Consider the following 60,948-nt stretch of genomic DNA (forward strand, 5'->3'; position numbering starts at 1 on the left):
ACTGTTTTTCACTGTGCAGGATCAGACCCTAGAATGGGTAACACTCAGTCCTGGATCTGTCCGGTTTTAGATCCTGCACAGAAGATAGAAGTCTGATTTTTAAAAAGCCACATGAAAAAAAAAAGAGTGAGCTTTTGTATGTCTGATTATTTAGTGAAAAATCCTTCACCAATTTCATCCAGTCCCAGCACAAGGGCCCTCAAGAGACTATTTTTGCTCTTGCAGAATTAGCTAGCCAAGCAGCAGAGGGAATGCAAATTAACAAAACTGCAAAGTGACGGCATTAGCAATATTGACAACATGGAAGAAAACAAGGCAGAGGCAAACACAAACTTCCTTGGTTTTGAACACCAAATAAAAGGGGGCACTGAGAGCCCAGTCCTGAGAACTCCTGATCACCTTCTGGGTAGTGCTGTTAAGTGCCTTCACCTTCCATTGATATTAACAGTGGGAGCCAACAGAGCTCAGCTCCGCCTAGCACCTTGCAGGATCATGCCCTAAGAGCTTGTGCTACCATAAATGGAAAAGAAATATTCTTTTCAGGTTCAAGCATCTACATGGAACACTATTAAAAAGTATTTTGAACAATGTCACCTTAAACATTGGAAACATTATGGAACATTAGGGGTACTTGGCATAAAAAGGTAGTCATTGTAAAGAGGAGTATATTGCTCATTTATTTACATCAGCATGAAATACAGTAGTTTTAAAGGATTATTTGACTCTTCTCTCCCTTCTGAAAATAAAAAGGGCAGACAAATTATGATTAAAAATGTAATCAACTGAGAGATTTAAACAAATCAATAATGTATTTTTAAACACTTTGCATGCAGGTATTCAACCTCCTATGGGTTAGTGATCAATATCCTAGTGTATTGTTTAAGGCAGCATAACTGAAATGTTTCTTTGTTTCTATACCTACTTCTTGAAAAGATGTACATTTAATATCATAAATCATTATTTCTTTGCTATTAAAAAAACCTTCAGTATAGTTACAGAAAAAGGCAAATGCTACACTATACAATATTAATCAGTATAATTATGCACAGCTCACTTTGAATTACCTATATAAGTCATTATTGTCCTCTTCCTTTTGGGAATAAATGAATTATAACATTAGGAGCCATCATGCAAAGGTTAAAAACAGACACCCATACAGTCAATCTACAGGAAACCAGAAAAGTTTAGGTTAATGAAATGTCTGAGGAAAAGAGTCATATTAATTAGCAGGTTCACAGGATTCTTCACAGCTATATTTTAGAAATGCCAAGTGTAATGCATTAATGCTGTAGGCAAAAACTGTCTTCATGTAAAGAATCACTCCAAGCTTATCTTTTTCAATCTTGTATCCTTTTTCTAATAATATATATGCTGTGAAGCACAGCTGCTTTCTGAAAATCTTTTATGAACCAGAAATTACATGTAATGTTTATGGCCTTGTAGATAATACTAAAGAAGCTTTATTTTCATTTATTTTTGTAATGGATTGAGTTTTCAAAATGTCATTAACTTTGCTCTCTGGCTTTGTAAATGTTTATAGATTTTTTCTCCCTCATTGGTTTTGGATTTGAATTTGATATTGGCAGAATCTTTCTTTCTTTCTGTGAATGTAGTAATGATCCAAAGCCACACGTAGTCGGTGGGAATCTTTCAATTGACTTCAGTGGGCTTTGGATCAAGCCCTTAGTGCAGGGATCGGCAACCTTTGGTACTAGGCCGACCAGACAGCAAATGTGAAAAATTGGGACAGGGGGTGGGAGGTAATAGGAGCCTATATAAGAAAAAGACCCAAAAATCGGGATTGTCCCTATAAAATCAGGACATCTGGTCACCCTATTTGACACGTGGCTCACCTGGCGGGCCGGGCCGGGCTGGGCCGATTTGTTTACCTGCCGCATCCGCAGGTTCAGCTGATCGTGGCTCCCACTGGCCGCAGTTCGCCGCTCCAGGCCAATGGGGGCTGCGGGAAGCGGCGCGGGCCGAGGGATGTGCTGGCCGCTGCCCCCCACCCCTAAAGATTGCCGATCCCTGCCTTAGTGTATGTGAATGGTACTGCATATAAGAACTTTAAAGAATGAGATCCTCTGTTTCTCCACAGAACTAGTATAGCATGGGGATTGTCAGCATTAGCTTCCTCAGACCCCACACTACCAAAGTCCTTCAGTTCTGACCTGGAAGGAGTATTTCAGTACATGGCATAGCAGTCTAGTTTCCATTCCCATCCAATCCTTGGCCTCTTGAAAGCTGCCAACAAGATTAGTACCCGCTGGAATTTTTTTAAATGGATACCTTTTTATTGGGAATTTAAGTAATGAAGACCACCAAAGTCTTTTCACATAGGCTACTGAACGGCTTTGTGACGCCCAGCAACTCTTAATCACTAGTAACATAGTACAAATTTGATCCAGTGATATACTTGTTATCTCTCAATTTATTATATTTATTAAAATTAAAATTCAGGTTTTTAAATGAACAAAAAAGCAAAACAGTGCCAGCAAGGAGCAATGGAGTCGGATTCAGAAAAGCACAGGAAGGACATTTTTAGTTACAGTATTCAGGCCAGATCCTTAGCTGACGTAAATTGGCATAGCTCTATTGTCTTTAATAGGATTATACAAAATTACACTGGCTGAAAATCTGGCCCTATGTGTTCATTATTATTTCTGTTCAAAATATGGTTCTAGTTTCACAAATGACTGTAAAAATGTTATCTTCTTTCTCATTCCTTGAGTGATTTCAAAGAAAGACCTAGGAATTTAGTGACTGAACAGTTTTCTGGCACTTTTTAGTCATTCAAAAAGAAAGTTAAAAATGGAGCGAATAACACAGTTTTTATTTACTTGTACGCATAAAGAATCAAGGCTAGCCTCAGTACCCCTTACAATAGGTAAGAGTCTATATGGACTCCAGCAGGAGATTGAAGCTTTTATTGGGTCAATATGTCAATCTGAGTTTACTGCCTCTGGTACAACCTAGTTCATATGTCTGGTAATGGAAGGAAAAGGAGACAGATCTCAGTCAAGAGGAGTCAAATTGTTTATGGAAAATATCCAGATTAGTTTGTATTTGTCTCTTCAGTGATGCAGACCTGCCGGTATCTCACATGTTTCTGCCAGTGAGAGCATTGGGAATGGATTCCCAGAGAAACATCCAAAACACAACACCCCTTAAATACAATATCTATGTAAAATGCCACAGCCCCCCTAGAACCACAAGTGCAAATCTTGGCACAGTTCACTCAGCTCTCTACACTTCTGAGGAAAATCATCTGGAGAGTAAAGAATTTACTATCAAGAGATTCTTTTAGATAAGAACTTAAAAACTGAAGTCTCATCTGCTCTGCTTATATAATAAAGACCCCATGCCACATTTCATAAGGGTAAGTGTTTGCCCTTGTAGCCTAGCTAAAGACACAGAATGCTCCCCACTGCTGAGCAATATGCCATGGTAAGGTTAGCTGACAGCCTTTACCCAAAAGTTGCCTAAAGGAAGGACTCTACAGACTAGATACAGACCTCTGACATAACTGAACTTGGTGCAGGAACCAGTGTGAGGGAGGATTGGCAAAGCCTATATGCCAGCTTTGCTTCTTCTGTATGCTGGGTTATTTGTTTTTCATCTGGAAACAACAACATGGGTTTGTGTAGCATGCTGAAGTCTGAGACACTAACTTTTATGATGGTTTTGAGCATTAAGGTTCAAATTCAGCAAAAAAAAAACATACATGCTGTACTGATTTGGGATGGATTATGCACATACTTAAATACATGCTTAACCTTAAAAATGTGCCTAAATTCTATGGACTATAAGTAGACAAGTGTTTTCCTGCACCTGGACCTATAAACCCAGTTAAATGGAGATGGGCTTCATCAAACCACAGTTCTGAATCCAACTTTTAAAATCTTTTCGGTGATCAAAACCAAAATCCCAAATCTGAGAGCTATACTTCAGATCAACAGCCAAACTTTAGAAGAATTTGGGGTGCTCAGATCGGGCATTCCAATGTTAGCCATTCTGAGATAAGTTTTCAGCCTCAAACCTAGATTTGAATGAACCTATGGCCTACTCTACCCTAGGAATTTCCTTCGATATAGCTACATCTCTCAGGGGTGTGAAAAATCCAAGCGACATAGCTGTACCAATCTAAGCCCTGGTGTAGACCAGCACTAAGTTAACAGAAGAATTCTTCCGTCGACCTATCTACCATCTCCTGGGGAGGTGGATTACATATACCAACAGGAGGAGCCCTCCTGTCGGCATAGGTAATGTCTACACTGAAAACCCACAGCGTTTTAAGTGTAGACAAGCCGTAATCTGATATCTCCTAGTTTTCTTGCTTACACTGGTTTTACATTAGTACAACTCCATTGTCTTCGGTGGAGTTATTCCTGATTTAACTGAAAGAAGAATAAGGCTCCTGTGTTTTGGTTCACATACATCTCTGTTAACTTTTTTTTTGACTGCCTGAATAGCTGACTTTTTCCTTGGGATGCACAGGCAGCCAAACCCAGACATTCCCTCGTGTCTCAGACACACCTTCCCTAACTACACAGCCCCATTAAAAAAAATAATAATAATTCAACTGTCCCTATTAGAAGGTCCTCCTAAGGCCACATGAAGCAGAAATTATGAACAGATGTATGAAATGTTTTTTGCCTTCCAAAAAATTCAGTAATTCTGCAAGGTGAATTAGGGAACAGTATTAACAGACACTCCATCCAGTTATATTACTGCTCTGTGCAAAGTGAAAATATGTAAAATGGATTAATTCAAACTAAATTCAATAAATTCCAAAACCTAAATGTGACAATGAGCTGGTAACCAGTGCTATTCAACTCTAAAATCAGTTTATCCTCACAGTCCCAATTTCATAATGCTCCCTGAAGCACTTTGACCAGGAATTACATAATATTTGGACTACATTGTGTCAAAATCCTAGAGAATCTAATTTACTAAAGATTTTTGGCTCTAAACAGAGTATATAGACTTAGTATTTAGTCTTTATTTACACCCTTCCTGGGATTTGGCTTATTGGTAACCTAACTAATGACACCGCAACATAAATTTCCGCTTAAGTTTTCTTCAACAAGCTTTTTCCATCTATTTCCAGATCTTTTCCTGCAGGATCTTTTTGTCGAAGACTCTACTTCTCTCAGCTTCTGAGAGAGGTTCCAACCCCTCCCTTTACATACTGGTTGAAGCTAAATGAATCTTCATCCATAACTCAGCAATTACATCACACTACAGATGTCCAAGCAGCTATACAAATTTATATCAGCTGAGGATCTGTCCCTTTGAGTTCAGTTAAACTCAAGTTTTTGGAAAAGATTTGGGTGAGGAGCAGTTCTTACATCATAAGAATGAGCTTGCACTTCCCCAATGCTGATAGCTGTTGATACATCGGTGGATAAATATTGTGCCAGCATTTACTTTTGATGGAAGATGCTTAGACATCACAGTGATGGGTGACCTTATAAAAACCTAGATAGATAGGCAGAGAGATGGGATCCACAAAAAAGACTTAGGTGTTACAAGGCTAAGCATCACAATGCCTAGCTTTTAGGTGCCTGGAAAAATCATATGAACAATATTGCGATCCTCAAAGCCTGAGTTAGGCACCTATGCTCTCTACATAATGCATGGGGAGAGATAGGCCTTATAACACAATCCACCAAAACCAGCAGACTAGGCAGACAGCCTAGCCAATGGGAGATGGTCTCTCTATGGCTCAGTGTCTGTTCCATTGTGGATAAATACTTAATAGTCCTGGGAGGGAAGGGGTAGGAGGGAGAGAGAGAGAATGACTGTAGTCCAGTGTTAGGTCACCCAGCTGGGAGGTGGGAGATCATGGATCCAATTCTCCTGCTCCCATCATTCTTTTATTATTTATCCACAGTGGAACAACTTCTACAGGAGAGATTGAGGAAGCTCTACATCAGAATACCCCCATAGCCTCCTGTGCAAATCCTCTGACCCTCTCACAAAGGAGGGAGAATTGAACCTGCATCTCCCACATCTCAGGACTGTGCTCTAACACTTGGCTAAAAGTTATAATGTGGGCATCACCAACACCTTTTCTTCCAGCCAGATTTTGAATGGGATCCAATCCAGTAGGTATGCTCAAAGGCCACCTACCAGATCAGGCCCCACACACAAGTGAGGTGGATGAGCACCTATCCTCCCCTAGTTTGTGAATGCCCAGAGGCATAGGCAGAAAATGGGTGCCTGGGCATCTAGAGGGAGGCAGCAGCATGCATGCCCCAGGGTCTAAAACTTGGACATCTAGGGAACTTTTACAACAGAAACTTAGACACTGAGTGAGTTTAGGTGCATACAGCATGAGGCAGCAGCCAAGTGGGAGTATCTTGTATTACAGTGGTGCCACACACAGGGACTTAAGTGGCTAGATTGCTTCATGGATTGCACCCAGAGTATTTAATGTATCACCATGACTTGTTGAGGATCTCATTACTCACAAGTTGTAGAGCCATAAATACATTATATGTGGGGCTTTCCAAAAAAAGGCAACAGCAACAAAAAACTTTACAGCTGTCTGCACCAGATCTCATATGGTTTGTTTTTCATCCTAATTTTAGTTTTCTTGTGCTTTCTCTCCTTTGCAGTACATTGGTTACTATAGGAAATATTATGGGATGGCTATGGGTGAAACTTACTTGTAGCCATGCAGTCAATTTATACAATTGATAGTTCACAAATCATGGTACACATTTGAGTTTAATATGACAGTTTTCATGGCTACATATTTTATATGGAATACATATGGAAACAGATTAATCTGATGAAAGTATAAGAGGAATACAGCACTGTGCGCTTACTCCTCTGGTAATGCTTTTTTAGCTCTTAACTCAGCTGAAACTAACCTATAGCCTCTCTGTAACATTAAGCTTTTATTGTGAGAACATTTCCCATAAAGGTGATCACCATTTAAACAGAACAAGTACACTTTACACTTAAGACTAAGACATACTGTCAGATTCTGAGAAACATCTTTGTCTTTCATTTTGGGGGGGGGGGGGGGGGGGAACGAACAGGTGAACTACGGTATTTCCCTGACTCACCTTGTAGACAATTTTAATCTTTTCTGTGTACAACAGAAAAAAGTAAAAATGTTACAAAGCAAACAATCCCATCCACTGAATATCAAGTAATGCAAGAGATAATTACTCTTGTTTAGTCTGAGTTTTGTGTTTGGTGTAATCTCCTTTCCATGGTGATTTGTTAGTGGCATATGAAACCCCAATGAGAGAAATAATTTGAAGGCATGTTTTTCCTTGTTGTTTTGTTTACAATTTATGTGAAAAGGCTGCCCTCTTCTGACAACAATTTTAATTCTTCTAAAATTTATTAATTTTGTTAGTTCCACCACAACCACTAATCTTTTCTCTTTCAACCTTTCTATACAGTTTATTGGCAATATGTGTACAGACAACCAGCAACCAAAATCCCATTTTGCCTATGCACATATTCAAGACTATAAAAGAAACAGAGAAAAGATAAAGATAATTAAGCAAGAGTGTGGCTAAGGTACTCTGAGCTGGAAATTGAGAACAGTGAGTAATTTATACGTGACTATGCAGATCACAGAAACATAATTGGTCCAATCAAATCATTAAACATATAATATAATCACCAAGCCACTTCTCTGAGACATCACCTAAGTAGGCTCTGGAGAGTTGCCATTTTGAGGTCTGGCAGGATATTAGTCTATCCCAGGGATCGGCAACCTTCGGCACGTACTGTGTCTAGCTCGTACTGTGTATCTGAAAACTAGAAAATAATGTACATTTGAGGAGTATATACCAGTACTATGATGGAAATATGTAGATAGACCAGGAATTGCCAACCTTTGGCACGCGGCCTGCCAGGGTAAACCCCCTGGCGGGCCGGTTTGTTTACTGGCCACGTCCACAGGTTCGGCCGATCGCGGTTCCCACTGGCTGCAGTTCGATGCTCCAGGCCAATGGGGGCTGGGGGAAGCGGCGTGGGCCGAGGGATTGGCCTGGAGCGGCGAACTGCGGCCAGTGGGAGCCGCGATCGTCCGAACCTGCGGACACGGCAGGTAAACAAACGGGCCCGGCCCGCCGGGGGCTTACCCTGGTGAGCCACATGCGAAAGGTTGCCGATCCCTGGTCTATCTACATATTTCCATCATGATACTGGTATATACTCCTCAAATGTACATTATTTTCTAGTTTTCAGATACACAGTACGAGCTAGTTCCTGCAATGAACTCCTCATATTGAGTCCACCTGCATTGAAGTCATGTCACAATAGGGTTCTAGAAGCTGAATTTGACCCTGAGATAGTCAATGTTACTGGTTCTCTCTTACATCATATGTAAGTGTGTACATTGGATCAAATCACACATCCCTTACTCACATGAGCAATCCCATTGCAGTCACTGGGACTACTTAAATTAGTGAAGAGAGCAGCAATTGGCACTATAATTTCTTTTCTTTTAAAGAAGTGTATATCCCTATTTCAACACCTCCATAATTGTAAGGGCAATTAATGTTGCTCTAAAAGAGCTGCCATTTTACATATACTTATCAGAAGGCAGTCCAATCTGATAATATAGTTTAAAATACAGGAAGTGTGTCTCATGTTTTAAATGCATGAGATAGGTAGGAGACTTTCAAAGTTGTAAGTTATACTGTAATTTAAAAAAATGGGTTAATTTATCAGTAGTTTAACTCATGCATTTAAATGCTCAAGTGCTTTTCTAATGTCTGAACCTACGCCTATCAAAACAATGTCTTATGTGATTGTTAATTATTCTGTTATAATTAAAACTGTTGCCAACCCAGAGGGCCCCAAGGGGGCAACAGGGTTCGTTGCCCGGTGTGCGCTGCACCAATAGACACACCAGGGTGGAGAAGCAAACCAAATTTATTCAAGATCTCGAAAAGGCACTCAGGAGACCAGCATGTCTCAAATCAGAAGCGCAGCAAATACAAGCAAGTTTCCCATTTTATATTCCAAGCTGTTTTGAGTAAGCCTTTGTTCTGTTTCTCCCTCCTACCCCACCCTTCCCGAGCAGTTACAGCAGGCAGTACATTGTGGCATGTTCGAAAAGTTCCTGTTCGCATGCTTATCTTTGACCTTGCAAGCTAAGACGTAGTAGGCTTCTCCCTCCCCCTCTCCCCCCCCTTATCACTACTGTTTTTGCTAGTGTGAGCGAAACTGCAGCTGTCTGCTAAAAAGCTGTCTGTTACATATTCTGCTTCAGCATTTAGGCTGTTAGCATGAAGGCTGGTTAAAGTTCACAAGATGGAGTTACTGTGGCTCACTTAGACCCAGAGCAGGGGAGTTTCATCGGCACTTATGGCCTTCCACCCCCCTGAGTTACCTGGTAGCTATGCCTAGTGACACCAACAACACCCCTCCTAAAAATAACCTATGACCCTATACTTAGAATAACTGGGCTGGAAGAGAAGAGATGTTTCTAAATGGGCTTACTTTTCCTTGAAAATCAAATCCCTTTCAGCCCTTTTTTACCCACCTAATTGCATCTGAATTTAGGCCCAATCCTACAAACATTTGCACATATGCTTAAATTTTACTCAGGTGAGTAGTTCCATTGGTAAGAACATAAGAATGGCCATACTGGGTCAGACCAATGGTCCATCCAGCCCAGTATCCTGTCTTCCAACAGTGGCCAATGTCAGCTGCTTCAGAGGGAATGAACAGAACAGACAATTCTCAAGTAATCCATCCCCTGTCATCCACTCCCAGATTCTGTCAGTCAGAGGCTAGGGACACCCAGAGCATGGGGTTGCACCCCTGACCATCTGGGCTACTAGCCATTGATGGACCTGTCCTCCAATCTAATCTAATCTAATTATCTAATTCTTTTTTTAACTCCGTTATAATTTTGGCCTTCACCACATCCCCTGACAATGAGTGAGATAGTTCATGTGTGCAAAGTTACTCACATGTCTGTGTGTAAATTGTTCTTAACCTAGCACACTTCAAGACACTCTTAAATAATAGTGATATAACTATTATAATATCTTCAGTATATTTAATCTTTACTTTACTGCAAATTGATTACTGACTCCATTCCCTAGTCAATTTTGTATGAGTTTCTCCCTATATTGTCATCATGATATTTTTTTGAAATGTTATAGTTAGGAGAAAACATGGATTCAGCAAAATCAGATTATATTTCAATTAATTTCATTGAAATTAACTGACATCAGAAATTGAGTTGCAATAAACTGTCATATTTATCAATTTTCTCCTCCTGTGAATTAGTAAGTGCTAAACATAAACACTGCATTAAACCTCCCAAACCACTTAGCGTATGGCTAAAACACAATGTTAAGTGCATTACTACAAGTAAGTGCTAATTAGGTCCCTTTGGCATTACTGCAATATATTGGCTAATTACAAATTCTAAGTTTACTCTTGGGACATATCTGTTTTCTGATGGTTAGAGACTCTTCCATTACTGTTAAAACACAACTATAAGCAAACTAATAGAAGTTATGTTTTATTTTTCATTACATTATATTTCATTACAATATTTCTAAATTTAATCTAATGTCTTTCAAGCACTCTGCAAAACTGGAGCTACACAAATAATAATAGAAAAGGCAGCAGATACACAAAGGCATTCAGTGAGCATTCCTGGGATGGGTACAACAGACTTGTAGGCAGATATCTTTGTATGTCCAGAGTTCTATACCTATTTCATACCACCTAGCAGTAAAATCTGGTCATTGTAGACACCATTCCGAATGCCACACAATTTCTCTGTAAGTATATTCAAAGCTTCATAGATTCTAAGACTGTGTGATCATCCAGTCTGATTTTCTGTATAACACAGGCCATAAGCAGACATTCCAATTTCTTCATACCTGCATGCCAATCTCTTGTCCATTCTCATTAATAGACAAACACTTAAAGGTTTGTAATAATATTCATCTACAGAAGACAATGGAGATCAGACAGAATTGCTTTAAACAGCAAATTTACATATATTTGCACAAATATCAACTATTTTTCTGGTTTCCAAAACCAGAAGCATCAGATAATGAAAGAAATTCAAATGATTTATTCAGTGAATATTATACTCCAAAATTGCTGTATCTTTAGTCTGTATATCATCTGTATGGCATATTAAATTCACAGAGAGATAATGTCTTGATATGAAAAATAGCTTAAAAAATAATTACATTTATATTACATGACGTCTAATTTGCCATGATCAGCGCAAATAGTTACATTTAATTCAGAAGACTCCTGGAATATTCTTGCTACTTACAAACAATGGCTAATAGATCATTGTACGTGTTCTGCCATCATACATTTGTTTTAAAAATTTGACTGAACTGGTTGTTGAATTTCACTCTACGATACCCACAGAAAGCAATGAAGTTTATCGTTCCAACTTCAGAAATTGAGCTTGTTTTGTCTCATTTCCCTCCTCAGAACAGGCCTTAGTCCCGAGAAAGAATTAAAAGTGATATTTTCTACAAAAGAAAGCAAGTTAGCGGAGACTCTCTCTTTACTTGTCCCTCTCTTGGCATGGAATAGGCTTGAAGGTTGTTTCGATGTTTTCCAGAAGTACAAAATCATATCTGCACATCTGCAGCCTGCATAAATAGACAAGGGGAGAGAACACACTCTCAGTATAAAAGAATTTTCTATTTTTAATTCACGTTCAAAATACTATAGTATAAGAATGCTTAAATTGGTGGCATTTACCACCTTTAAGAAAATATGCTCAGGACAAGGGGATAAGTCTTTTTGTCTCAGTTTACTCCTTGTTCCTTGGGTAATAAGCTGGGTGGTGCTGTGGGGAAGGAGTAAGAATGGCCTGCCAGGATGACCAATAAAGATAGGTGTTGTCATTCAGTCTGGGGTCGATTTAGTCTTCATTCAAACTGTCCTCTTAGACTGACTGGCTCTGGCACAGAATAGCCAATTCCTAGGAAACCATTAGGGTTGACTATTTTGTTGATCCCCTGCCCACTGAGGTACAAAGATCTCTTTCTAGCTGGGGCTGGTTAGCAGACATGTGTGATGTAATCCTTCCTTACCATTCTCCTAAGGAAGGGATGTGGCTGTTGTAAGTGAATGGAGCAATGCAAAACCAAGTCATCCCATTACCTCCTTTTTCTTGATGCAATGGCTGCCTATAGGAGAAGGTTTTATGTAGATGGCGGAGGGTCAATTCGGCATGTCAACATTAAGAAAAGTCAAAATTCTCACAATACTGTAGTACCAGATTCTGCCTCGCCCTAGCATGGGTGCGCACTAGGGTAAGGAGGGCATAAAGAACCCTCTCTCTTTGTGAGACCCACATAAGCGCCATGCAGGAGTGCCTCACAGTGCCCCACAGAGGCAGGGAGAGGCCATGACCCTGCCCCTCACGCATGAGTAAGCAGAGCTGGATAGAAGGGGCTAGATGGGTGTGGGGGTAAGAAACTATCCCACAAAGGAGAATTACAGCAGCCTCTATATACTGGTGCTCCCTTTGGGGCAGTGTGGCTATGCACTGCCCTCCAATTTACAGCTGTGTCTAAATGGCATAATCGATCCAGTCCCATAGTAGGATGGGTTTTAGCGGATGACATGGACAAGAGAAAAAAATTGGGAAAAGATGTACGGCCTCTTTGGTTATTTCGTTATTTATCAGTGGGGTTTCCAAATCAGCTATAGCTCCACCCATCTGTGAGTAAAGGAACAGTGATTTACCATATGTTGTACAGAACAGCAAGCTTGGGCCCCACTCACTAATCCCTAGGGAAGACAAATTAATAGATTGTATAGATATAGTGGTTCCCTCTGATGTTTATTAATGAGTCTAACCTCCTATGAGCTGTGTTCTGCAGAATTTCACCCAGTAGTTTCTGCATCAAAGCTATAACTTCTAGTTGAGCTAAAGCATATATTTTTAATAATGCTTTAAATTTCTGTGGAACAGGAGAGAAGCAATTCCTGCATAATTACTGCTGGAGCCTTGAGCATTTATTCATCTAGAGCTCCTCACAAGAGAGCTTCAAAGAACTCATGGAACAGCTTCCAGGCCAAGCTGCAACAACAGATCATTATGTATATACTTTGTATATACCTTGTAATTATATAGTGGTGTAATTTTAATGTACCTGAAGACAGTAGGTACCAGTACACAGTAGTACAATACTGGAACAAATGCTGGATTAAGAGAGAGAAATGTGTGAATATAGGCATTTCTTCCAATATGACCTGCCATTCCATCAATGGAATTTTTACCTGGTAAAGATACATTTCTTATCCATGGGAGAGAAAACAGTACACAGACTACTCTGCAAACTTCATATTGGAGTTTGATCTCTTCACCAGAGAGATCAGGTGAAGAGTTCTGAAAATTGGGTGTGGCCCCAGGGGACACCTGGGTCCATACACCATCTGAGTTGATCATGTGGCAGTCCAGGTGAGAACTGTCCCATCTATGATATACCCTGGACTACAACTGTCCCCTATTAGCATAGCGCCATGGGTCTCTCCCCCCTGCACCTGTGCCCTTTTCTTCATCTAATCTTTTGCTGTATGAATATTTCAGGCCTTTCTGATTATGGTGTATTTATGTAATTATTGTAATTATGTCTAACTACATGAAGTGAATATGTGTAGTCACTCTAATTCGAGGTATTTATGGAATTACCATGAGCAATTATGTAATTACAGCATATAAAAGCATCATAAAATCTGTATTAAAATTATTTTGAAATTTCAGACTTGGACTTTAAGGCCAGAAGGGACCGTCGTGATCATCTAGTCTGACCTGCACATTGCAGGCCACAGAACCTCACCCACCCACTCCTGTAATAGACTCATAAACTCTGGCTGAATTACTGAAATCCTCAAAACATGATTTAAAGACTTCAAGTTACAGAGAATCCACCATTTACTTTGGTTTAATCCTGCAAGTGAACCTTGCCCCATCCTGCAGTGGAAGGCAAAAAAAAAAAAAAAAAAACAGGGCTTCTGCCAATCTGACCCAGGGGAAAATTCCTTCCCAAGTCCAAATAGGACAATCAGTTAGACCCTGAGCATGTCAGCAAGACCCACCAGCCAGACACCTAGGAAAGAAGTCACTGCAGTAACTCAGAGCCCACCTCATCTAGTGTCCCATCTCTGGCCACTGGACATATTTGCTACAAGCAGTTGCAGATGGGCAACATGCCAGTGTAGGTAGTCTTGTCATACCATCCCCTCCATAAATGTATAAAACTCAGTATTGACACCAGTTAGATTTTTGCTCCCACTGCTCCCCTTGGAAGGCTGTTCCAGAACTTTACTGCTCTGATGGTTAAAAACCTTCATCCAATTTCAAGCCTAAACTTGTTGATGGCCAGTTTATATCCATTTGTTTTCTTCTGTTCACATTGGTGCATAGCTTAAATAACTCCTCTCCCTCCCTGCTATTTATCCATCTGATATATTTATAGAGAGCAATCATATCTCCTCTCAGTCTTCGTTTGGTTAGGCTAAACAAGCAAAGCTCCTTGAGTCTCCTCCCATAAAGTAGGTTTTCCATTCCTCTGATCATCCTCGTAGCCCTTCTCTGCACCTGTTCCAGTGTGAATTAATATTTCTTAAACATGGGAGACCAGAACTGCACACAGTATTCCAGATGAGGTCTCACCGGTTCCTTGTATAATGGTAACTTCCTTACCTCTACTGGAAATACTTCACCTGATGCAGCCTACAATTGAATTGGCTTTTTTTCATGGCCACATTGCACTGGCAGCTCATAGTCATCCTGTGATTGACCAAAACACCCAGGTCTTTCTCCTCATCTGTGGCTTCCAACTGATACACTCCAACTTATAGCAAAAATTCTTGTTGTTAGTTCCCAAGTGCATGATCTTACACTTTGCACTATTAAATTTCATCCCATTTCTATTATTCCAGTTTTCAATATCATTCAGATCTTCTGTGATATTCCAGTCTTCCTCTGTATTGGCAATACCTCCAACTTTGTGCTATCTGCAAATTTTATTAGCACACTCCCAATTTTTGTGCCAAGGTCATGAACGAATAATAAGATTGATTCCTAGATCAATCCCTAAGGAACGCCACTAGTAACCTTCTTCCTGCCTGACAGTTCACCTTTCAATACGACCCAGTGTAGTCTCCCCTTTACCCAGTTCCTTATCCACCTTACAATTCTCATATTAATCCCCATCTTCTCCAATTTAACTAATAATTTCCCCAGTGTGGAATGTATTGAAATCCAAGTAGATAAGATCTACTGCATTTCCTTTGTCTTAAAAAAAATCAGTTGTCTTCTCAAAGAAAGAACTCAGGTTGGCCTGGCATGATGTACCTTCTGTAAAACCATGTTGTATTTTATCTCAATTACCTCTACGTCCTTAACTAGTCTTGCTTTCAAAAAAATTTCCAAGACCTTGCATACAATTGAGGTCAAACTAACTAGCCTATAGTTCCCTGGATCAGTTTTTTCCCCCTTTCTTAAAAATAGGTAGTATATTAGCAATTCTCCAATCATAGGTATGGCCCCCAAGTTTATGGATTCATTAAAAATCTTTGCAGTTGGCTTTGCAATATCATGTGCCAGTTGCTTTAATATTCTAGGATGGAAATTATCTGGGTCCCCCAGTTTGGTCCCATTGAGATGTCTGAGTTTGACCAGGCTCTAAAAGCCACAGAGCCAGCCATGAGAGAATTCCTCCAGCACAGGAATTGGGTTAGGCTGCCAAAGACTGCCCCCCAAGATCCACTCTGTGGGCATGCTAGGGGCCGGAGAAGGGCCATAGTGCTATGTCCTAGAGTGGTTCAGGACAGCAGCACCACCCACAGGCAATATAGGTATGCTGTTATACCCAGGGTTCAGCCCTCAGAGCAACACAGAATTGGGAGGGTACAAAGGGGGCTTAAAGCAACCTTTGCCCCTACTTTCCCTGGGCTGCAAGGTTTATTTTGTGCCTCTAAGGGTATGTCTATGCTGCAATTAGACAACCATGGCTGGCCCAGGCCAGCTGACTAGGGCTCATAGGGCTCAAGCCAAGGTGTTGTTTAATTGCGGTGTAGATGTATAGGCTTGGGCTGCAGCCCGAGCTTTGGAATCCTCCCACCTCGCAGGGTCCTAGAGCTTGGGCACACCACAATTAAACAGTCCCTTAGTCTGAGCTCCACGAGCCTGAATCAGCTGGCACAGGCCAGCAACAGGTGTCTAATTGCAGTGTAGACATATCCTACGAGGCACAGAACAAAAACAGCACCGAGTAATTTGCCATGGGATTCCAAGTAAATTAGGTTTCAGAGTAGCAGCCGTGTTAGTCTGTATCCGTAAAAAGAAGAACAGGAGTACTTGTGGCACCTTAGAGACTAACAAATTTATTAAATTTATTATTTATTAGCTTATGCTCTAATAAATTTGTTAGTCTCTAAGGTGCCACAAGTACTCCTGTTCTTCTTTTTTCAAGTAAATTAGCAAGATTCTGACTTCTTAGCTGTATGTTATTTAGGACTGTTATTAATTCATAATAGTCTACTTTTGTCAGTGACTCATAATTCCAGTGGTATATATTTTCCATTCAGTACTCTTAGAGTGGTAACTCATATTAGATTTTGTTTGAAATTCGGCCTTTGCTGCACTTGGCATTTGTGTGCAGAATACATTAAAATGCAAAAATGTTGCTACATTAAATGCAGGATAAATTGTGAAGTAAAATCCTCCTAGCAACATTCTAGTGAATGGTTTGTTCTCACAAGACAGAAAGGCAAAGTTTAAATGTTATGGTGTCTGTATAGTTATCTGTGGAGATTTTAAGAATGGCTACTGGGGTATTGTCAGCTTTATGAACTGATTAATACATTAATAGTTAAAGGAGTTTAGGAAATGACATTTAAGCATTAAAACTGAAATCATACATACTTTTCAGTGTCAGTAAGCACAGCATACATGTTTTGCTCTTGTACTGTAGAATCCAAACAGGGGCAAACCCTATTTGCTTACTCACACATGGAGCTACACTGAAGTCAACAGGTTTGTTCTGTATGTGCGTGTGAGAAAATCTATATACAGACACACTGCTGAGGACAGAAAAATGCTGAAATAATGTTTTAAAATTTCTGTTACAGGAAAGGGTTGAATCTTTCAAACTTTAGAGATGCATATACACAGAACTTGCATATACAATGGATGTATGCTCAACACATGGAGTGTGTACTTAATATTTATGCACAAATCAACTTTTTCATAGGATGAATTATGTCTTAGACAAGGATATAATTTGTTGTGACAACAATATGCTTGTATTTAGGACTATGCATTATACACAAATTTCCACAAGCAGCCCAATAAATAATTTTCCAGAAACACCTCAAACAATCTAATCTTCAAGTATCCTTTTTACCAACTGTCCACTTACCTTCCTGGATCTGTAGTAGATCTTAGCCTCATTCGGAGAATCCTGAGCTTATATTTTGGGCCTATTAGAGTTCTTGTAGAAAAAGTCAAGGAAATTCTTGATATTTTGTCAAAATCCTCATAAAATCCAACAAAGATACTGGCTTGTCTATACTGCTGAAATGTAGCAGCTTCACTAAAGAGAAAGTATAATACTTTGTTATGTAAGTCAGATCCACTGTTATTAAAAAATTACTCTTGGTAAGATGTCTTGACTTGTGGTTAAGTTCAGAACTGGGAGTCTGGAGATCTGGATCCAGATTCCCAGGTACATGCGAGGGGGAGGGATAGCTCAGTCGTTTGAGCATTGGCCTGCTAAACCCAGGGTTGTGAGTTCAATCCTTGAGGGGGCCATTTAGGGATCTGGGTCAAAAATCTGTCTGGGGATTGGTCCTGCTTTGAGCAGGGGGTTGGGCTAGATGATCTCCTGAGGTCCCTTCCAACCCTCATATTCTATGTATCCACTTTACACCACATTACATGTGTAAACTGGCCCTTACTCTGCTGTTACTGACCAGGGACCACCGCCCCAGTGTAAGGAGGATCCTCCTGTAGGACAGAGCTAGCATAGGGACCAGAAAAAGAGGTGTGGCCAGGATGCTACTGTCCCATGATGATCCCTGGCTGAGTTATCAACTCAGTGAGACAGTTTTCATTTGTTGTACATTAGAGCATCCCTTAGGCTGCTTTAACCTAGCCCATGGGCATCAGTCCTGCACAGAGGTGCAATAGGATCTGGGCAATTCAAAGGTGATCTTGCACGCACCCTTAATACTCTATGCACTGTGCAGAACAGCCAGAACCAGAATCTGGCCCCTAGATTTTATTCTGCCTCTGCCTCTGCTAAAGACTTCTGCGAGACCTTTGGCAACTCTTTTAGGGCCTAAATTTCAAAACCAGGTATGTGCAATTACACTTGCAATAAAACATACCCCACGGTGTACCTACTTTGTATAGACAACTTCTACAGCTGTGCATACAAACTGTAAAATTACATACACAAAATGATTAATTACATGTTTCACTGGCCATTAGGTATACAATTACCCAATTTATGTATGTTATCATGGTAACTGTGCACACAAATTAGGTACATATTAATATGCACATTTTTGTGTATGCTCTGTGATTCTCAACAGCAGGATCATAATTTCTGTGCTTCTGTTTCCTCCCCCCTCAAAATGGTGAAAATAAGTATTATTTACCTACCTTGAGAGATTAAAGTAATTGATGTTTATAAAGTTCATTGCAAGTTTTGGATGAGAAACACTATATAAGTGTCAGGCATAAGAAATATAAATATAAGTCACTTATATAGGACATAATTCCAAGCTCACACTAGTTTTATGAGTGTCACTCCACTGACTTCAACAAAGTTACTCCCAATTTACACCTATGTAGGTAGCAGGAGAAGAAAGCCTATATACACATATTACATTAAAATGTCTTTAGGTTCTAACAAATCTTTGAAAGTCAAGACAAATCTGAGTTGCTGATGCCTTAATTCAGCACTGTTGTTGCATGTAAAATGGTAAATACTCTTTAAGAACATTTTTTACTTTCAATAATAAACAGCTTGCTATTGAACTGACTGCTATAAACAGTCTGCTCAGTAACTTTTTAACATAATTGGTAAGCAGTCACTGCCTCAGTGTGTTAATTCACCATTCTGGGACTACTTTGACTCTATATGATAGTGGCATCCATTTTTATTTTAGATCTGTCAGTGAAAGGGACCATGATAAGTTTCTAGACATAGTATGGCTTTTCATTTTTACCTGAAAGCAGAAAAACCTCAACTGATCCTCTACTATGTAAGATTGTCCTATATTTACCCAACTCAGCACTTACATTAACAGAACTTTTAATGATTTCCTTCTTTTAAAAAAAATCTATCCCAATAGATTCTTCTGTAAGGTAACTTTAGATAAATAAAAGATACAAAACCTGTTGAGTAAAACATGACTTACCTATTTATTTTTGATTCTATTGTGTTTCCAGCATTGTCTGTTATTTTAATTCTGATGAAACCTCTCCTAATGCTTTTGCTCCAAGTAATAAAATCCACAAAGTAGTAATACACTGCAAAATAGAAACAGAAAATAATAAGATTCAAAGATTGAATTCAACATCATAAATATAATTCCTGTTCTCTCCCTATTAAAAATACTCATTGGATGGGGATGATGACTCATTATCTCTCTCTCTAGGTTACTGGTTCAAATCAGAGGTAAGAGGCTATTAATTAAAGTAGTTTCCATATGATGGCTATTTGGAGTTATGTGAATAGAGCTGGTGGCTTCCCCCAGTTCTTAGAAGGAAAGGGTCCTGTCACTGGGCTGGTCACCTCCTGAGCATCTCCTCATGCACAGAAGTGGTTTTCCATCTCTGTTTCTCTTTCCCCTCTTCTGAACCTCTTATGAACTTTACCCAGTCTTTTCTGTGGCTAATCCCACTCTCCCTTTGGGGCCTGTTCACTAACAAAAACAGTCCAACAACAGCCTTCAAAACCCCCAAAATAATACCCTTCACCACTACCCAAAAGTTCATACTCTGCTCCAGCTTTTCTATCATGCTTGGAGCTCTTCCTCTGTCTCAGTCTGTTACCTCATCAGTCTGCCACTCGCAGCCTTTCCTACTAGGAGCTCAGCCTTCTAGCTTTGACTTCCTTCTCCAGCCAGCGTCTCTCCTGCAAGCGTCTGAGGGAGATGGCAGCAAACAGCATATATACTGCTGTCCTACTGAGAGCTCCTCTGGATCTGTGGGGAGACAGGGGCGCCCTGCCCCACCCTCTACCACAGGGCTCCTGATTCCAGACCCTTAGTGTCCTGGGTTTTGCCCATCCAACTACTAACTCCCTGGGAATCCTTCCTCTCTCTTCTGGCTTTGACCACTACCTGCTCCTTTTCTAGTTCCACTGTCCCTGAAACAGGGTTTTCTGGCCTCCTCTAGGCCTAAAGGGCCAGGATACCCCATTACAGATCCACATCACAAAACAACCAGCACTATTAGTGTTAAAAGTTTGATCCTATATTCCATTGCTCAGCCAAAACCTCTATTCACTTCAGTGGGAGCTCTGCCTGACAAAGGAATGAGGGCTCAGGCTCTAACTGCCATCTTTGATGGCAGCCTCCAGAGACAGTGAATGAGAATGTTGTAAAAGCAACCATGTCACCTCTGGAAGTAACACTTTCAGAAAATAGTTGAGGTATATTGCCAGAATGTTGGAGGAAATTGGATTGCATTATTGCTACCAATACAGTACCTATTGTGTGAATAATCAGAGGAAAAGAAACTATTTGGGGGTTGTTATATATATTTTTGAGCACTAAATTCAATTAAAACTGTTTTGTATATTTTGTTTTTTAATATTATTTGCTCAAAAAACACTTTATATAAATGTTTTAAGTTTGTTTTCCCTAAGTGTGTCTTGGGTTTTTAGTTTGATTTATCTCTTTTGTTTATTTTGTAGTCTCTTTTATTTATTTGTTTCCTCAGTAGCCTTTTTCCTTTTCAAATTCCTAGGGATTACCATAGGCTTCACTCAGTAATTACCCTGCTCTCCTGACTCATTTATTGGTCTAATTTCTCTGTTGGTTCTTGCTTATTAATACTTTACTGTGCCCAGTTGTGTCAGGGCTTCTTATTCCGCTACATGTGTTTTGCTTATTACTGTATATGTACAGTCCTCTTCAGGACAGCACTGCTCACCCTAGTAAGGGAGGGGCCTAGAAAAGGTGGCCTAAAAATTGCCTGCCTTACAACAACTGGCCAGCAAGCCGCAGCTGGCAGTTTAACCCAATCTGCGGCTGAAAACAAATGAAAAATTTGAGAAAACTTACCATTAGTGAATGGAATGTTCGTACCCTCATGGCTCGAGAAGCTGTTGCAAGACCTGAGAGAAGGACCGCTCTCATTGCTCAAGAACTAGTCCGCTACAACATCGATATAGCGGCATTACGTGAAACAAGATTGCCTGGGGAAGGTTTCTTGAGTGAACCAGGAGGTGGTTACACCTTCTTCTGGAAGGATAAGACTGAGACAGAGGACAGAATACACGGAGTTGGTCTGGCAATAAAAACCTTATTGATGCATCAACTCCCAGATCTTCCAGTGGGTATCAATGAAAGATTGCTGAAGCTACGCTTCCCACTCAATGCCAAACATCATGTCACTATCATCAGTGCATATGCACCCACTTTAACATGCTCTGACAACTCAAAGGAACAATTCTATGAAGATCTCAACAGACTGATCAAGGCCACACCTGTAACAGATAAACTACTCCTACTTGGAGATTTCAATGCCTGAGTCGGGGCTGACAGCGAGAACTGGAAAGGAGTAATCGGGCCACATGGTGTAGGCAAAATGAACAGTAATGGATTACTTCTTTTGAGTCTTTGTTCTGAAAATGACCTGACCATTACCAACACTCTGTTCCGACAAGCGGATAAATACAAAACAATGTGGATGCACCCTAGGTCCAAACAGTGGCATCTGATAGATTATGCCATTGTTAGAAGGCGAGACATCCGAGACGTACTGATTACCAGAGTATTGCGAGGCGCAGAGTGCTGGACAGATCACAGATTAGTCAGGACGTCTCTTCAACTCTACATCGTTCCTTCTCGGCACAAACGCCCTAAGCATGTGCAACCTGCTTTCAATATAGCCAAACTGAAGGATGCTCAATGTTTCAACAAATTCCAGAAGAGTCTTGATGACAAATTGACATCCCACGGACAACTGATCGGTACTGTAACCGAAAAGTGGGATCAGTTCAAGCAGATAGTGACTGACACAGCAATAACATCTCTTGGACCAAAGAAAAGAACACTTCAGGATTGGTTTGATGAGAACCAAGAAGAAATATGCTCAGCACTGGAAGTAAAGAGAAAAGCCTTTATCGAATGGCAGAATGACCCCTCCTCAGTCTCTAAACGGGACCATTTCAAGTACCTTAAAAGAAAAACAGAGAAAGACCTCCGTCAGATACAAGACAACTGGTGGGAGAGCAAAACCAAAGAAATTGAGCACTTTGCTGAGACCCACAACTTAAAGATGTTCTTCAGTGCTATTAAGGCTGTCTATGGACCCTTTAAACCAAGGACCACCCCATTGCTCTCATTAGACAACACAACGCTGATTAAAGATAAAGACGGCATCAACGAAAGATGGCGAGAACACTTTAGCAACCTTCTCAACCATGAATAATAATGCCCTTAATGAAATTCCACAACAACCTGCTCTGACAGATCTTGACTTTCCGCCCACTATAAATGAGATTAAGAAAGCTGTTAGCCAGATGAGTTCAGGGAAAGCTCCTGGAAAAGATGGGATACCAGCAGAGATACATAAAGCAGCAGGTCCAGCAGCACTAGCAGCGTTCCACAGCGTGATCATCAACATCTGGGAGGACAAAAACATACCACAGGACCTTTGCGATGCTACTATTTTCTCTCTTTTAAAGAACAAAGGCAGCAAAGCAGACTGTAGAAACTATAGAGGCATATCCCTCCTCTCTGTTGGAGGGAAGATCATCGCCCGCATCATCTTGAACCGCCTAATAGCCAGTATTTCCGACGCAAATCTACCTGAAAGTCAATGTGGTTTTCGACCTGCCCGGAGCACAGTCGACATGGTGTTTACTGTCACACAAATACAAGAGAAGTGCATTGAACAGAACATGCACCTGTATGCTGTCTTCATAGATCTGACTAAGGTGTTTGATACCGTCAACAGGGAAGCCCTTTGGACCATTCTAACATGACTTGGCTGCCCAAGAAAATGTGTCCAGATTATACGCCTTTTTCATGACAGCATGACAGGCGATGTATTGTCTGATGGAGCCACATCAGCCCCCTTTAACATCACCAACGGCGTGAAACAAGGATGTGTTCTCGCTCCTGTCCTATTTAACCTGTTCTTTGCATGTGTCCTTAACCATGCAGTGAAAGATCTGGACCAAGGTATATACTTGAAATACCGGCACGACGGTTCACTTTTTGACCTCCGTCGCCTGAATGCAAAGACTAAGACAATGCAGAAACTCCTTCTTGAGGCACTCTTTGCTGACGACTGTGCCCTCATGGCTCACACTGAAAATGATCTTCAGCACATTGTCAACAAGATTGCTGAGGCCTTGCAACTTTTCGGACTATCAGCCTCGGAAAGACAAAAGTTCTCCATCAACCTGCACCTGGATCAAATGCTTCTGTCTCGAGTATCTCCATCGACGGCACTCAGCTGAAAGTAGTGGAGAACTTTAAATATCTGGGTAATGTCATATCCAGTGATGGATGACTGGATAATGAGATCAATGCACGAATATCCAAAGCAAGCCAGGCACTTGGCTGTCTGCGTGTCAAAGTTTTAAATCACTATAACATCTGGATGTCAACAAAACTGCTTGTGTACAGAGCTGTTGTTCTTTCATCTCTTTTTTACGGGTGCGAAACATGGACACTATATAGGTGTCACATCAAGCAGTTCGAAGCATTTCACATGCGCTGCCTCCATAACATCATGAAGATCCGCTGGCAAGACAAAGTGCCCAATCTCGAGGTCCTCGAGAGAGCCCAGATGACAAGCATCAAAATGATGATCATGAAGTCACAGCTACGTTGGACCGGACATGTCAGCCGCATGGATGCTAACAGAATCCCCCGTCAGCTTCTGTATGGTGAGCTCTCCCAGGGCATCCGGCATATAGGTCGTCCACGGAAACGTTACAAGGACACCATCAAAGCCAATCTGCAGTACAGCAGTATCAAACCTAGGGATCTTGAGGACGCCGTCAGCGACAGAACACAGTGGCGTGCAACAGTCAGAAATACCTGCATCACCTTTGAGGAAGACCGCTGCCGGCATCTACAAGAGGCACGCGAACGACGTCACAGAGCATCAGCAGCGCACAATCCACTGACCGCGAACTTCCCATGCACCATCTGCAGCAAAATGTGCACCTCTAGAATTGGCTTGTATAGCCATCAGAGGCCACACCATAAGACGAACAACTGATGATTTGCACAGATTTGTCATCATCGAATCGATGGACTACCAAGAAGGTATATGTACAGTACAACCATGTTCCCTTCTAAGCAAGTTCTCTCACCCAGCCTCTCCTCTGTAACTAACTAGCCTAGCTCTCTGGCTCCCCTTTCCCTCCTAACAGTCCATCTTTCTCCATATCCAATGCAGCCGCATTTCTCTCTCTTTCCTGTTAGCTCACTCGTTGCTCGCTATTCTGGCCAGATCATCCCTCTCCTTTCCCCATTCTATACACTGACATTTAACTGACTGTTTAGATTCTTTTTATTATAGTATTTTACAAGTCATATAGAAGCACTGTTCAAAATTTAATCAAGAACATGTCATCTTTTCTGGATCAGTTAATAATCAGTGACAAGTTTGGTAAGTGTAAAAAAGTAATGCATGGTCAGTCACTTACTGCAGAATGGTTCTTGGCCTGAGGTATCAAAATAAGCCTTTGTCTCCGGAGGGTCTTTTTGGATTAAATAGTTTTTCCACTTATCAGCAAAATAACCTGAAATACAAATTTTATTAATTCAACATTAGAGTACTAAGCAAAATAGCAACAAATACAAAAGAGCAAATTACTCAAGGTTATAAATGTTATCGTAATTTTTCAGTGCATTAATTGGGAAAGAAAACTTATTTGGAAAACATAAAAATCATCCAGCCAGTCCAACAGATAATATATATATCCTTTCAGTCTTCAGTAGGCCACTTAACATACTTCTCCTGCTATACTAAGATCATAAGAATTGTCATTCTGGATTAGAGCAGGGGACCATCTTGTCTAGTATCTTATTCCAAAAATGGTCATTACCAACTGCTTCAGAGGAAGACATAAGAAACCTCCTACTGAACAATTAAGGAAAAGGTCCACAGGTAAAGTTTCTTCCTGTTCTTCCCATAAATTATCGGTTAGCTTATCACTGAATTATGAGGGTTGATATGCTTCCTGTATAATGTATTTGTGGATATTTTATCTTATAAAGGTTTAATCCACTCTGAATCCTACTAAACTCTTGGACTCAATGTAAAAAGTATTTCCATTTTACCCATTTTAAAATTTGTTGCCAGTCTCATTAATTGTCTCCTTATTCTTGTGCTATGAAAGAGGGTACATGGGTATGCCTGATTTAACTTCTTTACCATTCATTATTATGCATATTTCTATCATGCCCCTCTTATTCATCTCCTCTCTAAATGAAACTGTCTCAATCTCTTCAATCTCTCCCTAACCTTACATTTCTACATGATTCTAATTATTTTTGTTGCCTGCCTCTGTTTTGGACTAGTAAGCCCAGTGAAGAAAGTTTATATGGATTTAACCCCTGCAATGAATCTAGGGGCCTTTAAAAAAGCAGTCATAGCATTAAAACTTTAGATTATTTTTAGATGCTAGGTAGTTCTGCAAGCAACCCCTTTCCACAGATCTGTCAATGTCTCCTGTAATATTTACAGCAGGCTGCAATATGAATACGAAGTCTAAGCTACCTGAGAAACAGCTATTTTCAATTAGGAGACTGCTATGAAAACGTCACCAATACATTATTTGTCCTTCCAACTTACAAAACAGACACCAACATGTAACTCTTACCCAGTTCTGGACATGGCATTGGTTGAAAAGCTTCACAGTTGGCACATTTTCCATTCCTGTAATCCAAGTATGAATCACAAGGGTATGTTGTTATGTTGCAACTCCGTTTCAAGGATGACAGGAACAAGAAAACAGATCTCTGATGATCACATTTAAAAAACTGAGATCCTTTAATTAAAAAGGAAAAATTAAATATGCAAGGAATATGTACTGAATTATCTATTCTTAAAGAGAATTAATATTAGCCACACAACAAAATACATTTCAGTTCTTGCTAATGACTAAATTATTCCCTACTGCTCAGGGAGAAGGTTGATTTGTGGTTTATTTGGCTACCAGCTTTCAAAGGTGAGGAATGGATTTATACCTATCCAAAAATAAAAGATGAGGAGCTAGAGTATACAGTTGCTGAACAAAGGGGCTGTGTACATAGAAAAAGTATTGTACTGAGCTCTCTTGCAAAATTTACAGAGTTATTGAGATTAAACATGGGCCCAAGTCAAAATGGGCCAAATTGCCCCTCACATGAGAGGGAGCTCAGGGAGAACGATCTTCTGGGAGCATCACCTCATCAAGATTTCCCCCATGCTGTTCTTCTGGGGGGCAAGTTCCTCTCTCCCCACAAACTAGGCTGTAGGACCTTTCCATAACACTGCAGATGCCCGGGAATCCTAATGGATTCTCAAGCATCCAGAGCCATCCTCACAGGGCCCGCCACAGCAGTTCTGGTCTCTTGTGGTCCCACATTACTCTTGGCAGTGGGGCTCTGCTGTAGCCATTCTACCAGGAACTCTCCCTGGTCACAGCTGCCCAGTGGACATCCCTCTTAACAGGGAGGTCCCCACTGCAGAAGGGGTCTGTGGAAAGGCAATACAGCTGCAGTCTGTAATACTATATCACCTTTTCAATGTAAACTCTCTGAGAGAAGGATGTTGTACAACTTCTGTACCCTAAGCCTGGCATGACTATATACACCAGGGGTTGGCAACATTCGGCACGCGGATCACCAGGGTAAGCACCCTGGCGGGCCGGGCCAGTTTATTTACCTGCTTACTCGGCAGGTTCGGCCGATCGCGGCCCCCACTCGCCGCGGTTCGCCATCCCGGGCCAATGGGGGCGGCGGGAAGCAGAGCGGGCCGAGGGATGTGCTGGCCGTGGCTTCCCGCTGCCCCCATTGGCCCGGGATGGCGAACCGCAGCCAGTGGGGGCCACGATCGGCCGAACCTGCCGTGTCAGCAGGTAAATAAACTGGCCCGGCCTGCCAGGGTGCTTACCCTAGCGAGCCGCGTGCCAAACGTTGCCGACCCCTGATATACACATATACAAAGGTAGTAAGCATCTTACACACACTGTATACATTGTAAATAATAAGATACAGCAGGTATTTTGGTCAAAATCTAGGTAGCAGTATGCATGGACTAATTCTCATTTATCCAGTAGCAGAGTGGGAAAGAAAAAGAATACATTGGGATCAGCCATCCCAACAGTTCTATACATGCAAACCCCACTGATTTTAGTTTTGCCTTACCAAACCTTAGTTGATTAACTGGATACATCTTCTGTCATGCTCTTTTCTGAATTAAAATGAACATATCTTTATTTACCACCAAACAGTGTTTGTGGACAGCCAGGCTGATCTGCTCCTCCATTTGGATAGAAATCGATATTTCCTAAAGGTTTCCTGAAGCCTAGAACTAAAGTAAAAACATCTGAGGTAATAAAGTACATCAATGGAATTTTCAAATGATAATTTATAATTACACAATAATGTTTACTAAGGCTTTGTACGGGTCACCCCGCTCCTGCCCTGAAGGGGTTAAAACAGCCCTGGGAGAGGGCTGTGGTGGGGGAAAAGCTAGGCTGATTGAGGAAAGCAGCATGCCCCAATCAGACCACAGCTGGCCCTATAAGAGGGCTGAGGGCCAGAGGCTGACACACACTCTCTCTCTAGCTTCCTGAGAGAGAAAGACCTGTCTGCCTGGTAGCTGAGAAGGGTACCTGAGGTGGAGCAGTGTTGGCGAAGGGCAAGGGAAGCTAGGGAGCTCCAGCGTAGTAAAACCGCAGGCTGCAGGCCTTGTTAAGAAGGCCAAAAAGGTACTGGGGCTGCAGGGGGGCAGCCCAGAGATAGGTAAAGGCAGCAGGTCCTAACCCCCCTTGCCGATGATGAGTGGTATACCAACTGCAGTCTGCCCCAGTGAGTGGGGGCTAGATGGAGACTGGCAGTAGCCACTGAGGCAAGGTGGGGATAGAGGGTTGGGGGTTCCCCTGGGAGGGGAGACCCAGACACAGGGAGTACTGTGGTGGGCAGAACCCCTGGGCAAAGGGCACAGGGGTCCAGGAGAGACACGGGGGCAGGCGAGACATCAGCTGGCAGAGGGCGCTCCAGAGCTGGAAAAGAGCTAATTCCTTGGACAACCAGCAGGAGGCGCCGCACCGGTGAGTCATTACCCCGCGACAGTCTTAAAGGTAAATAAAAGTTTCTGGGGCTTATTTTCCTCTTGTTCTGTACATAGCACTCCTACTGAGACAAACTGAATATGGTCCTTTTTCTCTAGTTGCACTTCCCTCCCCCCCTTTTAATCATGTTATTTTCTTTAAAAACAAAAGTAATAATATGCAAAAATCAGTGGGCTATATTCTAACCACATATTTGCACAGGACCCCCATTGACACCAACGAGATTGCCATGCATGGAATGAAAGAAGACTAGAACCCTATGTTTACATAGTGTTGTGGTAGGGATTTTAATTGCACAAAGGTCAGGAAATTCAGAGCTCTGGTTTGCCTCAGCAATCAAAATTCTGCATCCATGTTAGTTTAATTAGGGTTTTTCATTCTGTGCTCATAATACTGAGCCCTGAGATAAACTAGCAAACGTCAATACAATGTAGTAGAATGGAAAGGAACTGACTTCCAGCCTTCCTAGCCCCTCAAAGACTCTCACTGATTTTAGTGCACTTTGGATTAGATCCATATACTTTAAACACACATGTATACAGTAGAACCTCAGAGTTTTGAACACCAGAGTTCTGAACTGAACTGAACCGGTCAACTACACACCTAATTTGAAATTGCAAGTACACAATCAGGCAGCAGCAGAGACAAAAAAAAAAAAAAAGTAAATACAGTGCAGTACTGTGTTAAAAGTAAACGACTAAAAATATAAAGGGAAAGTTGGTTTTCTTCTGCATAGTAAGGTTTCAAAGCTGTATTAACTCAATGTTCAGTTATAAACTTTTGAAAGAACACCCATAACATTTTGTTCAGATTTACGAACATTTCAGAGTTACGAACAACCTCCATTCCTGAGGTGTTCATAATGCTAAGGTTCTACTATACTTATTCATTTTACTGCATATGATCTTAGTTTACCAGGCCAAGGTGTTTTAAAGATTAATGTTTTAATATGTCTTAATATGTAAGTCAATACATTAATGTTAACTGTTAATATTATTATTGAGACCCTATTATGATACATATGACCAAAGGTCAGAGATGAGAGACTTTTTGTGCTCTTAAAAATCATCAGAACTAATTATTCTTTGGCAGAATTATGGTGCTGTGGAAATCCTGACTGACTTTCTTGATTTTTTGTATGATGAAAATCTTGATTTCAGCATTACATTAATGTGGTTCTTCTCAGGACTCTCAATAGTGGCTCTAAATCCATCCTAAGTTAAAGTCCATCCTCCACAGAAGTCAATGGGAGTGGTAGCTGCCTATATGACAGCAGAATTTGGCCCCGTAGTATTAAAATGTTCACAGTTCTAGATGCGTGTATGGACATGATGTGAGCATTGTACAAATTATCTTAATGCTTAACTAGCCTACAAAGAACACAGTATCAATTGACCCATTATATTTACACATATTTTGATTTCCTGGGCAGACTGCATGAATTCTTCTTCCTTCAAAGTGCATTTACTAGAATAATATAGACATAAATTACTAGAAAATAGTCTACTTCTCAGCGTCCTATGAACAAAAGGAGAGTTGTGTGGGAGTGAATCATCTGGCCTACACATTTGTTGATTTTTTAAATTAAAAAAGTCCTGATACTAATTAGTTTTGGATCTAGAGCTGAAACCTTTAGGTTGCTCGAAATAGTCCGATTGATGACAACCAAACCCTTCATATAAGAACAGAAGGATTGGGTCCTTCATCTCTAAAATGAATTCCATTTTCATTTTGAACAGGCACATAAGGACTTATTTAATGCCACTGAAGTCAATGGAAAGACTCCCATTTAGTACAATGGGATCAGACCCTTAGATAGCAACAACTCAGAACTACTCCTGTTTATCAGAATGAACCAGAGCAACATTACTTAGATGCTCCTAATTGACTTTCTCCCCTCCTCTTTGCTACTCCTGCATTCCAGTTTGTATATTTCCCCCTAAACTCAAATAGGAAAGTATAAGCTATGTCATTACCATCTATATCAGTATGAATGACATCAACAAACTGTGCATCTGTATGATCCAATCTCTCATTTGGTGGTTTCCCACTGAATGAAGGGCCAGCTGGGTCAAGACCTGAAAGAAAAGAAGAATCATGTGGGCATTATTTTTCTAGGGCTCTATTTCAATAATAATTTTTTCACCTAATTTTTTCTCAAATGCGGCCACCGTGGCTGCATGTGGCCACCAGAGGCTTTTCATGTGGCCACAGCCTCCTGGGTGGTGATGCAACAAAAGACAAGAATGTGCAAAGTACATTATTTGTTTCTATTCTGTTTGGGTCCAGTAAAGAATAAGACAACTGTATATTATTATGACTGAGTATGCAATAAAAATCTACATAAATTACAATGATTTGGATGTGTATATGTGCATATTTATTTGTTTTTCCTAAAGTTAATTAAACATTTTAGGAAAAATTGTCAGAATGGTCACCAGCAAGAGTTGGTGGCCGCACTTTGAGGCTACCAAAAAATTTCTTCTGAGACCCCCCCTCAACACCCATGTTTGAATAAATGCCTTTACAATCTATTCTAACACATAGTTCATGCACAAAGACTCACCCCTTTCTATATTAATAAATTAACAATACAGTTCAAGCCTTCACTCCAGACTTAGTATCTCCTAGGGTTCCTACTAAAGGACTGCTCAGTCCACATCCTAGATTCTCTACACCCAAAGAGCCACTCCCACCTCCCTTTTATCTAGGGGAGTAACAAGCCACCTACACCATGGTTCTGAGTCAGCAGAACTGCTTTATTCTTGCCCAGCAGAAACAATGTTTGCTAAGTGAGTGGCGTATTTCAGGCAAAAACTTCCAAACTGTGACGCCAAAAGAACATGGTATAACATTTTCAGAGGTCCTGATTCCAAGCGAGCCATGCCCCATTTCTAGATTTGTGTTGAAATTATCTGAAATTTGTGGTTAAACACAGTTTAATGAAAAACCAGGTGAAACTGGTCAGGTTTTGACTGAGTTTTCATGTGAAATTTAGTATTTGTGAATCTGAAATTCAGAGAATGACAGGTCTGAACACACAAGAATCAAAATAGAAGCTGGTTTCTTGAAACTTGGTGAAGTAAATGGCTTAGCTTTGTTCATCTCTGCCACAAATCCCTCAAATGTAGGGTCTCCATCCTGTATTTTTATGCACCCATGTTCCACTGATATTAACATGCTTCCAAACCTCCCACTGAAGTCAACAGGAATTCTGAAATACCGTATATACTTGATCATAAGCCGGTTCATTTATAAGCCGACCCCCGAAAGATGGATAAGTAAAAATGGAAAGTTTTTTATGACCCGTTCATAAGCCGAACCTATAATTCAGGGGTCAGCAAACTTTGGCTCCTGGGCCATCAGGATAAGCCACTGGCGGGCCGAGATGGTTTGTTTACCTCGCGTCCGCAGGCATGGAGGTAAACCTAAGTAAACAAAGTGTCCCAGCGCGCCAGCTGCTTACCCTGACGGGCAGGAACAGCAACTGGTGGGGAAATTTTTTTTGGGGGGGGAGAAGCTGGGGGTTAGGAGAGTAACTCCTGTGACCATGTCTCACATGACCCTACCCCTAGACTGGGACCCCCATACTCTCCCCATCCCATCCCTTCCCACATTATCTGGGGAGGGCCAGGGGAGGATGTCTCTGGCCTGGCTGGAGCTGCTCCGGCAGGCTGGGCAGCACACCTGCAGCCTGCTCCGGCGGGCCAAACCGGGCGGAGTGGCGGTAGCATGTTCCAGTGGGCTGGGCCGGGCGGTACAGCTGCAGCATGCTCCGGCGGGGCGGGGTGGGCAGCGCAGCCACAGCCTGCTCTGGGGGGTGGGGCCGAGCATCACGGCTGCAGCCTGCCAGCCCCGGAGCTGCAGCTGCTTCGGAGGCTGGGGGGAGAGCAGCGTGGCCAGAAGCAGCGAGACTCTGGCCCCGCCTCTTCCCTTCTGGCTCTGCTGGCTGTGCTGCCGCTGTTGGGGCCAGTGGCTGTGTCCCACCTCTCCCTCTCTATACCCGTTCATAAGCCGACCCCCTTCTCTGGAACTTCCCTTTTTACTAAAAAAATTCGGCTTATCAACGAGTATATACGGTACATACAATGCTTGATCAGGCCCTAGGCCTAAAATTAGGTTTTTAAATCCATATTTAAGCTCCTCTAATGCAGGTAGCCTGATCTGCGAGGGTGCTAGGCACTTGCAACTCTCATTTAGGATTCTAACTTTAGTCAAGTAGGTTTGAACATTTTGGCCACAATTTTTTTTTTCTCCAAAGTGACTTAAATCCTAGGACGAATTTTTGTAGTGGATTAAAAAAAATTTAAAATGTAATATTTCTAAATACTGTTTATGCTACTGTTATATTGGGTCAAATTAATCTCTTGATTTACATCAAGGATGCATTTGATCCATTGTCTTACTAAATTTAATCGTGTCCTATGTGTTGATTTTTCAACAGTGGCACGCATGTGGTATGCATAGGATGACCAGATAGCAACTGTGAAAAAACAGGACAGGGGGTGGGGGCGTAATAGGCACCTATATAAGAAAAAGTCCCCCAAAACAGGATTGTACCTTTAAAAACAGGACATCTGGTCACCCTAGATATGCAGCTAACTCAGACAATGATGGAATATAAACTAGAATGGGGGTGGCAGGTTTAAAAGTCTTACCTGTAATTCTGCCAAGTTTACCATTATACATTTCTCCAACAAATCCAGCTATATGAGCCCCAAGGCTAACTCCAATCATATGAATAGAGTCAAGAGAAGCTCCATATGCCTGTCAGTAAAAAAAAAGGCATGATTATGGGTTATAGAAATGTTAACCATAAGGTTTACAATATGGTTAGCTGAATAGACTTCAGTAAACTAAGTTTTACTATTTACTTTTCCTTAAAACTTTAGGGTTTTTTTTTTCTGACTTTTAAAAATGATGGATTTTAAGTGTCTTTTTTATTAAACTTTCTGTACTAGTTATACTGTACAGTAGTTATAAAAATGTATGAAGGAGGCTGGTAACCTTTCTTCCAGGCTATCTCATTGATTTTTTTGAAGAAGAGACAGAGTGTTATCAGATTCTCTAGAAAAAGCAACTCTGACCCCATCCCAATACAATTAAAAAATACTAATAACAAGCTCTGATATCACATAGCCAGTTCAGCAAGTCTACATCTGCAGGAATGCTTGAGAGGAGGCAATGCTTACCATATGAAGTAGGTGACTTAAAAAAAAAAAAAAAAAAAGCTATTGCAGGACTCGGGCAATACCAGCAGATCTAGAGCCTGCAAGGTCATGGGATTGGGAACTTCTCTCAATCAGTTCTAGAGGTATGATACATTATTCCTGTTCTGGAGGTGAATTAACAACTAAATGGCTGCATGACAATCATTTTGTCAGCATGACGTTTGGAGTCCTGGGCCTTAACATCTTTACCCCTACTTTTTACCCTCCTCCGTGAACATTTTACTGTAACACAAGTTGTAGCAGAGCATGATCTGCTCAATGCATATGGTGCAGACACTGTTCCACTAGGTAGCCTACTTGCTTACTGTAAGTGGCAAGCAGTAGCCTGCATCAGGGACCTGGGATTATGCAATATGTAGTCCTGTCTACCCCAGTATGGGACTGTGCCTACATTGTTATAATTATTTTAGTCTTATGTCAGTTTTCCACCATATTTTTGTAAATTAGTAAGTACAACCCAACCAGCATTAGCTGATCCCAGAGGCCATGCTATGGTGTGTCATATCTTCTGTCATCTCTTCTTACCACTTTCCCCCAAAACCCACTTTCTTTCTCTGTTAACCTTTGTGCAGATATTTTCTTGTTACAGAATCTTCAAACTTTCTGACAATGCTCAGGATGGGAAATGATGGGGATGGAAGAAATTCAAACAATAAAATTGATAATTAAATAAATGAGACTTTAAATTATTTTTGTCCATTTCATTAAGGACTGATCCTAAACCTAGTAAAGTCTTTCCACCGACTTTATGGGCTTTGGCTCAGACTTTTATTCATCAACAATTGTTTTAGCTGCTCCTGTTAGCACTGGTATATAAAATATTTTGTATAATGGAGAACTGTTTTTAACTGCCTTATATCAATGATTTCTGATAATCATTCCATATAAGAAATGTTCATAAGTGGGCTTTCTTTGCATCTCATTTAGTACTTAAAGGAGTACCTGATGCAACAATTTTTAATAATGTAATGGTCTAGAGTTTTGCATATCCTTCACGTGACCTTTCTCCTCTGAAATAGCAGCTCTTTGCTTAATGCATCTGAAACTCCTTGCTGACAAAGTGATTCAAATACAATCTCGGTTCCATTGAAATAAAGTGCCCAAACTGCTTTTGACGTCAATGGGAGCAGATGTGGGAACAAAGATATGTGAGTGATGCAGTAGTAACTTCATGCAGTCACTAATGTAAGCATTAGTACAAACGTTTCAAAGTATGGTATTTATTGTGTTCTTTCTGAGACCACTATATTTTGAACACTTTTTTTTTTTTTACCACCCAAAGCTATACTATTTTAAATCATTTACCTCCAGGGTAAATGTCTACCTTACCAACATCTGGTCAATATATTTCTTTAAGATTTCTGCAACTCTTCTGGTGTTGTGGACAGCATTATGATAAATTACAGTTGTAGCACCCCTGTTCCAATCTACTATAATGAGGTTAACGTCCTCTAAAGACAGTAGAAGTTCTTTCATGTCGTTCAGCCATACTGGTGTAGAGCCTGTTAGTCTTAAGCCATGGACTATAAAGACAGTTTTCTTGGTCACATCCAGATATGTAGATGCTGTTGTATTATATTCACTGAGACTCTCAGAACAGTTTTGGTTTGTCCTTGTGTACAACAGCAGTTTCACTTTTAGATCTGTCCCAGCTAAAGCATTGTGTATGCTAAGATCTGTGAATTCTTGACATTTTCGTTCTGTATCTGAAAAATAAAAATGTTAGACAATTGTTTGATCAGTTAGACTATGTAAAAGGCCATTCTTTTACACTCTTTCTTTCTCTAATTGTCCACAAAGATTGAAGTACTTCCATTCATTCTATCATTCTGAACTCGTCTAAAGCCTATGCTCATTCCAACTCTGTGACACAAACCTGGGGCCAGATCCACACTAGTGTAAATCAACACAGCTCAATGGACTTCAAAGCTGATTTACCCAACTGAAGGTTGGGCCCCCAATATTTTAACAAACCGTTCTCAGTTTCTCCTGTCATATGCCTCTTTATATAAAACTAAGTATAAAAATACAAACTGTCAATTTCTTTTGGAAAGTTAGAAGTAGGAAGAGGAATAGTAACTACTCTGCTCCTAAATGGTAGTTTTTCATGGAAGCTTGTTATTTAAACTAAGTTTTCAGTTTACTGAGGATTCTATAAATAGGCAAAAAAATAAATGGGAATCTGGCAGAGATTGGAGGACGTGGTTGCAGCACTTTCACAGTTCTCTGGAACCAAGTGGCATTACAGAGAAAGTGGACATGGTTAAATCACCCACACAGCTACACGTGGCAGGTCCAGAGGCCCTCGATATCCACAGTGCATTGCGGTGGAAGCATGAAGAGGATTACAAACTAGCTGACAAAGGTGTGTTTTGTTTTTTTTTAAATCAAGAATACTGTGATCCACATAAGAACGTCACTTGGAAAGGTCCTTTATATTCTTTTAATCAAGAAACCAACTGACAGGTGAGATCTCTGAACTCTATGTTCCAAATCTATATAACCAAGATAAATCATGTGAATTTCAACAATTAACAGACGGAATAATTAGAGGCCAAATTATTTGTGGAATAATTGATAACCAGGCCAAAGCAAGGTTACTGCAAGAAATGGACTGGACGTTGCAAAGAACAGTGGATATATGCATGGTTAATGAAAATCAAAATAAGGTGACAGAGCAGGGTTACAAAAAGTCCTGAGTCTTCCTGCTCTATCATCTGGAAAGGCACAAAATTTCTCTCTGCTCATTCATTCAGTCACCTCATTAGAAATGATTGGAACAATAATTAATACATATTTGGAATTCCTGACTTTTAAAATTAAATACCAATTTTTTTCTGAATAAAAGTGTTTTAAATGTTTTATTTTATTTTTAAGTAATTGGCAGTTATAATTTAATGGGTTACATCTTTGTGGATTAATATGACTCACTAAATCAGATAACTAATAAAAGAAGACACATCTGGCTGTAATCTTTAATAGACTGGTATATAGTGAATCTTAGTAAAGTGAGGAACTCTGAAATTTAAGAACAGTTCAGATTCAGATGCAATTATTTTGATCTTCATACTAACAACATCAAAAGGTCCTATTTAAATGTCTTACATTGGCAAGATCCTGAAATGTTATCATCTGTCAAATTTAATTTCTGGTTTTCAAATCATGACAATGTTAGGTGAGGTGAGAAAACTAAAATAGAAATTCTCTCTCACACATGCCATTCACACACCCACAACTACATGCTGGAGACAGTTTCAGTTAAAAAAAAATTACTTAGACATCTAATTGCATTTTAAATATTCAGATTCACAGCTAAACTTTACAACATTTTCCCTCGGTGTACTATGAAACAGCTCTTCTTCCTCTAGAAAATCCAAAATGGATATCACTATCTTACAATTAGATAAAATTATTATTATTACCATGTATTTCTCAAACCTGTGTAGTGAATTACACTGAGATACCTTAAATATTGAAATGTTCCTTCACATTAATGGGACTATTTTGATATCTACTCATGAAGCTCAATTCTCCTCTCACTTACATCATTGTAAATCAGGAATAACTCCATTCAAGTCAATGGAATTCCATGGGCATAAAACCAATGTAAGGGAGATCAGACTTAGATCAATGGAAACACAAAGGCCTATCCTGTTGGAGATATCAAAGATGAGTGAAACCTATTAGCTGAAAGGCATGCTACATAAGAGTTAAACATATCTCACAAGTTTACTTTCAAGTATGAATAGAGTATAAAAGGTGTTCACTGAAAAGTAAATACAGGAAAAAGGACAAAGCATCTGCTTTGTACACTTATGCATACTTTATATTGTGGAATTAGATGAAAACTCACATGGATTTGAAATGTTTATAAATAATTTGAGGCTGTTCAGCAGTAAATCATTAAGCAAACAGGAAGCTTTGCAAATTCGACTTCACACATTTTTGAGGCAACATTTATTGGTTTCAGGTTTCAGAGTGGTAGCCGTGTTAGTCTGTATCAGCAAAAACAACGAGGAGTCCTTGTGGCACCTTAGAGACTAACAAATTTATTTTGGCATAAGCTTTCGTGGGCTAAAACTCAGTTCATCAGATGCATGTAATGAAAAATGTAGTAAGCAGCATATATATACAGCACATGAAAACATTGGAGTTGCCTTACTAAGTGGGGGGTCAGTGCTAACAAGGCCAATTCAATTAAGGTGGAAGTGGCCTATTCTCAACAGTTGACAAGAAGGGGTGAATATCAAGAGAGGGAAAATTACTTTTGTAGTGTTAAAGAGAACAATGCAACGTATAACTAACATTGCTTTTTATACACCCTCATGAGAGAATACTCAAATATGTACTTTTATCACATGAGAAAATTATAAATATCAGTTGGGCAGTTGTATTTATTCCAGTAAATATATATCATTTCCCCGTTTTCTGTTTAAATTTGTACAATTTCTTTTATATTTGTCTTCACTTAGTGGCTTTTGAGGCTAGGACAGAGAGAACCTTACATAAACACATATTTTGATTGGAACGGCTTTAACAAACAAATTATAGTGTACATAACAAAAAATAAACTCATACATTTGTAAAATACACTTTGAAAGTCTTCATACCTAGTAAATTAATGCTGAATAATCTCATCTTATGTTTAAAACTATTTTGCAAAAACTATTTTACAGTTCTCATACACTTCCACAATACAAAGTGCACATACTTCTATGTTTGTGTACAAAAATGCAGAAGGAGATAAGGTATCATGTTTTCTCTTTATTTACCTTACACTGAAAAACTTTGTCCTAATTTCAAATCAGTCAAGTTCACTTGACTAATTGTTTGTTATATTAATCATGATTCATAAGGTTTAATCTACATGTCATTTTGCAGTTAGAAAAGTTAGTTTGCTTTGCTTGGAAAAAGTCAAGAGGAACTTTTAGTGGCTCTCTTACCTGATCTCACCCAGCACGTCAAAAAGATGAAGAGAAACAACTTCAACATATGGAAATTGTGAAAAGCAACACGTAACATCCACAACTGAATGGAGAAGATTTTAGTATTTCCTTATGTGTGCTAGCTTACACTATGATCTGACAATGAAACGTCACTGATAAAAACAGGTGTGGTGAAGAGAAGGAAGTGACTTTGCAAAGGGCAAAAACCAGTGTTCAAGCTTTTGCAATTCATGACTCCTCCTATTTCCATACTTAAATTGGTGATGCATATTCGGTTCTTTCAGAGTTATTTTTGTGGGTTTTTTTCTAATCGTCTGTTGCCCTTCTTTCTCTCTCCTTGGGAACTACTGGACTAACATGGGTCTATGCTTTGTGAGTAGTTGATGTGGTATGTTACTGGTGGCTCTGCCAGATATGTGGAATTTAGGGAGGAGTGGAAGTAATTATACATCATTTTGCTTGACCTCTCTGCTCAGATGAAATGCCAATGAAGACGGACTATGTGGTTGTTTTTGATGGTCTGTTATACATCTGGTGGTCTGCAGAGTGTGGAAATAGAAGATGCTGGGATGGGCAAAAGCAACTTACAGCAAAAACACATTTTGGCTATAAAAACATTCCGCTGTAAGGACTAGAAAGAAAGCCATTGTATTCCTAGGGATTGATTTGACCTTGTGATTTTCTTAAGGATTCTCCCTCTAATCTTAACCCACAGAGAGAGTGGGGAATATTTTATAGAAGACAGAACTGGTAGTCAGAACTCTTGACTTGTATTTCTGATTCAGTCACTGGTTTGCTGTGTTACTGAGAGTCAGGCATATCACTTAACTTCAATGTGTGCCAGTTTCCCCAGATGTAAAATAGAACAATACCTACATCTTCACAGAGGTGTTGTAAAACTTAGTCAATTATTACCCCTTTACACTTCCCTGTTGGAAAACCCACAGGAGTAGAAAAAGGCAAACAAATCTGAGTGATGTTTTCCTTGCAAAGATTCCTTCACAATTGTTCCCTTGGGTAGGAGATGTGGTTTCATGATGTTCTTTCCAGAACAATATATGAGACCAATTCCTCATGGACTAGCGAGAGACCAGAAGCTGGCTTTGTGTTCCTGGACTGTCAGAAGGTGTTTTGAGTCCCAGGCTGGCAGTACCACCTAGTGGAGATACTCTGGACAGTGTTGCCCAACAGTGAGAGTCAGTAACTGCTTGCAGCCATGTTGCCCGATGATGAGTCAGTAGACGGGGTAGGAAAACTGAGGTCCTCCATGCTCCACCGGGTTCCAACCCAGGGCCCAATGAAACAATATGTCAAAGTATGCGGCCTAGGGGGGTGGGCGCCTGCTCCCTGGGCTACTTCCTACCCTGGTATCAGTTCCTTTGCTGGTGCCACTGGGTAATTTCTGAGCTCCCCTTGAAGTCCTCCCTGGGCATGGTCTGGAGGGTTTCCCACCCTTTGTTGAGGTTTGTCATTGCAGTCCTCTGGGGTCGAAGGGCCTGTGGTAGCTTGGCACTGGGACCTAGTCCTGGCCACGTGGGGCCTCAGCTTTTCGGCAGAAGCCTGTACCACACAACTCCTCTCCTGTTCAATACGCCAAGACTGAGCTGGGCTGCTCCCTTTTGAGCTCCTCTTCCGTTGTGAGCATGCCCAGCAGTGTGGGTGGGCCGGGATTTCTGGGCCCAGAGCTGCTCCTTACCCCTTCCTTTCCCAGTGTGGGGCTTGTACAACTCATCACAGACTACCTCCACTCTTCAAAGGGTGACTCCACCAGAGCTATGCTGTCCACATTTCTACAGCTGGTAACTGCCCCTGTGGGCTCCTTTAAGGCTGCATTACATTTTTACTTCGAGCTCTGCTGGTGGTAAAGTGGAGAGGGGGATGGAGTAATAGGACTATTCACATGAGGAAAGTTTTGCAGAATCAAACCTTTATTTCATTAGTCTAAATATGAACAAGACTAACAGGAGCTTCCCACAAAAGTTGTTTTCAAAACTGAAAATGTTTGACTACTTGTTGTAGCTTCACTCATTCTCCATCTATTTTTGCATGGCACCGAAAGTCAGGATGATGTGTGCACATATTCACACCAGTTTTTAAAATATGCATCTTGTTCAATGCAATGTGCATCTACCTGTGGATGTTCATATCCTAGATTACATACATGGACATGATACAGAAAGTTTTGAAAATAACCTCAAATTTCTAACAATGTAGAGACTGAATCTTTTTTACTGGAGTCCTTTATTTCTGACAGGTCTACATATGAACTCACATAACCACTATAATCCATTACTGTGTCTCAGCTATTATTTTTTCCATTCCTTCCCCATCCTTAACCTTTGTTTGGTGCAAATAGGTTATTTTAAGTATGTTTCAAATTATTGACAAGTAAGATGATAATATAATTACAATTCTGTTAAACCACATAATGTATTTACACATTCAATCTTTTGAAGCATTAGGTTCTGCAAAAATTGCTATCTGCAAAGACTGATATTCTCCGATCACTTCATTCCAGTTGATTCTCTTTTATATTCCAATATTTTGTCATATAAATAATGGTGAAATAAATATATGCTCAAAAAACTTACTAAACAGCTTAGTAGAAATGCACGACATTTACAAGAAACACTTAATGTAATAGTAGCATTACATACCATCATGTAGGACATGCGCTTTCAGAAGTAATCTGCAATCTCTTGTCTAGGGAGCCAGCAGGAATTATGCATTATAAGGTTGATCTAAAGCCTACCTTAGTCATTGGAAAGACTATAGGACAGGGGTCGGCAACCATTCAGAAGTGGTGTACCAAGTCTTCATTTATTCACTGTAATTTAAGGTTTCGTGTGCCAGTAATACATTTTAACATTTTAGAAGGTCTCTTTCTCTAAGACTATATTATATAACTAAACTATTGTTGTATGTAAAGTAAATAAGGTTTTTAAAATGTTTAAGAAGCTTAAATTAAAATTAAATTAAAATGCAGATCTTATCAGTTTAGTGTGATGCTTGCCCTTGCTTTTCTTTGCTGAGTTTTCCAATGTCTGGCACGTATTCAGATACTTTGAGCTGCACAAAGGCTTCTGAGTGATCAGTTGTTAACCGGCTCCGAGAGGGAAGAGGACAGATTTCATGTGTGAAAATACTTGTTCACACAGGTATATGGATCCAAACGCTGAAAGCATTGCAAACGCAATTTTCTTCAAAGAGTTAAATTTCACTGGCAGGAACATCCATGATCTCTCTCGGTAGCTTCAAGTGCACTCCACAGATCTACAAACTTTGATGCCCACAATTCTGAGCTTTAACTGAATGAGCTGCATTTCGAAATCTTCAACACCCATCCACTAAAATACAGACAAATCCAAGTCGCTTTCGTTGAAGTTTTCAGGTTTAATTAGAAAAGAAAGCATTGGGCCAAATTGCTGGAAATCTTGAAATCTGACAGAAAATTCTGATTCCAGTTCTTGCATGTACATTCCAATCTCATCGACACTGACAGTGCAACGTGTTGGTAGCTCTTTTATGTGTTGGAAGTAGCAGAAAGTAGAAGTTTGAATACCCCGAGAAAAAACTGCTAGTTTTACAACAAATGCCTTCCAGACTTCATAAAGATTCAGAACCGTTTGCCCTGCACCCTGGAGTCAGAGGTTGAGTTTGTTTAGATGAGTGGTGATGTCAGTTAGAAACATGAGCTTACACAGCCATTTATCATCATCCAGTTTGGGGTAGTTTTGTCCTTTTTCCGACAAAAAGGCCTTGATTGCATCAAAACGGTTTACAAAGCTCACCATAACCTTGCCACGACTTAGCCACCGAATGTTGCTGTGATGTGGAATGTCGTTATAAGCACTGTCTATCTCTTCTAGCAGTGCTTGAAACTGTCTGTGAGTCAAAGCAGAGCAAGCAACAAGGAAATTCACAATTCACACCACTGTATTCATCACATTATTAAGCTCTGAATTAGAAATTTTAGCACACATGTTTTCTTGATGGATGACACAGTGAAATTTCACTGTAGGGCGGCCAATTTGATCTTCAAGTAACTTTACAAATCCTTTCTGTTTTCCGACCATGGCAGGAGCACCATCCGTTGTCACACAAAATATTTTTCTGATGTCAACTCCTCGTTCCTCAAAATGGTTTACAAAACTTTCCACTATATCTTCCCTCTTTGTTGTGTCATACAGGGGTTTTAGGCAACAAAGTTCCTCTTTGATTTCATCGGAAGCACAATATCTTCCAACAACTGCCAAAAGTGGAACATCATTTATATCCACACTCTCATCCACTGCAACGCTAAACACTGCTGTGTCTTTTAATGCAGTTGTCTGCTTTTCCTTAATTTTTTTTTTTTTTTGCCATTTCGCTTATGCAGCTCTCAACTGTTCTGGCAGAGACAGGCAGTTCTTTTATTCTAGATATGATCATATCTTTATTTGGCAAATCGTTGAACAAAATCTCTGAACTGCTGAGAAAAACTTCTTTTATATATTCCCCATCTGTAAATGGCTTTCCGTTTTTCACAATGCACTGTGCAATCTTGTAACTTCCTTCTGTAGCTTGATTTTTACTCACACTTAAGCTTTTAAAAACACTGCTTTGCTTCTCATATCCTGCTACTGCCTTTTTGATCGATTCAGTCTTGTCTGCTTCACAAACAGCACGGTCCTTCTTTTGAATAAATCCAAATGTGTTTGTCCAAGAAGGCTGAAAAGAACGGACATCTAACTTTGCTGTCTTAGGAGCTGCCATTTTGTCAAATGTTCCCCTCAACTCTCAGTGGGAAAAAAAATGGTGACAGAGGGCACGCACAAGGTCAAATGCAGATGTGGTCTGATATAAGCAGCAAACCAGGACTTTAAAATATCCCAATGGCCTGGAACAATTTTTAAGATGAGGGTGCTGAGCTACGCCCCCTCTTGCCCATCTGCATCCCTCACTGCTCCAGGCTGGGGCCAGTGGGCCACAGCTCGGGGCAGCTGCAGAGCATTGGGCCCAGGCCAGGAGCAGAGCGCCAGGCCCAGGTTAGGAGCAAAGCCCTGGGCTGGATGTCAGTACCTCAGGCTGACAGTGGGCTGAGCAGGGTTGGAAGCCCGGACACCCAGCTGGTAGGGAGCCGGTGGCTGGAACCCCAGACTGACAGCGAGGTGAGCAGGGCCGGCGGCTGGTATCCCAGGCCAGCAGCTGAGTGGGGCCGGTGGCAGGGACCCCGGCTGGCAGGAGGATGACGGGCGGAAACCCAGACCGGCAGCAGGTTGAGCCGCTCAGCCCGCTGCCAGTCTGGGGTTCCATCGCCGGTTCCTGCCAGACGGGGTCCAGGCCGTCGGCCCCGCTTAGCCTGCTGCTGGCCTGGGGTTCCGTTCATCCAGGCAGGCAGCAGGGCTGAGCAGGGTCAGCGGCCAGGACGCCGGCTGGCAGCAGAGTGCCACTAAAAATCAGCTCGTGTGTCGCCTTTCAATCCCTGCTCTAGGACATACCAAGGTACAATCCAGGCTAATGAGCAGCTGTGTCACCTGTGCCCTGCAACTTGTGTGCTTTACACTGTCTTGCTGAAGTGGCTTCCATCTAGGTTGCTCATAGCCTCCAACGTGCGAGCTACACCCTGAGTACTGCAACCTGCCAGCCATATCTGGGTTACACTCTAGCTCTCATCAGCTTTAGTTATATTGCAGGGTGACCCCAATACACCCTCAGTCTTAGATTTACCCCAGAAATGTATGCCCTGTATTGCCCAGACCTGTCCTGGACAATACAAGCTATATTAGATCCATTATTCTTTAAAAGGAATAATATGCACACAACTTGCCTCCCCAAATGGAATTTATCAGAATTCCAATTTAAACACACTGGATTAAGTAAAACACAACAAGTTTATTAACTACAAAGAGAGAGATTTTAAATAAGTACAAATAATGAGGCATAAAAGTTAGAAATGTTTACAAGAAAAATAAAGATAAAATGCTACTTGTACCTAGATTAACAAACTATGTTAAATTCAAAGCAAAGTTTTCTCATCACATGTTTTCAGCAGTCTTACTGACCAAACTTCCTAGGTCAGGACCATTCTGCTCTCCCACCCCCATCCAACGGCTGTTTCCTTCGTCTCTTCAGGTGCTGTGAATTGATGGGCACAGAGACAGAGAACAGTGGGATGCCCTGGGGTGTTTGTCCCTCTTTTTTATAGTTTCAGTCCCCCTCTTGAAAAACATTGCCAGCTGAGTTTCAGGAGACAGTGTCCATACTGAAGGATGATCCCTGCTGCTTTTCTTCCCCTTTTTTGAACTTCCTTTGTTTTGCTTCCTACTTCATTACTCTGATTATTGCTTAAATGCAAACTAAGCAAAGCACACATTCCTTTGAGAGAGACCTATCTGCTAACCTCAGTTTGGAACATGTGTTAATAACACCATACAATGTAATCTTATAATTTCATATACTATATCGCCACGTATTTTATCAGGACTATACTGATCAGCAAGTTATGAGTTTTCAAGGCATGCTTTGTACAAAGATTACAAAAGTGTGTAGGGTGTGAATACAGAGGTACATTCTGTCACAAACTCACATTGACTTTCAAAGTTCACCTCTACCCCGATATAATGCGACCCAATATAACACGGTAAAGCAGTGCTCTGGGGGGGCAGGGCTGCGCACTCCGGCGGATCAAAGCAAGTTTGATATAACGCAGTTTCACCTATAACGTGGTAAGATTTTTTGGCTCCCGAGGACAGCGTTATATCAGGGTAGAGGTGTACTTGGATCAAGACCCTCAAGAAGACTCAAGCTAGTGCACCTTGCTAGCATATAAACTAGGCATCAGTGAAAAACACTAGTGCAAATTTCAAAGCTAAGCCAAACCCCCTGCTTCTCAGAACCACTGAATATTTGGGTATTTTAACCATTAATAAACAGGGCAAAGCAGAAGTACTTATAAAACTATCAGAGTAAGATTTTTTATCACTTAGATCATTTCAGGAAATGTGCTATTTTGTTAAACAACACTGAAGCAACATAAAGGTAAATTTACATATTTATTTGATTTAAGCAATATCTGTATATCCTAAAATAGACAGTTCAAATGCAACCATCATGCCAACTTCAGCTATACCACTGATCTCATGACACTTACTAGGTACCACTTGCAATATTTCAAATTTAATTACAGGTCTGTCGCATCTTATGTGCATTTAACATGCGCGAATTCAGCTTTACATGGTTGGCAAAAACAACAAAAAAACTATTTAAATACTGTGCCTGTAGGATGGGCAATTCCACCCTCCATTACACTCAATGTAATTTTGACTATACATGGTTTTCACTTTACGCGCTGACCCCGGAACGTAACCCCAGCATAAGATGAGACAGACCTGTAAACACAGAAATCTCAAATCAAACACTTTTCTTCTTTAGAATTGTATTATAATGCTTTGTTATTATATTGCTGACTGAGATCATTAATATGATTTCATGTATGGACTGGAAGAATGGGGCTCCTCTCAATATCTGCAATTACCAACCCTATGACAACAACTGTAATATCTAGTTGAGCCACATGATGGCAAGTGGAACACAAACTGACTTTATTTTTTTCATTTTCAGGGGGTGCTCACACGGGGCTGCAGTACTAAGGCCACCAAGTAAAAGACAACTAATGCAACTTGATGACAAGCGTATTCAAAAGTAACAAGTCCCTGGGCACCACTTGCTTCATCTAGTGAAGCTAAGCCTGTGATTTCCCCACAGGTACCACTTCTGCAGCAGGAAGAGGGGAGGGGTCTCAGGCTGCCTGTGGCCCAGAGACAATAGCCGGTTTTGGTTGCATGTATCCCTGGAATATAACACACCACATCATCTTTAATTCCTGGCGACTCCAGCACAAGCCTAGCGGGGACTGCGCACCGCAGCGGGGAGCGCCCTGCCCAGGGTCAGACTCCGGGGCCGGGGCCTTTGCACAGGGGCTGAGCGCCGCGGCGGATCGGGGTCTGTCCGCGCACGTCACGGCCAGGGGGGGGGGTGTCGGCGCCCGGCTACCGCGGCTGCCCGGTGACGTCAGACGTCCCTGCGCTGGGCGGAGCCGGGAGCCGTTGTACGTGCGACTGGCGGGAGGGGCGGTTGGCCTAGAGGCGAGGCGGGGGAGAGAGGCTGTGACGACGGTTCCCGTTTCCATTGTCTCCCAGCCCTCCCCATCAGGAGGCGGGGTTGGAAAGAGCGAAGCTCCGCCCCCTCGCGCGCTGCCCGCACGAGGGTTGCTAGGGCCGCCGAGCCCGAAAACGCAGCCTTCTGGATGCCACAGGGCGCGGAACTCGTCTCCTAGCAACCTCAGTAAAGCACCCCACCTGCCTGTCGCGCTGCTGAGACGGGTGGCCGGTGCTTTACGGACGGTCGTGCGTGTTCACTCCCTCTTCCCCCCGCCCCGTGCCGGCGCTGATGGAGCGCTGGCGCTGACTGACTGACGCCCTGCTGGGCCGCCATGTCCGCACCGGGGCGGGCGGGGGAGCCGGACCGGACCCTGTTCGTAGGGAACCTGGAGAGCCGCGTGCGGGAGGAGATTCTCTACGAGCTCTTCCTGCAGGTGCCGGCCGGGGGCGTGGCCTGGCAAGGGGCGGGCAAGTGGAATGAGTGGGCAGCTGGGGGCGGGGCCTGGGAAGGGGTGGGGTCAAAGAGGTGGAATGAGGGCACATGGCCTGGGGGCGGGGGTGGAGTCTGGATGAGGCAGGTGGTCTGTGGAGTGGGGGCGGGGCCTGGTAGGAACGAGGCAGGTACAATGTGGGGGCCTGGCCCAGGAGCGGGGCCTACCCTGGGAGGTGGGAGGTGAGGGGGTCTTGGTGGACCGGAAGGGCCCCTGGGTGGGGCAGGTTGGGGTGTCTCTGTGATGGGGCTTGGAGGGGGTGTGTGGGCTGCAGTCAGTACAGGAGCTGCCCTTGTGTTGTGTGGTGTGGTGTTGCAGGGCTCCCACCTGCATCCAACGGAGCAGGTTGAAGAAGTCACTCCCCCCATACAGGGTCCGTGTCCTCCTGTTCTAGCCCCGAAGCTGGGGCTGAGGGTGCTGGCTCCCTTAGCTCTCTGCCCCGTGTCCATGAGGAGGGTGGCCACTCTGTCCCGTTGTCTATTCTGGTATTCTCAGCCTCCAACATTCAAAAATTGTAAATCTGGCCCCCAAATCATGGGACTTCAATAAACTTTTTGTTTCTTTATTTGCTTTCTGGGTTTTGAATCATTTGGGTCATGTTTTCCAGCATTTCTCTGTACCAGAAAAGGTTAGAAAGGTACAAAACCAGAAAAAGTTACGAGAAAGCTAAGATTCTCATGTAATCACCTGACTTCAGAAACTGGGGCATTAAGAAGAACTACTATTACAAGACACACTGAATTTGTAGGAGTTGGTAACAATAGTCCTTTGCTTGCTTCTGGGTCCTTGGACATACTTAGGTTACCCCGATCTGTAGGAACTAGTACAGGGAGGAGAGGCATGTGATCCATTCACAGTGAAAAACATGTTGCCTAAATTTTCTCTCTCAAATGTTTTCGGTGCTTGTGTATGCAAATGCACTAAATCCCTGCCAGTTACCTTTTAAATGTTGAGGTAGGGATCAGTTTCTGTGCTATCTGTGTGTGTGTGAGCGCACGCACATGTGTGTGCATGTGTATAGTGTTCACATCAGAAATTCACTGGCATCAGGGTTCCCCTCACTGACAATAAACAGGCCAATTATAGAAAAAAGCATCACAGCCTAGACTTTTTCTTATTTTAGAAGGTTCGACCCTTTGTTATTGTCTCTGCCACTTCATAATCCTTGAATTAGCTTTTTCCAGAGATAGAGGTGAAAAAAAGCATCCATCTCATCTCCCCTTAGCAGCAGTTCTGTTGTCGCTCCCTACGTTTAAACCATGTTGTACTACTCATGATCCCTAGTGAGACAGTCCATCATGCTCTCCCAGTGGGATAAAAATAGGATGACACTCCCAACATGAAGTCCTTCACCCAGAAATGAATCTTGTGCATGAGCTACCCTGGTCATCTGATCCTGGCTAACAATGTATACCTATTTAGCCGTAGCTTCTGTCATACACCTCCTCAAGAGTCCAAGCAAGTCTTTTCTTTTTCCTTATTCTCCTTCTCTCTTCCCCCATACATGCTCCTTTACTCTTATTTTTATTGTGGCTGGATGTGTTCCACTGCCGTGCTGTCCTCCTCCCCTCTCTCATGGATACTGTAGAATTCAGTATGGTAGCACCTCATAGTCCAAAAACACTCGTAAGGCTTTAGTTCCTAAACCTGTTTTCCTGTATCATAGTGTTTTCTCTTACCACATTAAATAGAAAAAACAGTTATAAAATTTATTCTCTTTTCATTTTTATAACTATTCATTTATGTAACTTTGCTCAGCACAAAATTATTTTTTATTTATAAACAGGAAGATCTACGTATAAAAGATTGATCATCAGAGCACATGGTTTGTTACTACTAGTTCTTGAAGAACCAGATAATCTGCATTAGACAAATCCTGAGCAGCAGACTGGATACTTGTAGGAAACTTGCAGATTAGGAAAAAAAATTGCTTCAAGATTCGAACAACTCTGGAAAAAATAAAGCAGAATTGCAAAAGTTGGTGGCTGAGTTGCCATTACTTTGAAATGTGCCTTCCTTTAAAAAACAAATACTTCAAGATGTTTGAAGATGCAAGATCACCTTTCTGAAGACTCCCTGCACAGGATAGCCTGGGCTGAATCTTCTGCCTATCTCGATCAGCATTCTGTTGCAATAGAATTAGAAAAAAAAAATGGTACATTATTTTTGTTCCTTCATATTTACCTTCATCTTTTGTATTCTCCATTTTTTTCTGAAAAAAATCATTTTTAAACTTTATTTTCAGAAGAAGTATGTGCAGTCATCTTATTTAATCTAGTCCCAATTCATAGATAGCTGGCAACAGTGCATTGCAATCAGATTACATTAATCAAGAATCCTTAATGAGGATTCTTAATGTCTTCAGTGTGATAATATGGAGTGGGTAACATGACTGTCAGCTCAGCACCATGAATCAAAAGGATCAGTTCCCTAGACAGACAAATTCTGATTTTGCTTTTTGCTAATGATCTTCTAAAATCCTGAGTATGACATTAAGTAGAAATACAGAAAACCTAAGATTGATTTTATTTTCCTTTGTGCTCTAGTGTTCTCCATTTAGCCTGTGCATATACTTGAAAATATAAGCCTCTGGCAGTTTGTGCAGGAAGAACAGGTTTACAATTGCTGAAAAGCCAAGCATACAGAATGCTACCTGGCCTAAAGTAGTACATGATTTTTGAGGGGTTTTTTGGCTCTTACCTGAAACTTCATTTCATCATCAGTACTTCCAACAAGTAAGCCACTCATTTAAGACCAAAAGTCCAATAGCTGTACAACAGTAATTTGAACATCTAGTTAGTTGCTTCATGACCCCACCTAGTGAACTGAACAGCAATTTGACCAACCCAAGACAGCAATGGGTGACATACTTGTTCCCCCTACAAATGAGCCAACTATAGTATGACCACTCTTAACCATTCCTGGCCTGTGGTAGGAGGGCTCCTCTTCCTATTTCCTCTCACTCTGCCAAATCAACATTTTAGAAGTGGAGCATATCTCAGGAGGAAATGCTGATTCAGTGACTAAAATACTAGTTCATTCTTCTCTTTTGCACTGAAGGCTGATTGTCTTGGATGCTGTATTATGAAAACTACTACTTATTTGAAATTCAGGAATCAGCATTTCTTGAAGCATGATCACTTTGAACTTGGTTCTTCTAAAAAAATGCTTACCCAGTACTGAAATGGTTCAAGTGGCACAGAGATGGATCCCTTCTCTGTGGAGACATGTGGGCCTAATGCTTAATATAAGCTACAATTTATCCCTAATGGTTGTCAGTGCCCCTTGTTTTTCTGTGTTACATATTTGTGATGACAGGTTGCCAATGTTTGAGTGAAAACTGATTGATTGTTTTTTTGTATTGTTTCAATTACAGATAACAGTGGCGCTACCTGCCCAAGTTTGCTATTCCTACTATAGTTTTTTTTTTAAGTAGCTGATCAAAACTGAATAATGCTACTTGTTACCTGAACTTATGCAAGCTGCAACATAGATGGAGACCTAGTTATATGTAGCTGGTATTACTCACTATTTGAATTGCACTAGCAGCACCCAAAGGTTCCTATCAGGATTGTGCTAGCTGGTGTTCAGACATAAGACAGTTTCTGCCACAAATAATGTATAATTTAAAAAGATAAAGAGAGAAAGTGTGAGTGGGGTGATCAGGACCAATGATAACCACACATTAATTAGATGTTTTGTTACCTTCAAACACATGCACAGCTGACTTTTACTTGCAAGAGCCCCAGGTCTGAAGCTATATGGATTCAGTCAGTAAAGAATGACGTGCCTAGTCAAAATGATGTAGGGAATCTTAAATATCACATGCTTGCATTTTGTGTAGGTCTGACCATTGCTAAATATTCATGAATGAAATAAACATTCAAAACAGAATGAAAAGCTATTCTCTACTAAGGATTTATGAGAAAATAATTTAAGTTTCTTGCAGGCTGGACCATTAACCAATGTGACCATATGTAAGGACAAAGAAGGAAAACCCAAGTCTTTTGGATTTGTCTGCTTTAAACACACAGAATCAGTGCCTTATGCTATAGCTTTGCTGAATGGAATCCGTTTATATGGAAGACCAATTAAAGTACAGTATCGATTTGGTAGGTTTAGTAATTCCAAAACTATTGAATTAGTAACTTTAGTTTTTCTTCAATGTGAAATTCTGGCTCTGCTCTGTCATTGTAGAATGGATTTAGCAGCTGTGTGACATGCAAATTCGTGATTTACTGTAGTCTTTTTGAGAGTTGGGTCACAAGTGAACAAAGCACAATCTGTTCTCTTAGGAAGAAATACTTTGTCCATATTCATATAGCAAGATCAAATATTTGTGTTTTTAAGTTTAATAAGAAAGGAAGGCCAGGGGATTCAGAACATAACTTGTAAGGTATCAGAGAGAATACAGTGACGACAACAAGATGGCAAAAAATTCTGATCACACCAATGTAAATTTGGAGACAGTAGAGTCACTCTGAATTTACACCAGTGTAACTGAAAGTAGAACTTGGCTGAGAATGTTTACAGTAGAGTATTTTATCACATGTTTGCTTGCCAAGTTTTTTTCTGAGGCAGAAAAGGGATGTGTAGACTGCTAGCATATGCTTGTTTTTACTTTTTTTTTTTAATGGAAAATATGTGGTTAAAAGGGTACTGTCAAATACAGAATTAAAATTTGAACCCAATTTAAGAAAATAAAACCCAAACTTTTATAAACTTGTGACTAGTAGATTCCACTAACATATATGAAAATAATTTCAGTTCAAACAATTACGAAACAAATAAGAATTTCCCTGCAGTGTTTGCAACCCAAACATTGCAGTATTAACCTGGGCATCCTGTTGACACTACAGCCTACACTGCTCCTTACCATTGGTGTGTTACCGCGATAAAGTTTGCTAATGTAGATGCAGTCTCTGCTAGCCATTTATTCATACAGAATCTAAAATATAAAGGTATTGTACACAGTAAAATCATTTATTACTTAATTCTGTCGGATACAATTAACTGTGAATGGAAAGTCAGTCTGTCATAAATGATAGAAAATAAACGACATTCAAATGGTCAAATTTAATAATCTGAAGAGAGAATGCACTAAGATACATAGGTAAGTGCTTTCAAAAATAGAAAATGATAATTTTCCTTTAATATCACAGTAAAATATAACCATTTATATATGTGATATACAATTATAATGTATTATTAATTATCTTTATATCTCAGTAATGGCCTGCCAGATTAAACAACAACAAAAATGTGCTGAAGTACTGTACTAGATGTACTAGGTGTGATTTCTCCTTCCTACCCTCTTCCCATATTTTTTCATCGGTGCATGGGTAAACTTGGATTGGTCCCAATGAAGTTTGCCATTGACTTCAGTGAGGTCAGGATTTGGTCTCCATGTCCCTCGAGTCTCAGTCAGAGAACTATCCCAATGATGAGTTAAGAACGGCATTTCAGATTGTACCTTTTTTAAGATGAACACTTTCCAGCAGTTTACTTCCAAAATTAATCAATCCATGAAAATTTGTCTCAGAGAATGTCCTCCATATGCTATATTTCTTTCTAGAAAACTCAAAATCTGTCACTGAGTCATTTTCTGAGTGAGTCACCAAAAAGAAACATCCAACACAGTCCACTTTAAGAGCACAGTGTCCAGGCTCTTTAGTTCTACAGTTAAACTATTCTGAAAGCTGTGGTGAAGTTGACTGTAAATTAAACAAAAATATTTGTTTAGCCTCAGAAAGAGCACAGGAAAGAGAAAATAAACAATTGGCAAAAAGAAAGCGAAATACTAGTTAGAGAAATCTAATTTTCAAGCTACTAAGAGTATTTACAAAAAGTGAAGAGAAGAAAAAAGGATTCTTAATTGTTGAAAGTCTGTCCTTTTAAGTCAAATCCTTAATGTTATTTAAACATTGTGGGATTATGTAAATATACTATGGTAATAATTTGTGTTGTGTACTAAATATAAGCTATAGGATTTCTACTCTGTTCTGTTGGCATAGGGTAACATTTTCCAAAAGTGCTTGAGTGTTTTAGGAGGTTAAGTCCCATTGACTTTCAATGAGGCTAGGTCTACACTACAGTGGGGGGTCGACCTAAGATACGCAACTTCAGCTACTTGAATAGCGTAGCTGAAGTTGCGTATTTTAGGTCGACTTACCTGGCTGTGAGGACAGCGGCGAGTTGACCGCTGCCGCACCGCCGTCAACTCCGTTGCCGCCTCTTGCCGCGGTGGATTTCCGGAGTCGACGGCAGAGCGATCAGGGATCGATTTTATCGCGTCTTCACTAGACGCGATAAGTTGATCCCCAATAGACCGATTGCTACCCGTCGATCCGGCGGGTAGTGAAGACGTGCCCCGTGATTTAGGCTTCTAAGTGCCTATGTCTCTTTTGAAAAGGGACTTAGGCTCCTGAGTCTCTTAGCCACTTTTGAAACTTACCCATGAGTTAAGGAAATATCTTCTACAACAAAGTGGGCCAGGTTCTGCTTTCAGTTACACCACTGTTAAATCAGAAGTAACTCCACTGTAATAAGTGGGGCCACATGAACGTTCAGCAAATGTTTTCATGTGATCACAATCAGGCTCTGGAATTTTAATCTGCTGTAGAATGGTGTCTTATATCTACAAGTGCTTTGCTATAAAAAAAAAAAAACCAACTTTGTGTCTCCCCCAACTGATTTAGGACAGTTTCTTTATTTTTAACAAGTTAAGGTAATAGTCTTCATATAAAACAGAATAAATGTTACCATTTTTATTTTGTTTACAGGGAGTTCCCACTCACCAGAGTTAAACAGCCCTAGCCAAGGTTTTGAGAACTGGGTTGACATATATTCACCAACGTATAGGTAATGGAGAACATTTGTGAAAATATTGCAAGGTGTTCAAGATATTACATTATTTTAAATTTAATTTAATACTTAATTGAAATCTGCCTAATGGGATAATGCAATCAATGGGTGAGGAGAAAAAGGAGTTGAAATAGCTTTCACCAAAAAAAACCCCACCACATGTATTTTTAAAGTACTGCGGGCTCAAGCCTATTTACATTGTGGTACGTGGAAACAGCATTAGGCCTTTATAGAAGTAAAGCAAGAGACACTTTAATACCAAGGATCCTTTTACAAGTATTTCAAGGAAACGAATACCTAATATAGTAAATTTCACCCTGTAAAATGATGGTCATGGTATATTATTTTTGGCCCCACACATACAGTTTATGTTGCTGTGCCTGAGTTTGATGGTACATGGAATTCTCAGTCTCTCTGATTATGTGCGAAACCCAGAATGAATCATAGAATATCAGGGTTGGAAGGGACCTCAGGAGGTCATCTAGTCCAACCCCCTGCTCAAAGCAGGACCAATCCCCAGACAGATTTTTGCCCCAGATCCCTAAATGGCCCCCTCAAGGATTGCGCTCACAATCCTGGGTTTAGCAGGCCAATGCTCAAACCACTGAGCTGTCCCTCTGCCCTAATGGTTCTACAGTAGAACCTCAGAGTTACGAATACCAGAGTTATGAACTGATCAGTCAACCACACACCTCATTTGGAACCGAAAGTACACAATCAGGCAGCAGCGGAGACAAAAAAAACCCCCAAAAAAGTACAGTACAGTGTTAAACGTAAACTACTAAAAAAAAGGGAAAGCACCATCTTTCTTCTCCATAGTAAAGTTTCAAAGCTGCATTAAGTCAATGTTCAGTTGTAAACTTTTGAAAGAACAACCATAATGTTTTGTTCTGAGTTATGAACATTTCAAAATTACAAACAGCCTCCATTCCGAGGTGTTTGTTAACTCTGAGGTTCTACTGTATTATATTGGGGGTGGAGGTCTTTTGGTATGAAACATCTTTTATTTTAAAAGTTGTAACCCATACTAGAATCTGAGATCAGTGTGTACATACCACATATACAAACAGTTGTAGTGTATTTTGACTCCATCCCTGCTAGCTGGTCAAGCTGTTGGGGACCATGTTACCTCTGCCTAGTCACAGGTCAGCAAGCTTGGTTTTTAGACCAGTGTGGTTTGGCCTGGATCCTATTATTTTAAACATTTGGGTGATTAGAATGGATACTATGTCAATCCAAAATGACCAGACAGAATGAATTTTACATGCCTCGTTTCTGCCAGAAGAAAGTATAAATGTTGTAAAATTATTTCAGAGCATTTTTTCCCACAAAAAAACCTCTAGAACTACATTTTTTAGAAAAAAAAGTCAGTGATAATAGAAATAATTTTAAAACTCCATCAAGTTTGTATGCATGTACAAATGCCATAAGAATACAAAAACATAAATCATCATAATGGAGCTTACCTCTGAAAACCAGCCTAGATCTTCAACACTTCCGTTTAAAACTCTGGCAGAACTATTAAGGGAAATTAAGCTCTCAGGGCTTGATACAGTGTCATTTAGAGTCTATGTAAGTCTTTCCATGGACTTCAGTTGACTTTGGGAACAGGCCTTCGGGAACAGGCCTTCGCTGAATCCTCTCTTCTAGTACCTTTAGTTGACACAATTTTGTCATGGGGCTTCAGCTCTTAAAACAGAAGTTCATTCAGCTTTTAACATATCATCCATCCAGTCAGCTGCATGTGATATCCCAAAATTCAAATAATTGATTTTTTTTAAAAAGGGAATCTTTGACAAGAGACAACTTCACGTATTTATGCTTGTTTTCACAGGAATCAAGAGCCTTATGGCAGTCCTCCATTTCCCATTACTCCTTTTCCAATGAACAATAGTTTACCTCAGGAATATTCAGTCTTTCAAAAGATGGTAAGTTTGCATAAATGTTACAAATCTGGTTAATAGTTGTTCCTTCCATTAAAGCAAAATGACTTGTGTGAAATGAAAGACAACAGAATTAATGTATTAAAGAGTATATTATCTGAATTCCTAGTCACCATGTCCAAATAACGGAGGTATATCTGTATAGTAGTTACAAATTCTTAGCATACCAGGGAGTATAAAAATCGGATATTTTGTTTTCTGACATGGTGCTTGTGTAACACATTAATATGGAAGCTGATCAGAATTTGAGTGTCTGGCTACCAGTCCAAAATTTTAATCCTACTCTGACATTGGCTCCCCAAATTGAGGGAGCCCCATTCTTCTGAAAAATAAGGTTGCTCATTGTGGTGCCTGGATATGGATTTTAGTGCTCAACTTTAGGCAGCAAACATTGTGGGTTGGATTCTGTGTTGCCCTATGGTCCAATTAGGCTGCCAATATTAAAGACAGTAGATCTGCTAAACTAGGGAATACTTATAGTGCTTCTCTAGATGAGACAGGAGGTGTGCTGAAAGTATAGCTAGGAGAGGGTGGCTGAAACATGACTGCAGTCCAGCTGCCACAACGGCCCCAGGTATAAACTGGAGATACCTTGAGATGCCCTAACTTAGTCAAAGGCCAAAGTTAGAATTTGGGAAGGCACAAAGATGACATAAAACCACTTTTCTGCTCCAAGCCCTTTCCCCCAGCATATGCATGCACACACACACATTTATAATTTGTATTGCCATCCCTGTTCCTGCTTATCTAGAGTAGAGACTCTGACGCATCGAGTCTAACATTTGCTTTAATTTTCCTGTCTGTAAAATGGAGATACTAAAGTATCCTACAAAGGTATAGAATTACTTAATATTTTTGTAGCTCTTTGAAGATGGAAAAGCGTTATATAAGGTAATAACTTATAGTTGTAAAATGGTGCTAACATTTTCATTATAGATGCAGTAGTGCATGCAAAATTAAGCTTTGTCTTGTTGGAACTTAGTCTAATATGTAGGACTATCAATTTATCGCAGTTAACTTAAGCGATTAAGACAAAACAAATTAACTAGATTAAAAAATAGGCGCGATTAATCACAGTTTTAATCATACTGTTAAACAATAGAATACCAATTTAAATTTATTATAAATATTTTTGGATATTTTTCTACATTTTCAAATATATTGATTTCAGTTACAACACAGACTACAAATGGTATGGTGCTCACTTTATATTATTATTTTTGATTACAAAATTTGCAATGTAAGAAAGAAACAAAAGAAATTGTATTTTTCATTTCACCTCATACAAGTACTATAGTGTAATCTCTTTATCATGAAAGTGCAACTTACAAATGTAGAATTTATTTTACATAACTGCACTCAAAACCTAAATAAGGTTAGAGTCTACCAGTCCATTCAGTCCTACTTCTTGTTCAGCCTATCGCTAAGAGAAACAAGTTTGTTTACATTTATGGGAGATAATGCTGCCTGCTTCTTATTTACAATGTCACTTAAAAGTGAGACCAGGCATTCACATGGCATTGTTGTAGCCAGTGTTGCAAGGTATTTACGTGCCAGATATGCTAAACGTTAGTATGCCTCTTACTGCAATCTACAAGTCAAAGCATGGTCTTTTTAAACCTTTTATACAGTGCAAATATTTGTAATAAAAATAATATAACCTGAACACTGTATACTTCATATTCTGTGTAGTAATTGAAATAAATATATTTGAAAATGTAGAAAAATATCCAAAATATTTATAATAAATTTAAATTGGTATTCTATTGTTTAACAGTGCAGTTAAAACTGTGATATTTTTTAATCTCTCAATTAATTGTGATTTTTTTAGTTGTTTGACAGCCCTGATAACTGAGTTTTTGTTTTTTCAGATGAGCCATTTTTTAACACAGCAGTATGCTGTTTACAGTCCAATGGAACAGCAGCTTCCTTACTATCAGATGACTCCACCACCATCTTCAGTTTTTCCCATGCCACCCTATATGAATCCTGTTGAGGATTTTAAAGCTGGGCAAAGCTCTTTTGAGTGGGTTCCTCCACAACTGAGCGACTGTGAATCATATCTGGCTAATGAAAATGCTTGTAAAAGAAAAAGAGAGCAGCAAACTAGTGATAGTGACAGTAGCATGGAAAATGACAGAAAAAAACAAAGAGAACATGGCCAAAAATACCGTAAGTGTAAGATCAAGAAAAAAAGGCACTAATACTGTGTGACTGAGTTCACAGTTTTTTTTAATTGCGCTTTTATTTGTTCTTTTTATTTGAGAGTGAGCATCTCTCTCATTTTTGCACTTTACTAAAATGGACCCACAAGATTCATGACTATTATTTTTGAAATGTTATATGTATAAAGTATCCTGACATTGTAGTTAATCTTATCATATTTGGAGGAAGAAATCCTTCTTAAAAGGTATAGGAAAAGTATTGTAAAAGTTGAACTTTTCCTAATAAAGGACAAAAGCACTTTTGTTTCCCTTATTTTTTCATGAAGCAATGACAACTATTATTCCACTAATACATGAAGTTTTCAACTTTAGTCATTCAAAAGTATTACACATGTGTGTTGGAGTAAGAACCCTGTAGGGTAGCTTAAAAAGAATTGTTCAAGCTGAGCAGTATTAAAGATTCAAGGTTTCATATCATAGCTTTGTTTTGGAATAAGGCAGGGGTCGGCAACATTTGGCACGCGGCTACCCAGGGTAAGCACCCTGGCGGGCCGGGCCAGTTTTATTTACCTGCTGACGTGGCAGGTTCGGCCGATCGCGGCCCCCACTGGCCGCGGTTCGCTGTCCCAGGCCAATGGGGGCGGCGGGAAGCGGCGCGGGCGAGCGATGTGCTGGCCACGGCTTCTCGCTGCCCCCATTGGCCCGGGATGGCGAACCGCAGCCAGTGGGGGCCGCGATCGGCCGAACCTGCCGCGTCAGCAGGTAAATAAAACTGGCCCGGCCCGCCAGAGTGCTTACCCTGGCGAGCCGCATGCCGAACGTTGCCGATCCCTGGACTAAGGTATCAAAAACTGCAACAAAATTTTTCAGGTGTCAGAGTCTGCTTTGATTTAATTTTCTTACCCAAGGGTATATTTTCAGCTGGGCTAAGATCTGGCCTTCCATAGTTTATTGGTACAGTTTTGACTTGCGAAATAATTTGGGGTGCAAATCTGAGTCATTTTACTTGTAGCTAAGTGATTTGAACCCACGGTTACTCATATGTACTAATAATTAAGATTATATGCACATTTTGTGGGTGTGATTGGCACCCACAAAAAGGATTTCACCCTTCCATAAATTTATCTTTCAGTATATTATTTGCTTGCTTTAAAATCAGGAATGCAAGCTTTGTGAACAGTGGGTCAAAAGGTCACCTAAGTGTTGTAATTGCCTGTGCAAGTAATTTTTTACTGGAATGCTAATTTGTAACCCAACAGCAAGACTCAAGTGAATTACTACAGCAATTGTATGAAAAGACAACTATTCCACTATCTAACAAAGGAAAAAAATCACTGTCACAAAACTGTGACAAATCAAAATAACGCAAGAAGAAATAATTATGTTTCCTATTTTTCATTGCCTTGCTTATAATATTATTTGCAACAAAGTATAACTCATTACAGTAACAAACAGAAATGTACAGTGCTGTGGTTTTGTGCAAGAAAAGGGCAACAGAAATACTACTATAATCCTATTGAGTAGAAAGGATGACTTTGTTTTGAAAATTTTCTATTACAAAAAGTTTAGACTCAATGTAGACTGTTAAAAAAACTAATAGTAATAGAAATATTATCTTCTCCTTTTTTAAATTGACCCAGTTCGTTTAGATGTAATTATCACCTTGGATTGTTTGTGAGGCAAATAGTGCCACATTTTATTAATGCAAATTGATTAGAATTGATTATTTCTAGCATCCAAATTGAATGAGATGGAAAGAGTAAACAGCATGGACTAAGAGAAAATTGAGAGTTGTAAATATTTCTATTTTATCATATATCACTGGTAAGTAAACTTATTTTTTAAGGATGCTACCTGTAACCTGCCAATGTTACTGCTAGAACTACAAGGTATGCTTCTGCCAGACGAGATAGACCCAATGGAAAATTAATACGACTTTTCTGGGTCGCTGAACTGTGTATGCTACACAACCTGCATTCAGGTTAGAATCAATGAAATAGGGAAAAGAATTCTGAGTACTGTTTGAGTCAGTGCATTATATGTGTTGTAAAGCACAAAATTTCCATAACATCTTATTTAATATACACATAAGGAAAAAATTGCGCCCAGCACAAAACACTGTGTACAAAGTATAACTTCACCTATCTTGGTTAAGTGGAGTGAACATTACTTAAGATTAAACAGTTCTGTCTTGTGAGTCATAATTCATAGACTGGAAGAGTTCCTACTCCCAAAATTGCCTTGCTTTACATTTAAATTTACTCAATTATTTTTTTCATCAACACAATTACTAAAAATCTAGGAAGTCACTAGTTAAGGAAACATGAATCATCTGTGCATATTTATAGGTATAGGGGCCTGATTTTCATTTATACTAAGACCTGTTTACATAACTCTGGGAATGTTAATGGACCTTAAAGTGAGTGTAAATGTAACTTATACCCACTTTGGTCTTTCTGCAGTGTCAGGGTGGGATAAGTCTTAGTGTAACTGAGAATCAGGCCCATAAATCTTTACATTTTCAAACTTTTAAAAGTGGAATGGGACAGGAGAGTGGGTGGGCACGGAGGGATGGGTCTAAAGGGAGATCCAGTGAGGTAGGGGAACATGCAGGGGATTAAGGGCAGAGCTT

At 40.5% G+C, this 60,948-nt stretch overlaps 2 protein-coding genes across 7 annotated transcripts; one reads left to right on the plus strand and one right to left on the minus strand.

Moving 5' to 3' along the window:
* Positions 1-10,500: 10,500 nt before the first annotated feature.
* LIPI (lipase I) lies at positions 10,501-47,187 on the minus strand. 4 transcript variants are annotated; one of them, XM_065575820.1, is made up of 10 exons: positions 47,052-47,187; positions 35,096-35,472; positions 33,194-33,302; positions 30,512-30,613; positions 27,683-27,772; positions 26,079-26,246; positions 24,900-24,995; positions 19,420-19,531; positions 17,412-17,585; positions 10,501-11,621 (listed from the first exon to the last, which is right to left on the minus strand). In XM_065575820.1, the coding sequence occupies exons 1-10, from the start codon at positions 47,185-47,187 to the stop codon at positions 11,534-11,536; spliced, it is 1,452 nt and encodes a 483-aa protein (XP_065431892.1). In that variant the 3' UTR covers positions 10,501-11,533. The 4 variants fall into 4 exon arrangements, with proteins under 4 accessions (XP_065431892.1, XP_005294687.3, XP_065431899.1 ...); XM_005294630.5 differs by lacking the exon at positions 47,052-47,187 and adding an exon at positions 38,710-39,090; XM_065575827.1 differs by lacking the exon at positions 17,412-17,585.
* RBM11 (RNA binding motif protein 11) lies at positions 47,148-58,614 on the plus strand. 3 transcript variants are annotated; one of them, XM_005294631.5, is made up of 6 exons: positions 47,148-47,287; positions 49,131-49,499; positions 51,294-51,456; positions 54,127-54,205; positions 56,043-56,136; positions 58,023-58,614. In XM_005294631.5, exons 2-6 carry the CDS (start codon positions 49,497-49,499, stop codon positions 58,353-58,355), a joined length of 672 nt encoding a protein of 223 aa, XP_005294688.2. In that variant the 5' UTR covers positions 47,148-47,287; positions 49,131-49,496; the 3' UTR covers positions 58,356-58,614. The 3 variants fall into 3 exon arrangements, with proteins under 3 accessions (XP_005294688.2, XP_005294689.1, XP_042711659.2); XM_042855725.2 differs by lacking the exon at positions 47,148-47,287 and adding an exon at positions 47,858-47,981; XM_005294632.5 differs by lacking the exon at positions 49,131-49,499.
* The last annotated feature ends 2,334 nt before the right edge of the window (positions 58,615-60,948 follow it).

This window comes from Chrysemys picta, chromosome 1 (assembly GCF_011386835.1).
Source record: "Chrysemys picta bellii isolate R12L10 chromosome 1, ASM1138683v2, whole genome shotgun sequence".
In the NCBI taxonomy this organism is placed as follows: Eukaryota; Metazoa; Chordata; order Testudines; family Emydidae; genus Chrysemys; species Chrysemys picta.

Bases quoted from the DNA above. Each gene is read 5' to 3' on its own strand.
- RBM11 (XM_005294632.5), top strand. From the start codon at position 47,186: ATGTCCGCACCGGGGCGGGCGGGGGAGCCGGACCGGACCCTGTTCGTA. The intron at 54,206-56,042 runs GTAATGGAGAAC...TTGTTTTCACAG, and splicing joins ATATATTCACCAACGTATAG to GAATCAAGAGCCTTATGGCA. The intron at 56,137-58,022 runs GTAAGTTTGCAT...TTGTTTTTTCAG, and splicing joins ATTCAGTCTTTCAAAAGATG to ATGAGCCATTTTTTAACACA.
- LIPI (XM_065575820.1), bottom strand. From the start codon at position 47,187: ATGGCGGCCCAGCAGGGCGTCAGTCAGTCAGCGCCAGCGCTCCATCAG. The intron at 30,614-33,193 runs GTAAGACTTTTA...CTTTTCTTTCAG, and splicing joins TAAACTTGGCAGAATTACAG to GTCTTGACCCAGCTGGCCCT. The intron at 11,622-17,411 runs GTAAGTGGACAG...CTATTTATGCAG, and splicing joins TCTACTACAGATCCAGGAAG to GCTGCAGATGTGCAGATATG.